The sequence below is a fragment of the Lytechinus variegatus genome, chromosome 18, assembly GCF_018143015.1.
Source record: "Lytechinus variegatus isolate NC3 chromosome 18, Lvar_3.0, whole genome shotgun sequence".
Lineage (NCBI taxonomy): Eukaryota > Metazoa > Echinodermata > Echinoidea > Temnopleuroida > Toxopneustidae > Lytechinus > Lytechinus variegatus.
The window spans coordinates 1126669-1198757 of NC_054757.1; the positions used below are offsets into that span (position 1 = coordinate 1126669).

The 72089-nt window shown below is 36.1% G+C and overlaps 2 protein-coding genes and 1 long non-coding RNA gene across 7 annotated transcripts; 1 reads left to right on the forward strand and 2 right to left on the reverse strand.

Moving 5' to 3' along the window:
• Window positions 1-1105: 1105 nt before the first annotated feature.
• On the reverse strand, window positions 1106-24636 carry LOC121431671 (bifunctional methylenetetrahydrofolate dehydrogenase/cyclohydrolase, mitochondrial-like). The gene is made up of 6 exons (XM_041629317.1): window positions 24519-24636; window positions 15705-15892; window positions 9603-9878; window positions 6554-6649; window positions 4959-5192; window positions 1106-4694 (listed from the first exon to the last, which is right to left on the reverse strand). The coding sequence occupies exons 1-6, from the start codon at window positions 24590-24592 to the stop codon at window positions 4552-4554; spliced, it is 1011 nt and encodes a 336-aa protein (XP_041485251.1). The 5' UTR covers window positions 24593-24636; the 3' UTR covers window positions 1106-4551.
• A 3200-nt stretch (window positions 24637-27836) lies between these two features.
• LOC121431672 (sporozoite surface protein 2-like) lies at window positions 27837-46260 on the reverse strand. 3 transcript variants are annotated; one of them, XM_041629319.1, is made up of 8 exons: window positions 45570-46260; window positions 42273-42350; window positions 39371-40124; window positions 38785-39103; window positions 37819-37866; window positions 32112-32303; window positions 30528-30647; window positions 27837-29708 (listed from the first exon to the last, which is right to left on the reverse strand). In XM_041629319.1, the coding sequence occupies exons 1-8, from the start codon at window positions 46237-46239 to the stop codon at window positions 29583-29585; spliced, it is 2307 nt and encodes a 768-aa protein (XP_041485253.1). In that variant the 5' UTR covers window positions 46240-46260; the 3' UTR covers window positions 27837-29582. The 3 variants fall into 3 exon arrangements, with proteins under 3 accessions (XP_041485253.1, XP_041485255.1, XP_041485254.1); XM_041629321.1 differs by having other exon boundaries at window positions 39665-40124; window positions 45570-46259; XM_041629320.1 differs by having other exon boundaries at window positions 38785-39104; window positions 39618-40124; window positions 45570-46259.
• Window positions 33096-37777, forward strand: LOC121431673. Of its 3 annotated transcripts, none has more exons than XR_005972149.1 (4): window positions 33096-33479; window positions 33922-34000; window positions 34364-37059; window positions 37423-37777. It is a non-coding gene; the product is annotated as an uncharacterized LOC121431673 (long non-coding RNA). The 3 variants fall into 3 exon arrangements; XR_005972148.1 differs by having other exon boundaries at window positions 33096-34000; window positions 34364-36538; window positions 36981-37059; window positions 37423-37776; XR_005972147.1 differs by having other exon boundaries at window positions 33096-34000.
• Window positions 46261-72089: the final 25829 nt, after the last annotated feature.

A 72089-nucleotide genomic window follows, 5' to 3' on the forward strand; every position in this document is an offset into this window, starting at 1 on the left:
GCTGATTTTTACGACTGATCATACACAATAATCAGTGCAATCAATGATAGACATCATCCAAAGGATCAATTGCAAAGCTTTCTGTTACATGGCCCTGTTTCGTTATATCATCCCTAAATAATTACAAAAGAAAAACATTTTTAGGTTACAGCTGCAATATCAAACTTTAAGCACTTCATAAATATCTCATTGTATTAAGAACCTTTGAGACCAGTGCTTTGTATGCACAAAACATTGATATACATGTAGAAGTGATCAAACTTAATGGCTACACTCATTCTTGTGGCATAGTCACACGAATGAAACGTCCAAACAGAGCGACTGAACAGTAATTAATAATAAAAATATTTGTAGGGCACTTTATACTGGTGTTTCAAAGTGCACAGGTTGGCAGATTATAATAAAATACAGTCAATCCATTAAAAAAGAAAGAAAGAAAAAAGAAAACAAGTTATGAGAAAAGGTGAGTTTTAAGTGACGATTTGAAAATCTCCACGGAGGGAGCATTTTGGATACGAGTTGGGAGTTTATTCCAGAGGGTGGGAGCAATTACAGAAAATGCACGATCACCATATCGGGTCTTAGTGCGAGGGCCATGAATTAAATTATTGGAATATGATGAACATAGGGATCTGATATTTGGGTGACATATGGGTAATTTTGTATACAATGAGTAGAATTTTGAATGTTATGTGAGAGTGAACCGGAAGCCAATGAAGTAATCGGAGAATAGGGGTGATGTGTTCGTGTTTCTTGTGTCACTGGTCATAACGTAATAGCTTTTGTTGGTTAGGAGGTGTCATATTCACCACTGTGACTATAGTATTATACTACCCAATGAAGAACGGATGGGGCCATGGACAAAATCTATCAATTTCGCTTGCTGAGCATTTAGTCAATTAATGGGAACTTGCACTCCATCATTTATGCATTGTACATGTATATCAAAGTTCCATTTTGAACTTTAATCACAAAAGATTGAATTTATCACATCACACCAAAACTTTGGACAGTGGAATTCTTATTTCAACATTCCATTATCACTAAGACTTTTGAAGGCTTTGAATGAAGGAAACCACTGCAATAAAACATCAAAGAGTATATATATATATTTGAGATCACTTTCATTCAACTAAATTTCTGACAAAAACTCTTTCTGATATTAGACTTTGGTAGATATTCATAAATGATCAAATGATGACAAGTCATTTAACGATCATTGGCAACATTTTTGACATACATCTATGATGGACGAACATGTAGAACGTTTAATCCACATAAATGGGGTGTTTAAACAGTTTTAAAATATATGTTTCCTTTTTAAAGGTTAAAAAAGTGGGATGAAATAAAGTATATAACAAACAAGGTGGATTAATTAAGTATCAAGCATTAAATTAACAGGATTAAATTCATAATAATGAAAAAAAAATCATCATCACCTTCCATGCAGTGACATTATCTTTGGCTGAGAAGAATTTGTTTCGCAGATTAAGAAAGAGTTCCCTCAATAAATGATAGTGATAATTATTATTTTCCTGAACACACAAACAATTTCTCAAATACACTTATGTATTATACTACAGTCCTGACAACAAGAATCGGCTAACGATACGCCATTCAGAATATTTTCACAATCTTGTATCAGTTGGTTTCATTGTTGTGACTAGAGTATTTCTCTATGTTCTGCTAAAATCAAGAACCATATTAAAAAAATAGAGGCCACTTGTTTATATCAATCAACATTCATATAGAATTGAATTCATGATTAAAATATCTTCTATGCTTTGACAAAAGACATAAGAGAAGCTCAAAGTTTTAAAAAGTAAGTACTTGAAATCTAAGTATTGCTCTGTGCAATAGAAAAATAGATCAAGTTATTGATATATTTATATGAAAGTACAATTCTAGTTCCATCCAATAAAATAGGCTTGAGCACAAAATGATCTTCTTCTGGTATAAATAAGTTCATAAGAGAACATCCTCCCAAACTTCAAGTCAATTTTGATACAAGCACAAAACTTGAACTTATTAATGAAGCTTTAATCAAAATTCATCGGAGAGTAATTGAAATAGATCTTTAAAGTGAATTGCAGAGTGGGAGCTGGCTTTAGGAGTGTAGTAGGCTATCTAGTTCTCAAAGATATTAAGCTTTTAACAAAACATGTTCTCCTTTAACTTCTCAAAAAACACATTGCTTTTACCAAATTTTGCTGATTTTTCTGGCCGCATTTTATAAAAAGTTGATAATGATAGCAACTCTTGCTGGAATGTCAGCTGCCATGAAAACAGTGAAAGTTCTGCTTCCTGATTGGCTCTTCCAATGAAAGTCGACATTCCAGCAAGAGTTGCTATTATAGCAACTTTTTATGAAATGCGGCCCAGAAGAGGCGGAGAACATACTTTTTGAAACATTGAGTTTGGATGGTCCTTTTCAGGACCAAGCACAAACCCACAAGAGAATACATGGTGTTCCGTAAAGCCTCTACAATGATTCAGATTCTATACTGTTCTCCCAAATAGGAAGAAGCAAATGACATTTCAAACCAGTTGAAAACGACTGGAGCCTTTTTACAATAAAGACCCTTTTTACAATAAAGGAAATATCCTTGGTACAATATCAGACTTTAAAAAAAGATATACATATATCCTGAAAAAATATCTGACATTATATAAATACTGTATAGATAAATACATGTACATGTGTTTTATACAGACTCCCTTAAACAGAGTAATCTATTACAATATAGAATCTAAATTTAGATCCTGATGAGAGTTCTCCTAAGGTCTTTTGAAATGAATTCTTGAACTAATTTGAATTTTCCATAAATACATTGATTGCTATGAATGTGTGTTACTATATAATGTATGATAAATATTTGTACAATACCCATACAAACTAATGAATGACTCTAGAATACATGCCATGTTCTCATTAACATGGACCCTATGACATTAAAGATACATTCAGACGTAATTGATTGCAATTGAAGTCTTTGAAAAACCATGTACAAAAAATAAAATTGATTGGGAATATCAATAGTTTATCTTCTTTATGCCACAGAGCCCAGACAAAACTAATGGCTGACGAAATCAGGAATGGAAATCAAAGATGAAATATCTGGGTTTGGGGGGGGGGGGGTTATTTTCAATGGTTGGCAACTCTGTTTCATTCAAAAACCTATTATTATTTTTGGTGAAGTGCCCTCCCCCCCACAAAAAAAACCCTGCTAAGTGTTCATCCCCTTATTTATTACATAGCAGACTAACCTTATGAACCAAGTTAGGAGAAATAAAAAGAATTTTTGTCACTTTGTCCACTGTTCAATTTAATTGCAATTTCCTTAGATTTTTTTTAATTTAAAAAAGGAAATAAAGAATAAATACAAATACATTCTGAGATTATATAAAACTAGTGTAGTAGGTTTGATGGAACACCATCTTTCTCGGGCAAGTGTTGGTCCTAGAAAGGACCACCAATTGTCCTGAAGCTGACAAGAACACACTTGTCGAAACATTGAATTTGGGTGGTCCTTTTCAGGACCAACACTTGCCCAAGAAAGATACATGGTGTACCATGAAACCTACTACACTATTCTTCTTCACCATGGAAACCTTCAGAAGTTACATATACCTACTATTATTTGGAGACTATACAAACAAGTGAAGGTGGGTGTAGGTGTAGTAGCAAAAGACTTTAGTGAAATGTACATGGGTATTCCTGCATTCCATGATGACAAGGCTCATGACAAGTAAGACTTACCCTGCAGCTTTCTAGTGCTTACATACTTTATCAAACACATTTCACAAGGTGACCTGGGGGGTGTTTCACAAAGAATTAAGTATGACTTAGAGTCACACTTAAATGCCTAGTTGCGTGCTGCATAAAAGGCATGAAAGCATAGGTCAGATCATGCCAGGAGGACGCGCACTACTGCGTATTGATCAATAAGATTGCGCGTTGTATATCATTTACGTGTCGCCATTTAAGTGCAACTAGAAGTCATACTTAAATCTTTGGGAAACACCCCCCTGAATAATCTGGGGAACATTTTCATAACAAGTCAGTGATTTTCACTGATTAATTTGCTTTCAGCCAATAAGATGCAAAGATCTGCAGTAGCTTATAACGATAGTCAGTGGGAATCACTGATTATTTGTTTCATGAAATCGTCCCCTGATGTCAAAGATGGCACTTGTAAATTGATGCAAAAGCCTGAAAAACATTGAACACAGACCACATTCGTAGACAATAATATGGAAGCTTAGATCTGAAAAAAGAAGATTAAGGCAGCTACCTGAATAGAGGAGACTATGTGATGCTTGAGATCTTCTAGATGTACTTAGTTTCTAGCCTTTACCGTGTCCATAATGGGTTAATATTGGGTTCATACCGAGTCTGAAGTGTGTCGGGTGTGTGTTAGGCAGTTGTGCCGGAACACTCTAGCCAAACAGAGCTTTTGGAGAGCAGACTATTACATATTAACAACGGTTCAACCCCCATACCCTTTGTCTGCATAGAATGTTTCGGTGCCACTGGTGCTAGGTCGGTAATCAGCTGCTTGCTGAAGCTGCCTGAGCTTGACGTTCGATGTTCCTCTTGGCTGCTTCCATGGTGTTCTTCATGAGCATGGCTACCGTCATTGGTCCTACACCACCAGGGACTGGGGTGATGTAACTGGCCTTCTGCGAGACCTCTGAAGATTGGACAAAGACACAAAGATCAGGATCAATTAGCATGCTTAGAATCACTATATAATAATGAACTTCAGTGTCACATCAACATGTCTGGTGATATGCACAAATTCAGTTCTTATAAATATCCTGACAATAATGTGCTTCCTTTTAAAAATCTTTCATATTCCTGATTTTCAATTCATCCACCAGGATCAGATTTCAATATTATTCAACCAACTTTCCAAAACATTAAATACCAAATCTCTGTTCAACTTCTTTCTCACCTTCATAATTGACATCGCCGACCAGCTTGAACTTCCCCGTCTCCTCATCCTTGACCCTGTTGATACCGACATCGATGACAGCCACACCATCCTTAACCATGTCCCCCCTGATCAGGTTGGGTATACCCACAGCGATGACGATGATATCGGCAGTCTTTACAAAGCGATTCAATTGCTCTGGAGGTGTGTAGCGATGGCACAGGGTGACGGTAGCATCCAGGCCCATACCAGAGGCTGTTATCAGTAACAAGGCAAAGAAACATCATGGTTACAAACAAAGGCTACATGAGGGTATTCGAATGGAGGGGAAGGGGAGACAGTCTAGAAGGACAATTTTTTCTCCTTTTTTTCAAACTTCCCTGTCTCTTGAAGTAAGAAGTTGAATATCACTATATTCTATTTCATATCTTTTATTCATATATATCTAATTGATTTTTCAATACACATAGCAAATAAAGAACAAATTCCTTCTTTCATGGATGTCAGTGGTAAATACTACAGAGCCTAAGATTTTGGAAGGTAAATTATGTGTGTGAATCATACATCACTAATGAGAAATAAGATCATAAGTGCAAGTCCCTTCAACCAGGGTATTTATGGCCACATTTTACTTTGAGCACACGGTATGCACACTTGCTTCTGTCAAAAGTTTTCATGTTTAAAGGGGAATCCAACCCAAATAAAAACTTGTTTTTATAAGGAAAAGAAAAATCAGACAAGTTGATAGGTGAAAGTTTGAACAATATTGGACAAACAAAAAGAGAGATATGAATTTTTAAAAGTTGTAAATATTGGTAATCACTATACCCATGGAGATTTCAAATTGGCCGCATATGGGATGTCATAGTGATGTAAGGCAAGGACTACTCTTCCATGTACTCCAATACATATTATGGCTAAAATGTCATTTTCCCAAAAAGTTTTTTTTCAAATTATATTTTTCTTTCATGAGGACATAAAACAATATACTACATGGGTTATATTTAGATTACTGCCCCAGGGGAATGGGTACTTAGGAGAAAACCACAAATCCCTGATAATAAAGTACATGGCCTATGGGAAAGTTGTCCTTGCCCCTTGTCATGATTTACTTACCCAGTTGCCAATTTGAAATCTACATAGTATTAGTGATCTCAATTTTAAAGCAGCTATAACTTTCTTATTGCTTGTCCAATTTCTTTCAAACTTTCACCATTCTGTTTAATTTATTTTTCTCCTTCCCAACACAACATTTTATGGCGAAGGCTGGATTCCCCTTTAAATGTTCAGATGTAGAAAACCTTCGTTTACAGATGCAGTCAACTTTTCTTTGGAAAGGAGGTGGGGGAGGTGTATGTGGCACATGCCGCCCCTCCCCTTTCCAGGGAAGGAATCTATTTTTTATTTTCAGGGGGGGGGAATCATATCCTTTCAGGAGAACCTTTGTGGGGGTTTATTTTTGCTTACTTGCTTTTATGTCAAAAAACTGACAGAAATCATCCATCTTCCTGAACCTCTTTTCCCTCCTGAAAATCTGCAATTGCTTCCAACTGAAGGCAATCCATAAATAATAACATCAACATAAAATCGTGGATTACTTCCTAAACCCTACTTACCATGAGCTCCATCGGCATTCATCAGTGTTGCGATCGGCATTCCAACATTCTTTGACCTCCCACAGACGACAGCATTCTTGCCAAACAAATCAATACCTGAATATAGAAAGAAGTATAGAAATGTTGAGCTGGATGAATAGGTTTACACTCACTTGGTTGACTTCTCAGATAGTCTAATACCACATGTACATGTATATAAAAAACCCATTTGGTCTACTGTCACTTGGTCTAATGCCTAGTCTTATTCAAGGGTTACAAGTGATCACTAATAAAAACTGAAGGGCATTAAAAAACAGAAATTGAAAGAGCTCCTATACTGTTTATAATTTAGGGGAAAGCTAGATTATTGAAAAAATAAGCCAAAAGCAAAATTAAATTTGCAGAAATCGGCTAAAAAGTTGAACTCTCACACCACTGATTTCCCAATAGGCCTTCTTTGTCATTTTGTCTACGTATTACTTTTTGCTTCATCAAATAAAACTTTGTTCATAGACAGTTCATCTACCTAAAGTGGATAATGTGAATATTTGACAAAATGGGTTTGGCAGAGTTAGAATTTTGACAATGCGGTCAATGGCCTAAATAGCAATTAGACCAAATGATAAGTAGATGAACTGGTTGTAGAGAAATTAAGATTAGACCACATGGAATGAGACTAAGCAGAAGGTAGACCAATTGGCAATCAACCAATGAATAGTATCATAGCAGGGTTACTGGCAATGTGCCACATACTTCTGAAGCCTTGAACATACCCTTTCTTTAGTCTGCTACAGTATCATACATACATGAATAATCCTCAAACCTTTTTAAGGAATTAATGATTGAAATTACAGTGAAAATTAAAAATCTAAACCAAATTGGTCAGAAAAATAATTCTTGTAGTTGCTACGGGATATGATCATGTTATGTTCCTCTCTGAAATAGCGCTTCTCTCTCAGTGCTCTCACAAAAAAATCCTTGTTTGGTCAATTTGCAGAGCAAGGAATGCTCCCCAGGGAGTGGAAATTGTGCACTTTTCGTGCGGGATTGAAATGAATCCAATGACCGGGGTAGTAATATGCTGTAACGCGCTTTGAGCCATTCTGGGAAAAGCGCTTTATAAAAATTGGCTATTATTATTATTATTATTATCTACGGCCCTGCTAGATATAAATATGCATTATTACAGAGTTCAAAGCTACTGATTTGATTTCTTCAATTTGATTGGTCTATGGTAAACTTGCCATAGTATTTGTGCAAAAGACCCTGTTATCACTAACAATGTGGCTAAACATCTGAGACTAAGTGTATGTAAACATTGACTGCAATGGAATTCATGCAGTAGACATACATAGTATGTATCAACAAGTAGATGATATCAACACAGCTTTATCCAATTAATAAACCAACACTCTGGACCATAAATTGAAGATAAGGTAACAAAACCTTAATCTTACAAAAGTTGAAGTTTACTGCTTGTTGAACAATAAAATTTCAAAAGTTATTTTAAAATCTATGAACATTATTTGGAAAATGTACATCGAATGGGAAAAATTAAGAGCAGAAATTCTCCAAGACCAATGAGAGGGGCATCAAGGCCAGTCAATAGGGTATCCATGACAATGGTCTTCAATAGCCTTGGACCCCGCTCTCATTACAATACTAAAACCAGTTTAGTGGAAACCAATTCAGGAAAGCAGTGTGGAAGATCGCTTTCTTAGCATTCTCATCAGATTGCTCGAAAGTGGTTTTTAAACCACTTCAAGTATAAAAGCGGTATTGTTGTTACAGGAACGCTCTCAGTGGGGTCACATGTTTAGTGCAAAATTTGAAACAGCAGCGTAGACATTCTACGCACTCTGTGGAGTAGCGCCCAACATATGTGGAGATTGCTTCCCGAAGAACGGCCGTGACTTACCTACGCTTAAATTAGTTTAGCAAGGCAAGTTGTTTGGAAGAATGCTTCCAACACCACTTTTGAGTGTTCCCATTACACATTGAACTACATTGTAGTTTCTCCTAAACTGGTTTCCACTAAGCTATTTTTAGGACTGCAAATGAGAACAGGGTCTTGGATTACTTTGAACTCTGTTAAGCATTGTTTGTACATCTGGGTTTCTTCAAGAAAAATCAAAAATTTTTAAATCTGAAATCCAATACACATTATCAACAACTGCATGTATAAATAGAAGCTAAACTGGATGTTACATTAATTACAAAGAAACTGGTCAATGTCCATCCTTTAAATCGATATGTGTAGATATTGATTATGCAACCACTCTTAACAGTTGTTTGGATATGGAAATGGTGGAAGTCCGGTCTTGTTCACAGAATTACCAAATAGGATATGGATCTAGGTTAGGATGGTTTGTTTAGTTCACAATTTTTTTACAGCTGCAATTCAATCAATATTACTAAACTTACAATAATTCTGATAATGTCACTTATAGTTCTCATAACCCATGAAGTGTTAACATGAAAGACAAAACCCAAGTTTTAGGGGAATGGTCAGACTAATGTAGATCTCACTACATTCTGGTGGAGTTTTACTTTACATTACATTAAACATGCAACAAGTATGGCAGACAGCAGAAGTATGAACACACTCTAAAGGTACCAAGTTTTACCATGTACTAAATTAACCTGCTCGCTTGATGAGTTTATACCATTCGGTGTGGCCGGGATGACCGATGGCAAAGCTAAACACACCCTATCTAGTTTAATGTTGTGGTCTAGTGGTTCTGACTCTCGCCTTTCAAACCGAGGGTCGTGGGTTCGAATTCTAACCATGGCGTGTTTTCCTTCAGCAAGAAATTTATCCGCATCGTGCTGCACTTGACCCAGGTGAGGTGAATGGGTACCCGGCAGGATTAATTCCTTGCATGCACTGAACGCCGGTGGTGGTAGCTCAAGCTAAAGCCGGGGTAATAATAGCAGCGCTTTGTATCCTCAGGCAAAAAAGCGCTTTATGTTACGAATTCACTCATTGTTTGATCAGTTCTCATGTACAATATAATGTGAACGGATGACAGAAGGCAAGTCTAAACACACCACATCAAGTTTAACCCACCTGATCGCTTGATGAGTTCCCATATACCATACGGTGTGGCCGGGATGACAGACGGTAAATCTAAACACAGCCTGCCGATGTTGACCATGTTGAAACCATCAACATCCTTCTCTGGTATCACAGAATCACATATCGTCCTCTCATCCATGTGAGGTGGGACCGGTAACTGCACCAGGATGCCATCCACATTGGGATCTTGGTTGAGGTCGTCAACGATGGCCAGGAGCTCTTTCTGAGAAATGGTGTCTGGTTTTCTGATCGTTGTTGAAGTGATACCTTTAAAAGAGGAAAATCAAAATGATCAGCTCAAATCCACACGCAATTACATGTATCCTGGAGCCCATTTCATATTAAGATTTACAACTTTTGTAACTTTGTAACTTTGTCATTATTGTAACTACATGTAACTACCATGGAAAACTTGACTGCGATTGACTGCTGAGCCCTGGTAGTTGCCATAATGGTCAGTTTACTTGTGAAATTGGGCCCCAAAACTCAGGCCTTACAGGTTTTAAATTGATAAACTGAAACAAATTTAGATACCAGTACTTGTTTAAATGTATTATCAGGGAGAGATGCAAAGAGCAATAATAAAAAGGGTTGTAGTACATATGATATTTAATACAACTTAATTGTATATTTAATGGTCCCAGGACATGAAAAATATGACCAATCGTACAACTGAGTACAGAGGTTGTACACATTTATTTATTCATTTATTTGTCGATTAATTTGAACGGGGTAGCTCTTTCAGAATGTTCGACCAAGGGGCCCTATATCAACAGATATACATTATGTTTAGGAAAACCCGAACATAAACAATATGTAATCAATGTGAATAATTTTATTTCACATGAATGTCACAGTACCCAGACATGCATGCTATCAAAGTTTCTAAAGTCACTATCAAGTGAACCCATTGTAGACCAGACTAATGTAGAATTTATGATCTTTAAGAGACCAAGTTCTATTTCAGGTTCATTTAGGATCATAAAATAACTTGAATACACCTTGTTCATGGAGTTCACAAGAGTTCAACTTTTAAGTGCAATTTTTACAATCTATAAATAATGGGAATAAGTTGCTCTGTTCCTTTTAAGTAGCTTCTTCAGATCAAATGGAATAATGATTGAGAAGAAAGAGTTAATTCTACTACATGTAGTTGCAACAATTACAAAATGAAAGTTCAAAGAAATTCAACAAAATGATCTAATGTTAGATGCACAAACAAATACCATGCATCAAATTATAACATGTCCTCCCTGAACACGTGGAATTCCATTATTTTTAATATTTTGTGCTTCAGGCAAGGAGGTCCTAATGGTCAAATTCGTAAAAATTTAAATATTGTATAATTCAAACAATAAAAAACAAAAGAAATAGTGAGAGAGTGACATCATCGACTCTCTCATTTGGATGTAACTGGCTCGTTCATATAACTATTTTGTTGAAAATAAGCAAAACTTTGAAATGTCATAACTTTCTTATTTTACATCCGATTTTGATAAAATTTTCAGCATTGTGCTTGTCTGATTTTTCTCTATTGATTCAAATCAACATTTTTCTGAGGTGGACTTGACCTTTAACAGAGCCGCCTGCACGAACCAGCGCGGATGGGCAGTGGGGAGTGTTCACGTCTGCTAAGTATCAAATTGTATGGTAATTAGGTCATGTCATGACTTCAGTTCGATTTAGTTAGATCTATTTGCAAATGTGAGAATTCAGGTTTGGAGTTAAATTGGAGAGCTTGAGAATGAGAGGGCACCGACGGCAGTTTGATAAAACGGCACAGCAATGGACCGCCGTCGGTGAAGGGGACAATTTAAGGGCAGCGCGGAAACTGCTAAGGGCACCGATGGCAACCAACAACCTGTATTAGATCTGTCTAAAAAGAACACAATTTTGGTTTCCCTCAGTAGTCTTTCCCACTGAAATAATGTATTAATGAAACATGTTCATAAAAAAACACCTGTTTATAAAGACCACTTTCTCTATCCCTTGTGTGGTCTTCATCTACAGGTTTCACTCTGTATAATACATTACTTACATTAGGGCCACCAACTGATATGTTGTGTTTGTACAGTCTTATCTGCATTATTAAAGTACAAATTGAGTAATAGCGATTGAGATAACGTTACCAACCCTTTGACTAGGATTTGATGAGCAATCAGAATATGGAATTTTCCATGACTAAAACAGGACTTTAGACCCAAGGCCAACTTAATAATACCTTCGATCTGAACTCCTAATTGTCTAGCGGATATGTCTCATGTAGTAATTTTATGCTGATTAAGCAAAATGGAGCCCCCCCCCCCACCCATACCAAATCATATCTTTTTTAATAGTGAAAGGGGAATGATCTATTTACTAGGGCCATAGTGTTATAGTTTGTATTCATTTAGATTTATACAGATCAAGGCTCTTTTGAATGTCACATTACTTTAACAGCCTTTATTTGACATGTATGTATATTCCATATCATCAATGTAAAAATAATGCACAGCATTGAATAAAATTAAACAAGTATACAACTCAAAAGCTATTCCATGTAGGCAAATAATTGGACCCAAGAGAAATGTTTTTTAAGGATATATGACTATAAATTTTTAGACTTGCTTGCATACATGCATTTATTATACTACTTCCATTCAATGAATTCTTATCAATTTAAGACCAATTTCAAAATTCCAAATTGAATTTTCACAAAAATAAACTTACAAAAATAAATCTGCTATCTTTTGATATGTTTTTCTGTGAAACAGTTTCATTTTCTGCTCAAATGTCTATGATGACTTTCCCTTTAAAATTCCTGTCTGTCATGGTGGACATTAGATAAATAGCATTGAAATCAAACAAGCACTTTTTAAACTTATCATGAACTGTCTTCCTCCCATAAAACACACTGAACCTTGCATTTCAAGCAGGAGATCGGTTGGGACAGAGTCTATGGAAAATGTGTGTAATACTGAAAATAAATGATAGACTTTTTTTTTTATAACAGTCTATAGTTTAAAATATATATACTTCTTGAAATCTGAAAGGAGACTTTTTGGTGCAAAAAGACAAGTGGGCAGTGGAGCCCCCCCCCCCCCCCCCCATTCCCCCCCTCATTCTTTCCAATTGTCTAGAGGTACTAAAATTGAATTGAATAAAATCTGACAATAAAGTTTCCATGGCATATCTATTAATGTTCAGTCATGGATCTCTGACCCCTCTCTATATTGTCCAAGCCTCATAAAACATGTCCAGTCAAGCCAGTCTAATCTATATGCTTTTCACACTGCATTTCCTTAACCCCATACTATCTTTTTTTTTTATTCACACTGTCTTTTTCTTAATCCCATACTATCTGCTTTATAGCCAGGGTTAACGCCTTAACCCCGGACTATCGCACAGCTCATGAATATTGATGATTTTACCATACAGAGCGAGATTAACGTGAAATCTCGACTTCTGTGATTGGCTAATGCTTAGCCCCACTTTCCTTAGCCCGGTTTTGTTTCACACTGCATCTCTCAGCACCACAATAAGCCAGCTAACCCTGCCTAATTCAGGGCCAGATAGTACCGTACTATTACCGTGATAGCCCGCTTTGCTAAAACGTAGTGTGAAAACGAAGTGGGCTAAGCTTAACCCCCGGAAATTGGTGGGGCTACGACCCCCCCCCCTAGCCCCATCAATTTCCCAGGGTTAAGGAAAAAAAGGTGCAGTGTGAAAAGCATACAAGTTTAATAAGTCCTGTATACACACATGTACTTGGCATGGGATAATTCATGAATTTACTGATAACTACTTGTATAGAAATCTTCGGATATCAATGTCGGATGGAAATTTCAGACTTCACTTTTTTTCTAAAATTCCAGGAAACCTTCATTTCCTACTATGGTTTTATTTCTTGACCGAATGATTCATTTTGCTGTTTTATCGATATGTCTATGCAAATGATTATACAATTATTAAAAGTAATTAAGCGTTTCATATTTGACCTTTTCCTTTTCTAAAAACATGCCATCCAACACTGGTTAAAAAAAAGTACAAAAGTAGAAAGGATGAAGAAATTATAAAACACTTGATGATGAAACATTACAGTTTGTTAATCAGAAATCCTCCCTAAAATTTAATGAGCATTATTTACACCAAAATTAAAAATAATATGCTAGTTACCAATTTTTAAAAGAAGCTGTACCAAAATACTTACATGTATTGTACATGTACTTTGTACCAACTCTCGAACAAAAGTCAAGAAATGTATAAACCTTTCTAATTTTTTTTATTTTTGTTTAAATAGTACACTTGAACTCTTATCACAATACATTTCACTTTCCAGTATAACTTCTTTACTGTATATTTTGGAAGTAATTCATAAATGCATTAAATGAAATACGAGAAGAAGAAAGCAGACAAAAATCTTCTACAATGTAAATGTGTTACTCGCTCAAAATGACAATGTGGAAATAGAAAACCCCAAATAGTTTGAGAAAACAAGTGAATAAGATTTAAAATTTAAAAATAACATATTAAATTGCACATACTGTAGATAACAAATGTACATACTGTAGATAAAAAAAAGAGACAAAAAGAGGCAAAAAGTTTGCACTTGGTAGACTATGGAATGCCAGCTTCCTGAACAAATAAAAAAAATGTGAATGGAATTTTCCAGTCAAGCAGCCTGGAGGGAAATGGACTGGATCAAGGTCCATGCTGGCTATGAATGTAAACATGACTTGTTGCACGTGTGCAACTAAACTAGAAGAGATTTATTGATACTTCACTGATAGCTGCAGTGCTGCATTCCTTTTATCCTAGCCGGCTTATATTCTGTTACCATAGCTCTACTAAATGTACAGGTAGATATTTGCACAAACATTCACGACACATGTGGAGTGTAATAGGCTTTTTTTCAAGGATAAAAATGTTTTGTATTTTGTAAAATTATGCAAATGATATTGATGAATTTCTTTGTGATACATGTGCCTTAAAATATGTGTTTTAATAGCATAATTTTCCCCAAAAAAATTGGGGTAAACAGAGCTACCAAGTCTCACGCATTGTGCGTGAGACTCACGCATTCAGGATCCGTCTCACGATCTCACGCATGGCACCCATTTTTCTCACGCATTAGGGACCCGACAGAAAAAAAGAAAAAAAGTAGCATTATTCGCCAGATTATACGACTGGCCGACCGCCTTCTCGTCTAGCCTGGCACGCGAGACGAATCGAGAGTGCGGTCAGCACACAGCTAGTACGTGATACGATGAATCGCGTGCGTGCATCGCATGGTTTTGAACGGTTTTGAAGCCCATTTCTCATGCGCACGCGCATTGCGCACGCGCCTTTTCACAACGTACGAGTGTATTTACTGGCCGCGCGTGCACAGAGACGTCGAGTCATGAAAATCTCACGCATAACATTTTTTTGAACTTGGCATCTCTGGGTAAAGCATATCCAAAATTATATTAATAGAATTTCCAACTTTAATTGATTATTTTCTTTTTTTGTTTTTTCTTTCACCTTTGTAATCCTTTAATAACAATCCTGATTAAGAAAATATGATTCACAAGGTTTAGGATATGAAAATAGCAGTGCTTTGTCATTATTTCAATTTTTCACGTTTGTACAAAAATTAAAAGAAAATATGTCATTTTTTTGCCAATAGAAATTACAAATTGAGATGTGATGACCTCACGACCCCATATGTGTTACTCTATTTGAGCAAAGTGGAAGGTCATGGAATTCCTTGCCAGACCGAACAAGCCAATGTCATCGCTGTTAGCCTTTCCAAGCAAGACACAGCATCCTCCTTCGCTAAGAGAGGAGCATAGTTTTTTTTAGCTGCACTTAGAAAGTTTGCAGAATTTTTTTAAGTGCCCCTGTACATACTCCACACAAGACCTGTCAAATAAACATCAGATGAAAGCAGAAAAATAGTTAAAAGAAATTCAATAGTGAGCACTATTGTTATCAAAGTGATGCTAAAGTCACACTGGAAAAACAGACTCCAGATAAACCTAAGGAAATAAGAGAACAGCTTTGGTAAGTCTGAAGTCAGTTTGATTTGGTGTTACTTTAGTATCACAGGAGACAGTGGATCTCCTACAGTACCTGCTCTTGAGGCCGCCCTGGCTTTGTTCTTGACATAGACCGAACTAGCAGGATCCTCTCCGACAAGAACTACACTCAGCTGTGGAGGTCTGTTGCCTTGTGCAATCCACTCATCTGTCTCAGCTTTGATTTCCTTCAAGACATCATCGGCTATCTTCTTCCCATCGATGATCTGAGCTGGCAAACACCTACGGTGAAATTTTAAAAATGCAACTCCAATGAATATTAAGATATACTTTGGGCAGTGTCAGTCAGGGATAGGCCTACAGAGTAAGCTACCCAGAATTCTATATGTTAAGCATATTTTTTGTTCTAAAATGTCTATTCACAAAATGAAATCCTTGTATCGCCATTCAAATCTTGGATATATAGCGCCCTCTATCGGCGATGCTTGTTTTAAATTTTAAAAATGGGCATTCAAGCACTTATCTTATAAATTTAGTGATATCCAAAAGTTACAAAGAACATATCTTGAAAGTTTCAGCCCATTCCATGATTTGGAATAGGATTTAATTGAAAGACAAAAACACACAGATATTTTAATTTGATCGGGTGACCCGATCAAATTAAATTTCCATGTAAAATCGCAAAATTCATCCTGTAAAACACATTTTCATTTCATATCCTCCACATCATAACTGTTATAGGGCATATCCATTCATATTAGCTAGCAATGAATTAAAATAGTGATAGGTGCATTTTGGTGGATTTACCAAAACTATGCCCAAGCTTTAAAACAGACATTCAGAATTTCTATGAAAGAGATGACATATCAGCCCAAGCAGCTGGCAAAAGAGAAGTTGTGATAGGGTGCACCCCCATGATACATTTTTAACCAACATTTTTTGTAATGCCTGAAGTCTATAGTTAATGAATCTTGATGTTCCCTTTGTCAAATCATGTCCCATGGGATTCCAAATTGGCAATTTTTGGTGGCCATCTTTGATTTTTCATGAAAATCAATTATTTTCATATTTTTTGCACAGACCATGGTAAAATCTTCCATGTAAATGAATACACTTTTTACTATACAAGTATACATGTACATGCAGTTTAGATAGTAGAAATCGATTGCAACTGTTTTCTAGAAAGCCCAGTTAATAAATTTTTTTTTAAGAATTTATGCAACAATTTTAATATTTTTTTGTCAAAAATTTGCCTGTGCACTGATATCCATCTGTTTTATCATAAACATCAACAACTAATGAAAAATATCAGCATTTGACACAAAAGAGAATATATTAACAGGAATATTGATATACTTCATGACAGCATTAATGTCTTAATTTTCTTACATGTATACACTGTAAAGGTCATTTTCTTAATACCATACTGTACAAGACAGATAGAGAAAAGCAACATTTATTTGCCCCATCTGTAACAAATATGTCCTATCATGATGTCCCATCAGTCACAATGGAAAATGTGTACATTCTTTCTAATTGTTCATTTTTCATCTGTTTGCTAAATATTTATGATTGTAATTGTTTATTGATGGATTTGATTACAGTATTTAAAACTTAAAACTTGATGACAAGTTAGGAAGCCTTTTTTTGGTTAATGTTCCCTTTATATAAATGAAGTGCATGAAAAGATGTTTCTGCCCTTTGTTGAATTTATTTCTGACACAATGGCATGAATTATTAATGGTGTCATCTTATTAGGGAATATTTATTCATGCTGAAATTAAGTTTGACTTAAAAAGTCATCGAGAGGAAATATAAATTCCATGAAATTAGATAGGGTCCCATCAGTCACGTTCACTTGTCCCATCAGTCACGTTCACTTGTCCCATAAGTCACACACGATTGCACATAATTACTGAAACAAAAGAAATGAATCAAGTCTAATTCAAGTACTGTTAGTCAGCACTATCACTGGTTAATCTCCAAGTCCAAATTTAAAAACATTGTCATAAAACTGAGATAGATATGGCACTTTGAACAAAAGAGCTCAATATGTGTGGTCCATCGACGTCCCATAAGTCACAATGACATTTCTGACGATATAGCACCCTATGCAACCAAGCTGAAAGCATACATTTTTGTATATACATGTAGTAAGTTTCAATATTCTTCTTACAGTTTAATAAAGTAAATCCATGTTTGTGCAGCTACTATTTCAGATATGCACCTCAGTTATGTGGAAAAAAGTATCAAATGTCCCATAAGTCACAATGGAATTGACCATTAATTAGCTGGACTTAGTCATTTTTTGCCAATTTCCTCTGGTGCCGATGGCGAAAATTTGTGTTTTCCCCATTTTTTAAACTCCGTTAATATGAAAACAAAAAGTAGTTTGGACCCAATTTTTCAGGTACTTATTGGTGGTTAACATGTTAGGTGCCCCAAGAAAAAGCAACCTCTATACTTCATCAGGTTTTAAAATGGGTAGCTGTAAAAATGGCAAAAAACACAATTTTGCCATTTTGGCCACTTTTTGGCAGGAAATCTGCCTTTTTTAAAATTTTGAATTGGCCATATCTCGGCAATCCCTGGTCCAAGTTTGATGATCTTGGTGTCATTTTACTCGTGCTTCAAAGATTATTCCAGTTAAGGCCAAGTAAAAAAAGAAAGTAGTTGATCATCCTTGCGCGCATCTATATTGGCTGCCGCATGAAATTTTTTACTATTTACTATTTTCACAAATTGGCTAAAAAAAAAGGTGATGTTTCTCGTCCTCGCCCGATTCCCATTTTGATTGCAGCATCAATTTTCTTGATATTTAGTATTTTTATGGCTGCTGAATAGCGAAAAAAAATCACAAGATTGGCGAGCGATTTGCTCATATGTGCTCCGGGATCTCTCTCGCAACTTAAAAAAAAGACAATTGCAAAGTCCGATATTGCCGTAACTGCAGGAAAGAAAAAAATTCTGATTTGTTTTTTATTGGAATTTTGAAGATACCATCATAAATTAGCGAGAAAATAAAGTTTGCAACCTCGGAAAAAATCACGGATATCTTCATTTTTAGTGCATTTTCGGGGACCCCGCTTCCTGAATCTGAACTAATCCGTTGCATGCTTTGGAAATATGGCGCAGATAAATCAATTTTAATGACGTAAATTGTATTTCAGCGGGGTATTTTGGTGAATGATAGCACCTGTATTTCGATGTGTGTTACGGTGATTGACTGCTAGTGTTGGGTGAATGCATGTGTGCTGGGATGATGTGATTGACTGATTGGCACGACATGTGAATTGAATTGAATTTTCTTACGAGTTTTTCAACGTCAGCAGGCAATGCATTGAATATTCCCAAAATAATTTCATTATCAAGATTTAAAATCATTAATGGGATTCCAGTAAGTGCCAATTATGTTCAAATTTGAACTTGATGGACAATTGTAAAAATCAGTTATAGATCTAACACTAACAGTTACAAATATTGAAATAATAAACATTATGTGAACAATTAAAAATTAGTTCAATAATCATTTAATATTTGATATCAATTAAAAACATGAATAAGAATTGAACAGTATTAAACATTATGTAAACGGATATACAAGCAGCTGGAAACTGCGATGTGAAACCATGCCGAGCTAAAAAAGAGATTGGCTCTGGAAAACTAAGCATGGCTCCGTGGTAATAAAAATGACCCCCCCCCCCATGCATTTTAACCCTTACATATATATTAATATAGAATCTTTATATCATTCACTTGACATAAACATTTTGTTTTACAACAATACAGTACCGGTATAGGCCTACATCAATAATACATCAATAGATTTTTATCGCATAATACATTTTCCATTGATTTCCAATCAGTTGTATATTATGCATATTTGTATATATCTATATACATATATATTTCTACTCATTTATTAATATTTAGCATAACTCTATGATATCACATAATTCAAGCTTGACAAACATCTGAATAAAAAATAACATAAAAATAGTAAATAGTAAATTAGTAAGGACGACCTCCCTCATATAGCTCATCACTGATGTCAAAAAACGGGCCGAGAAAATAACCCTTGTTTTAAAAAAAAAATAGTAAGATAGCAAATAGTAAGGACCTCCCTCATCATCATGACTGCTCTCAAAAAAACCCGGACGATCAACTACATACATGTACATGTACCGGTAGGCCTAGGCCTACTATCTTTTTTACTTGTCTTGGCCTAAATTATTTAAAACGAGAAAAAATAATTAAACCATTTCAATTTTTGGGGTGGCATCCCTAGTCAGAGGGCTGTTGTATACCATGAATAAAACAACTGATAATATATGCTAAAATAGTGAGTTTCAACACATATAAAGAGATAAAACAAGTTAAACAATAGCGAACATCCATTCTGATGCCAGTGATGTAGAAAATCCGGGGTGGTATTCTGAGATCCATTTTATCTCAGATAAAATAAAATATTTTATCTCCGTTAAAATCAGTGAGATAAAATGCCCTTAAAATCTCTCCAAATTGGTATTCTGAGAACCATTTTATCTTCATTTTATCTCTGTAAGACACACCTACTTTTTAATCAATATCCAATTAGAAACGCGCTTTTATAGCTCTTTCGTGTCAGTCAACCAATGGAAATCCATTCCACAAGGAGGTGTGGCAAAGGGTAGACAGCAATAACCGTCGTTTCTGGGGATTTATTCAACAATTTCTGACATTTTACTACAATCCCCATTTACCGACGGCAATGTGTCAGTACGAGCCTTCATGTGTAATCTGGTCCGACAATTCGGCGGACGGGTTTTGTCCAGATTTGTTACTTCTTTTAGATTCTAAATGACATTATATTATCTTGGACGAAGGTCCACTATATTCGTTAGACTCTAATCTTTCTATTGATATCATATACATTTTATAATATTTTGAAAATATACGTTACCGATGAGTTATTCCCCGGGTTATTCCTTATTTTTTGACCGATCTGCCGGAGAGGAAAATATGGCAGCCGTCAACGAGTTGTGCTTTTATCAAGGCTTTCCGATTAAATTTTCGATATCTTGGCCAATCAATGCGAGCGACAAGTTCCGAACGCACGCACATCAATATGTCCAAGCGCAGCGCAAAGCAGCGGCACAAATCGCGATAGGTAGCGACTGGTAAATACGTCTGTAATGATGATGACGTCATCCAAGATGGCAACTTACCTTGACCAACGAAAGGATCGAAGATGACGATGTTTCGATCATCATTTCAAAAGAATTAGCGGTAACTGAGGTCTAAGGTACGATATTTCTGAATTTTAAACATTTTTCGTAAATATGGATGTGATTTTTTTTTTCATAATATGACATTTTATGTACAAAAAAACGATCGGAAAATCGGGTTCCCGCTGTTCGATCTAACGTTACTGCTAAAATACGTTGTCTGTACGTCCGGGCCTCCAAGCTTTTCAGTCTATGTATAGCTATGTGCGAATACGGGGCATCGCGAGCACTGGTTTTGGTGGCACGGTTTTCGCACGGGTTTTGCTGCGAGTGGCATCGCCTCTGTCTGGGCGGCTCATTGAAAATGGGGTTTAATGCGCATGCGCACATAGTAGGTGCAATCTCGTGCCTTTTAACAGACAGCTGAAGATGTGCTCTTTCTCTACATATAAGTTTCAATGTGGATACTCGCCTGTAAATTGTGGATATCGGAGCTTGAAAGTTCATCAAATTTTTGGACGCGTAAATGTTCGAAAATTTTTTATGGTAAGTAAAACAAGAATCCGATTAGGTATACAATTTGACTGGAAATATATTTGAATTATCAAAAAATCCAAACTTACGCGATTCTGACATTGCGCAGTCCAGATATAAGAGATGCCAGCTACCCTTGTCACAGCCGGTCTCTCGGCAGTCGAGCTGCCCGATGCGCCTGCGGTTGGCAGGGCGATGCTACCCTTGTCACAGCCGGTCTCTCGGCAGTCAAGCTGCCCGATGCGCCTGCGGTTGGCAGGGTGATGGGAGCGGTCGATAGTGAGTCGTTCATGCTGGATTGAACTAGATCGTAAATTGCTTACTTGATGATTATGTTGTGCCTTTTTTGGGAAATCTCTGTCATTATACCGTAGATAATTATTCTGATATTGATTTTAATACATACATTTGTCACAGAAAGATTTTATCATCCCAAGGTTATGTGACTCAAGTCAAGAGTCTAGGTGGTTGATTATCATTTCATTTGGAAACTGGATTTGCTTTTGACAGTGGAATATCAATGTTGACTTTTCTAAAATTAAATTCATGGGTGGAAATACAGGGGAGACACGTCCCCCTACCAAAAATAATAGGGGGACATGTAACAATAATACATTTTTTTTCTTTCTTTTTTTCTTTTTTGGTCAAACTTTTTGGGGTTAAAATGACCTTACAACAGTTTGGGGATAGGCCTAAACTTTTTTTTTTTAACTTGTCAGAGTTGCCAGCATCCATAGGCGGCGAAAGCTGGGGGAAGTGTACCCCCCGCCCTGAATTTGAGGTGGGGGACGATTCCCCCCCCCACCTCAATTTTTTTTTTTTTGATAACCTTTTTTTTTTCTTTTCTTTTTTTTTTTTTTGCTTGTCAAATTTAGTTTTCTGCGTCCCCCTATAATTTTTGGTTGATAACCTTTGGTGTATTTTTTTCATTATCAAAATAATTTGGTGGTCCCCCCTAAAATTGTTGGCTTTCGCCGCCGATGCCAGCGTCCCCCTACCTTTGGGGCCAATTTCCGCCCATGATTAAAATGCAAAAAATTTATTGTTTAATTTTTCACTCTCAGAGGAAATATTTCACTTCCACATGGCTCTATTGTCTATTTTTTTTTCTATGTTATTCATTTTTTTTCTATTTTATTATAATTATTTTTTTTTTCAAGAAGGGTGCAGGGGGGGGGGAGGTTGTGTTCATAAGTTGAAATGGGGATGGGATTTGTATAAGTTTTTGTGTCACTTTTGTTCTCTTGTTTTGAGTGTTGGAGCTTTGATGCCTGTTTTTGTTGCTGTTCAGAGCTTATGTGCAGTGATTTCACGCTAGAATATGAACTTATTTTTCATTAAAAAAGGAGTGCTCGAACATGGCCTTTGTTGTAATCATACATATCTAAGAAATACATATCTAAGAAATGCATATATTAAAGCTTAATTTTTATGTTTCCTTCTTGATACTTGAATTACATGCAATGCTACGTCTTTACACCCTCAGACTCTGCTGCTCATCCTTCCTAAAAAAAATTGTAATCAAATGCCCACGGTCTCCAAAATGAAAGCTACATTATCCATCTATAAACAAATTGTTGAAACAATAAAATACATAAAGAATTGGTGAAACAATCAAATACATCAGAAAAGCACACTTGTATTTTTATACCATACAAAGTACATGTACAAAAGGAATGATATTTTTCATTTTAAAAAAAAACGACCCCATACATACATGCACACAATACTAAAGTTGAAAAAGAGCTAATTGTAATTTATATCAGAAAAACAAAGAAATACATTAGAAATTACAAAAACAATACTTTAAACAAATTCATTTAGGAAATTATCTACATGATGCTGTTTTGATGCCAACTAAATTATATACAAATTATCTCTCATTATCACCTTTATTTGGCAAAAAAAAGAGGCGCGTAATTGTAATTTGCATAATTAATTAGAATTAATTAAAAGAAATTATTTTACACATAATTAGAAGAAAAATTACCAAGTGAAATGATTACACATCAATTGAGTTTTCTTTCACCTTTCTATTGATACCTAAATTACTTCAAAGGGCTCAAAAACAAAGTTAGAGCCCGTTGAAGACTTGGGTTCAAAATGGTCACAAAATGGTCACAAAAATCGGTTATGCACTCCATTGACTTTACATTAAGACAATGACCACAAATTTGGATAAATATGCGCGACTTAAACTGGAATAACTTTATAATTTCTTGATGAAAATTTGAGTTCTTGGTATCAATTGAAAGGTCTTTTTAAGGGCTTTCAAATGATACCAAATTCATTGAGATTTGAGGATTTTCATTTTTTTTGTCACATACCTACTATGTATTGGTGAGTGAGCCAACGCAGTTCAGCAGAACAACCAAAATACAGAGACTGAAGCTTTTGGTCTAGGCAAAAGGGTGAGATTGCGTCAATTTTTTACTTCAAATACGCTTGCACTATACGCTCGCGCGTCTTTACAGAGATTTCTTTTTAACAAAAAGGATAATGCTCTCATCTTTTTTCGAGGTCTGTATCGCATCTTTTCAAGCATCATTTCAAAGACAATATTAGTCAAGACAAGTCTTATGAAATACTTTCTTATTGTACAGGAATAACGTGAAGGTGTTATTCTTAATAAATATATAATTTTTCTTCATTTTCATGTCAACATTTGGGGTTAATTCACCGAGAAACATTGGTGAAATCAACGTCGCAGAGATAAAATAGCCCCTACCCTCTTTTAAGTTTATTTTATTTTTTTCTTCAAACTATCTTGGGCGCAAGCACATCATCTGCGTTGCAATACCCAGATACGCGATGCCTTTGTCTACGCAGGCACTGTTTTGTTGCGTATCATTAAAAGTTACGCAAGATAAAATTTATACGCAAGATAAAATTGTAAATTTTATCTGAGAGATAAAATGTCATCTCAGAATACCAATTTCATTTTAAGAGATAAAATAAAATATTTTAAAGATAAAATGACCTCAGAATACCACCCCTGGTTTTCAGGAGAGAGTCGGAGCGCCCCAGCCAGGCCGCGGTGAATGCGAATCCTTGACCTGGACTGGTGCTGGATCGAGATTGCTGCAGCACAGTCAGATCTTATTCAGGTGGCAAGGATTCTTTTTGATATCAGAAAATATACCATTGTGAAATGTATGTCCACTCACCTCTCAGATGATGCTGAGAATTGTCTGAGACATGAAGAAGTAGGTGCACGAAGCCTGCAAATACGAGAAAACATGGTGACTTTCTTCCAGCTGTTGCTGTGACGGGTCGAACTGACTAGAGGATAGAGTTGATAGATGGTGCGCATGCGAACATGTGCGACGTGTAGTCTCGCTAGACAGACCTTTTTTTAGTTTGGCCATGTACATGTAACTACTCAATGTACATTATAAATAATGATACAGAGCATGAAATATTTATCTGTCTATTTATTTATTTATCAGAAAATATTCATAGGGGATAAAAAGATCAGCTGAATTGCTGTTTTACATGAATGTCCTGATTTAACAAGGTTAAAGAATATTATAAAGTTCCAATATCATGATGCAAAATACAACAGCAGCATATCCACGCCCGATCCACACTCTGATATGACATTCAACACTCTAGGAACCTTAACAGCTATGGCACCATGATTCAAGTTAAAATTTCACTAAGAAAAAATAAATAGCTCTCCAAATAGTGGGAATATAATCAAATTATGTACTGCGACTGCATCTACTACAAAGTGTCTTCACTCAGGATATATGGTAAAATTTGTTTCAAAATGTAATTTTGATGCAAACATTGTGTAGCAGCGGACGGGAGCACCGTCATTCGTTCAGGAAAAGAAAAACAGAAGAGGGCTTGTTATATTCACTGAAGCAATTTGCAAGTCTATCTTGTTCCTAACAAGTACCTTTGATTGATGCAAGTTATTCTTGCTTTATCAGACATTAGACTCCCGAATTAGGGAACCTTGACACCTCACATCTTTTATCATGCATCTCTCGATATATAAAGAGCCTCTGATCTCACGCTGAGTCGCAGAAAATCTCACACATAACTGATTGAGTCTTTGACTGTTATAGTTATTAGTAGAGTCTGTGATTGAAGTTAATGCAAAGCATAATTAAAGTATGCATGGTAAATTCTATTTTTGATTCATATTCTATACATAATGTCTGAAATGATTGGCAATAATACTTGGAGGAGCTTTAGAAACAGGTTCTTTCGTCAAAGAGCAGTGTTTTGGGTGATTAAGGTTTTTACTCAAGAACCCCCCTCTCTCTTTCACTCTTGCAATCCGACTTCTCCTGTTCTCTTTTGCCTCCAACTCATGGCTCTAGATGAATAGAGAGTAAAGACATAAATGATGGAACGCGTTTAAATTAGTGTAATCTCCATTTTCAAATGTAAGTTTTAAGCTATTAATGATCAATTCATGAATCTCAATACATTCTCCTCACTATTACATTTCTTGTTTAAAGGTGGAGTAATAAATAACTTAATTTGATATCCCACTACTCTTGAAATGAAAATTCAAATGAAACAAAAGTAATGTGATTTGTTAAAGAAATATCAAACTAGACACGTTGGTTAACCATGATATACACTTGCTTTTACTTTAATTAACTTATGTTTATTCATACAGTATTGCATCTTAACTACAATAATGAAATTTACACCATGGTTACACATATCAATGTATTTATATGGAATATATACAAAAGGTACATATCTTATATTTACTTTAAAAAAAATCACATTAAAAAAATCATGAATTCCCAAAAATCATTTGGGATATCTCGGCATTTGAGATATCTCGGCCAATTGCGAAAAATGAAATGAATAGATATATTGCAGTCCGTTGCCACAGCTGTAGTGGGCAACATAGGACACAGCTAACTGTAACATCCTTTCAAATTCTAGGACTATTATTTTTTTCAATGCTACTACATGGTACCTAATTCTAATAAATTAATACAATTCAATGAGACCACACAAAGCATGTAACAAGATCTGTGATGAACACATGAAGGACATCATTTAGATACCTTGGTCTCAACTTGATTTCTGGTGGCCGAGATATTAAGTTATTTTCTTCAAAAGATAAGTAACAAGCAGCAATACATAATATATCAGTTTAACATATATATCAATACAGCAGTAAAACCAATTGAGTTGTAAAGTATCTCTAAATAGAAAAGACTTCCACCAATAAAAATGGTCAAATTAACATTGAAGAAAAGAACAAATTATATAAACCAAAACAAAAATTCTTGTGGTGGTGTTATACTAGAAGGCACATTGAATGTGGTAAATTGACAAGTATGTACAAGCAATTGAATTGACTGATGAGAAAATAATATGTTAAGTAACAAAAGCATACACTAGATTAACCCTAAAATCACTGGGGGCGGGGTAGTATTATGCCCCACCCCATCAAGGTTTCACGCAATACTTTCACCATACAAAAACAATTGACAAGTTGATTGATTATTTTTTTCTTTCAATTACCTTTTGAGACCAAATTTGTGGCATTGTGTTATGCATCACTTTGAAAGTGTATGCCAAACTCTAAACTGCTGAAAAATATTATTATAAATACTAATCCAACATGATTTGAGTTTCTCACCAACAAAACACATTATTATTGCTTCTTTTAGTAATAAACATACATGTACATCATTTTAATGATTTATGATTGGAATAGTGTCACCAACCATTCCCACCAAATCACCAACTTTCTTTTTCCTTTTTTTTTAAAATAAAAAACAATAAGAATAAAAAAGAAAAATGTGTAAGAGAATACAATTGGTATCTTATTCATGTTGTCACACACTGGATCAGAATGTATTTCATTTAGGGACTCTTAGAGATTTTCATCCAATCCCTAAAAGAGTCAATAAATAGAATAGCAGTTTGGGGCTCTGATTTAAAGATTTGACAAAATTTTGACTTCATTCATACTCGAGTATGATTAATCAACATAATATATACATCAAAAGAATTTGTTTAATCAAAGTACAATGCTGTGACGTGTACATCCTCTTCCGTCATGGCATATTAAGGAGGTAACCAGCAGCCTGTTGCTTAAAACTTTTTACCTGAGAAAACTCCAGTAAAAACTGAAAACTAAAGGTTAGTCTGATTTCTGCCATTGACTTTAACACAGGGCAAAAACTCAGGTAAAAATACCTGAGATTTCTCAGGTAAAAAGTTTTATGCAACAGGCCCCAGGTGATCCATGGCAAAGTATTTAGGGGGGCTATAATGCCCTCCTCCCTAAATATATACTGACCAGAAAGAACCTAATGGTATAAGGATTGATTATTCATATTACAAGTCAGAGAAGAGTCAAAAGTGTATTCAAAGCTCAGCTGGCAAATAAATGTGAGGAAAAGAACTAAAAAGTATCATGTAAAGTCCTTAATTCTCCTATTAAGGATGTTCTACAGTTATGTTTGTGGGCATCATGGTCCGCACATATTTTACACTCTGCACGCTGACGTCACAATGTATGAACTGGTGATTAATCAGCTGTAGGTTATGTGAGCTGATTTTTCTTATTATCTGCACTGCAGATTCGATGTGATATTTTATGAAGCAAATAAACTTGAATTACTTTATGGACCATTTAAAAAAAATATCTCTACAATTTCAATATACTTTACTCTGTAGTGCTTCAAAGTATGACGAATATGACCCCAAGTTTGAAGAAATGGTAGAGTGGTTCTCCTCACATAGATACAAAGCATTTGGTGCAATTTTGGTATTTCAAAAAGCACATTTTCTCAAATAAAAGTGCTGATAGTTTGAAAACAAGCACATGTACCCATATTTTCTAATGTTTGCACCTCTTACTTCCTCTACAACTTTTAAAAGTTTAGTGAAAATGACATGGATTCTAAATAAATTGCAGCATTTATTGTACCTCTCAAGTTTGTTATTGAAATTTAACATTTTTAGACTGGGTTTTTGTTATGATTCAAACCATTTTTAAGAAATGACAGTGCTGTTAGACTTAAAAGAGCAATCAAATAGCAATATAGATAGATTCTCCATCTTAAGGATACCATTATTAACTATATTGCAAAATTTGATTTTTTTTTCATGGACTTTGACTGAGTAATAGAGGTTTAATCTCATTGTAGCGATCTCATGAGGTCTAATAATGCGAAATTCTTTTGAATGTGCAATTATTAAGAACATCCATTTGGGTGAACTTTGAAGCTCTATAGCAAAAAATCAAGCACATGGACCCATGTCATTTTTTGAACATTTGGCATATTCAGGTGCTAAAGTATTTTTGAGCAAAGTTTGATGAAAATGACATGAATTTATAACTGTGGAACGTCCTTCAGGCGAGACCAAACTTACTAATATTGCATGTGGTGTCTCATTAACTGTGCATTATAAAAGCTAGTCTTATAAATATACCTTTCGAGATTTCTATCCTTTTATCACATAGAGACATGCAATCTGTGATGTGTTATAAAAGAACCAAGTATCACTTTTTCCTATCAATACTACAGTGTATATTTCAGTATATAAATAAGTCTATGATTTAATCTTTAAGAAACCAACATGTTTTGAGGAAAAATAGTTACCTGTACTTGTTTTTCTACTTGGTAACATTGCAGTATGAATGTATTGAACAAACTTCCCTCTCAATATTTTCCTATTGGTTCTGTCATGCAAATTTTTTTACCACATTGCTCACCGACTTTTTACTTGCAAGTTGAATTTTGAATTAAAAAGCTTGGGAATGCAGTTCCAAAATTATGCAACATATTGTAAGTGCAGACCGTAAAATTACTTTTCATCCTCAAAGTTTGGTTAATCAAGCACTGTTTCACAGACCAGGGAAGTATTTCATGAAGAAAACAGACGGTTCTTTTCACTGAATTTTGTAATAAGGTATCAGAATCCTAGCATCAGGGCCCTGTAACACAAAAAGTTATCATTATGCTAACTTGCATGGAATCCTTGAATATGATTGGCTGTTGATCATTGTTACCATGGCACATATTTACCTTTACATGGCAGAGTTACCACAATAGTAATCTTAATAATACACAGAAGCATGCACCATCTTAGCATGGTTTGATCAATTCAGTTTTCATTTTCCATCCCAACTAGGAATTTAAATGGGACTGTAAATTACACTTAAAATATTTGTGAAACTAACCCTCCCCCAAGGTGTGTCAGCCCCTTTAGATAATGCTGTGTAGTATTGGAATTTATGCATTTTGGCTATGCATGGATGGCATTGCTTCACTGATGTTCTGGTCTAGCTTCTGGTATCCTGAGCCTCCTCGCTTTCTTCTCCCCCTGCTGTTCCGGCCCTCTATGACTACAGCAATGATCTGGTGATGAAAGAATGATACGAAATCATGCCAATGTATACAGGTTAATGATATTCATCACTTACATAACACATGACACAATGATTTAACGATAAATACCAGTTGTGGTAACTATCTCAAAATGAGTCCAAGTATTTGTATATATATATAAAAATAAAAAAAATATGTGCCAAATAACTCTGGAAGAAAATGTGTAATTGCTAAGAAATAAGCAAAGCAAGCAGGGAATTCCATAAAATGCTGGCTATTTTTCCAAACAATATCAATACACTGTCCCACATATGCCTTTTTGTGTTAGTGATCATAATTACAAGTCATTAGCCAATAATTCATGATTTCAAAAAGATAACATTATTTCAATGTACCAGAATTAGATGTATGATAATATGGCGGCACTTAACCTAGATTTAAAAGACTTTCGCACGAAATGATTGCTTGCTGCAACTACTGTCTTATCTTTTCAACAATGCATATTGTTATGTAGTGTTAGATGCGTGGGTGTGTCATGGTCTAGTGGTTCTGACTCTCGCCTTTCAATCAGAGGGTCGTGAGTTCAAATCCTAGCCGCGGCATGTTTTCTATAAGAAATTTATCCACACTGTGCAGCACTCGACCTTGGTGAGGTGAATGGGTACCCGGCAGGATTAATTTCTTGAATGCACGAGCGCTGAAAGTCAGCTCAAGCTAAAGCCGGGGTAATAATAATAATCAATGTGACTCAGAATAGATTGTTTCTAGATAGATGGTGCTATACAAATGCCTATTATTATCATTAATGAAGGTGTAAATGGTAAAGTGGGTATGACCCTGTTCACTTACCTTTTGTTTGTTATGATACATGATGTAGGTGGCTAAGATGAGAATGATTGCTGTCAAAGAGTATGCCAGGAAGTGGGTGTTACCATCATCATCATCATACGTATGCTCATACTTGATATTCTGAAAAAAGTAAACAAATTCAACACTTCTTAGATTTAGAAGGAATCTCCTGACATTGTAATGAGTGTTTGATATAATCTCATTGCTGTGTGTGCTCAGCTCACATCAGATCAGAGGTGCTGCAAGCATCTTCTGCAATATGGTCATAAATTCAACATGTTTGAGATTTGACAGGAACGATCTGAAAATTTGTTGAGCCTGTGCGTCAGTGTATGATCTCTTTATTGGGTGCGCTGTGACCAGGACCCCATTTGTGTAGCATTTTGGCCCTGTGGATTGGTATCTGGACTTTGAAACAAAGGGTCGTGGGTAAAATCCCAGCCGAGGTGTAGTTTCCTTCAGCGAGAAATTTATCCACATTGTGCTGCACTAAACCCAGGTGAGGTGAATGGGTACCTGGCAGGAATTTATTCCTTGAAATGCTGAGCGCTGGAAATTAACCCTAAATAGACTGGGCTATTTCGACGCCTAAGAAGACTGGGGGGGCTGATTCAGCCCCCCCTTATGATCTCGGCTGTCGATCGCGCGATCGCGACGAAAATTGGCACACGCGTTACCCATGGCATTATCTACAAAACTATAACATCAAATTCTGCAAAAAATCTCATGTCTCATTAATTATGCTAATTTATGCGTAAAATCATAAGTTTGCTCTAATTAATAAAATAATGCCCCTGAAATGCTAATTTTTGTTTCACATACTCTAGATAGGCATTTGATCAAATTGATTTTAAAAAAAATTCAAAATCACATTTATTTTCTTATGTATTCTATTGTTTTCTAAATTTCTTATGTATTTCTTTGTTTTTCGACTTTTTGTTTTTTATTGTTTTTTCAATGGAAATTGTCAGGGACTTTATTTTGACCATAAAAAATATGAAAATAATTGATTTTAAGCAGTAAAAGGAAAAATAATGATACATTTATGAATTTTGGCTAAGAACACTATTTGCATTGGATTTGTACACAAATTCACGTTTTTGAGTAATTTTGGGTCTGCATGCACTTACGAAATATTGCGTAATTTTGGAACCGTGTACCCGGGGGTCACAATTTTGGTCTCAAAAGTTGCGCGAGACTTGAAAGTAAAAAGTCAGCGAGCCACGCGGTCAAAAAATTTCGCGCGGCGGATTTATCGCGAAAAATGTCGAGGGGGGGGCTGAATCAGCCCCCCCCCAGTCTTTTTAGGGTTAAGCTACAGTCAGGGTAATAATATCCAAGTCCTTTGGAAGCGCAAAGAGACGTTATTTATAATGTGTTATGGGCTATACAAGAACTGACTATCATTATTATTTTTTTAATTTTCAGGGCCTCCTTTCACAATCGATGGCTGAAATCTGCAACATTGGATAAGCTTTAACATTGCAATGAATTGTGAATTTTAGGGGCACTTATGAGCATTTCTGGGGCGAAATCGCCTGGAGCCCCCCCCCCCCGTGTATTTTTTTCCTTTGACAAGCATACCTGAGCAGGCTCTTGGATGCCTTGATTCGTCTCCTGATTTCCTTGGTCTCCAAGAAATTCCTCTGGTTTATGGTTCTCCTCCTGATTCTCAAATTGGTTCGAGCCCCATTTATCATCAGCGCCTTCAGAATCATTGTCAAGGTCGCTATCCGAATATTCATCCTCATCCTCATCATCACCATCACCATAGTCCTATGCATTTCATAAAAGTCACATAATAATAAATCACACATTGTAATTTGTAGCAACCATTACTAGTTCAACCTCAAAGAAGTAATCATCTCAATCTATGAAACGCAAACAAATACAATGAATTTAAATGCAATACAGATTTTGAGATAGTGCCCTCTCAAATCCTGTGTATGTGCTTAATACTTATCATTAATGTCAGATGTCGTAATTTGAACAGTAACAAATAAAATGACAACTAATATGCCAAATGGCATGTACAAAATGTGTAATTGCTGAGAAATCGACAAAACAAGCATAGTATACCAGTGAGATGTTGGGTGTTTTTCCAAGCAATAATAATATACTGCCCCATATGTCCTTATTTGTGTTGGCCCAGTGTGATCAGTTATCAGCTGGATTTCATAATTCACACTTATGTGAATAAATCAGATTTAAATCAACCTTATTTTAAGGACAATTGACCTTTATTTCCAAATGACTTTCCCCATGATATTTGTGTGGTTTGCTGCAAAACGTCACTTTGCCTTAAACACAAGAATTATAAATCATTTCTAAGTGTTTGTCCGTATTAGTGAAAAATGATTGAAGATCCTTTAAATAACGAGAGAAACAAAAAAGTGGCAGCTAAGAAATACAAGCATGGGGCTTTTATGGGAATTCCGTCTAAAATGGGGGCACAGATTTGCAGTATAGTGCTATACTGTCTGTATATACCCGCTAAAGTAATCAAAACGTCAATATCTACTGCAGAGGGGCTTTGGATTGAAGCCATATTTTTCATAGCATTATGTAACAGGTCAAAATGAACTGTTTATTGAAAATTCATATATTTTTATTACTCTTAATCATTTGTCTGTAAGTAATAGATGCCTTCACAGGAAGTGCACAGGAAGTAATATAAAGTAGAAATGTTTATCAATCTTCATGCTTTTTAAAGACGTATGATTCACTCTTTCTGGGTAAGAGTGATGCTGAATGGTCTTTGGGTCAAAACATCACATTCCAGAGCTATGAGCTTGTATGACGTAGATCATTATGGTCAAGGCTTAGCATCTGTGAATGGAGAGTGATGACTGCATAAAAGGGAGAGAGGAGCTTGCTCCAATTCACTCCTGCACTGCACCCCATTCATGAGGCAGGCAGAGAGGCTTCTTCATTTTCGGGTCAGAATTATAGGTAAGATATTATTTTGTCAATTCTGTTAGTTTTGATCAATTTGTTTATAAAGTTGGTTAACAATGTATTTTCTATTGTTCGGAATAAGAGGTTAGGTTATATTAAAGTGCTATCTATGCTAGCATAGCATACATGTCTTATTCTAAGGGGTTTTGTGAATTGAATAATTAATTAGATATGCATCTGTCTTTGTTACTTCAGATGATTTTTGTGATATTTTATATTAATTAATTGTACTTGTATACTTGATTGTAGTATGTAGTTATAAACACGAAATGTGTTCGGTTCTAATCGTAAAGTAAAACGATTTAGTAAAATGATCTTTAGAGTTGAAGATTTTGGTTATTGAATTGTTAATTCAATGTTTCAGTTTTGTGTTTTCAGAGTAAAGGGTCACAACGATTGCTTACTATGTGTAATAATTGTTACTTTCATTTTAAAGGTATTTGACATGACATTCGTGTAGCGGGTGAGGCTATCACGAGAGGAAATAATATGGTCCTCTAGGCCAGATTGCCAAGGTGAGTGGTTATCATTTATAAACCACTGTATTTCAATGCTAATTTGTTGGCATATTTTAATTGTTGTTTGGTAAATTTCACTTAATGGATGTATTTCATTTATTTGTTAGAAGAGTTATCCATAACGATGGAGGAACTGAATTTGTGATTAGATGAGTTGAATTCAGGCAATATTGAATAAGTTTTAATGAATGGATATAGACAACATGTTTATCATTTATTATTACGAGTCTACTTGACGTCATATTGATGAATGTTTTATCTTAGAGTCACAAGCAAATATGTGTATATTTCTATTTTGTGCGTTTTTCAAACATATATCATCATTCTAGTTAATTGTTTTATTCTCATTGGTTTTTGCAGGTTTTTTTTTTAATTTCTTTATCTTGGAAATTGTGGAATTTTGTATATAACGACTCATCGATATTAAACGAACCGAAACACAAGGAATGGTGTCATGTGTCATCTTTCTGCATCAGTTTCCTCGTGTTACAAGTGGCGTTGTCAGCAGGATCGATGTTCGTCGTTGGATACAACCAAGTTCAAACCCTGACAATCTCAGGAGCTCATCCGTCTGTTTGGACATCTTGTATGTGTAAATATGAACGTAGCGTTAAGTTTAGGATGTATTTGTGTGTGTGCGAAGTGTGAATGTTGTAGCCAAAATGTAGTTTGGTTTAAAATAATGTGGGGCTACAAGTGTATTTGATAGGGATTAGTAGTGGAAAGGTATTTTATGAGATACCCTTAAGAGTTTTCAGATGAAATGGCTTTGGTCAAGGGAATACGGAGTACTGTTCAAGGTTCATTTTGTGTTGTCATGGTAATGCTGTGGTTTGGAACAGTCCATGCCCCCTTATGTAATTTTGGCTGGTTGGATGGGAACCACACATTGGGGTGTAGGAAGCCAGAGACACCAGTATTTTATATGTTGATAGGAGGGAGTACAGTATGTGCAGAGAAGCTCTGGGTTTGGCAAACATGATTAACTATGAATAGTTGAGGCGTTTCTTTGTCTGATACTTGAAATTTGTTAACTTTTTAATTTTTGTTTTGGGTCTTGATTAATATTCGGTTTAATTAAGCTATGGCGTGAATTAATGGTAATTGCTTGATCCAGAATGTGTATTTGATAGTTTTATAGGGCTACTTTGGAAAAAGTAGGGGAGCCCACATGTTGATGAAAGTGTTTTACTTTCATGTGTCTGTGTGTTATAATGGTTATCATATTGTAATATGCTGATCTTTCTGATTTGTAACTGGGATTTGGCTAGGAGTACTGCTAGGTTTAGTCAGGATAAAGTATCAATGTTAATTTCGAGAACCTCAATCTGAGACCGGGATTGCATTAGAAATTTAGAGGGATACTGGAGTGACTATTGGGGCAGTAAGGTTTTTCTCTTTACCTTTGTTTTTCTGTTAACCTTCGAGGCCGGAAAGGACGCAGTGGTAGTTGAGAGAATTAGTCATAAGTTATGAGATTTTTCAGTGTGTTATATTGGTATACCATTGTTCCATTTGAAATTGCTAAGATTTGGGGAAACATCTAGTAATTGTTATTTGTTTTATTGTCTTGTAATTCTTTAACAGTTTGAATCGGCTCAAAGTATAAGTAGGTATATTTTTGGAGGTTTAAGGATGACATTGTAGTGATTGATTTTACTGGCTATAATTATATAATGGTCTGTTATTCGTTGAGATACATGGATTGTGAAGGTTTATGTCGATAACTAAACAATTGGTTGGTATAAACTCTGGAGCTGTTAGGATCAGTTAGGAAGCACTTGGAATGTTCAATGCTAGGAACCTCAACATGAGACTAGTATTACATAATATGGAGTGTACTTGAAAACTGAAACAGTTGAGTTTTTGCACTAGATATGTTTTCTGTGTTTATTCTCGTCACGAGACCAGGAAGTTCGTATTAGTGGTGCGGGTTCGCCAATACCGTGTTATTGCCGAGATTTTTATATTCTGTATCGGGTGATAACTGGCTTTATATATTTAGTGCCATGATTAATTGTAAATTGATTTGTTCTGTAACTGGGAACAAGCATCTCCAGGTAGTGTTATTTTAAGTAGGACTTTAATTTTTGTAATAATTTTGGTATAGTGAGTGCCGGGACGTCACTCAATTAAGTAGGGGAGTATGTAACAGGTCAAAATGAACTGTTTATTGAAAATTCATATATTTTTATTACTCTTAATCATTTGTCTGTAAGTAATAGATGCCTTCACAGGAAGTGCACAGGAAGTAATATAAAGTAGAAATGTTTATCAATCTTCATGCTTTTTAAAGACGTATGATTCACTCTTTCTGGGTAAGAGTGATGCTGAATGGTCTTTGGGTCAAAACATCACATTCCAGAGCTATGAGCTTGTATGACGTAGATCATTATGGTCAAGGCTTAGCATCTGTGAATGGAGAGTGATGACTGCATAAAAGGGAGAGAGGAGCTTGCTCCAATTCACTCCTGCACTGCACCCCATTCATGAGGCAGGCAGAGAGGCTTCTTCATTTTCGGGTCAGAATTATAGGTAAGATATTATTTTGTCAATTCTGTTAGTTTTGATCAATTTGTTTATAAAGTTGGTTAACAATGTATTTTCTATTGTTCGGAATAAGAGGTTAGGTTATATTAAAGTGCTATCTATGCTAGCATAGCATACATGTCTTATTCTAAGGGGTTTTGTGAATTGAATAATTAATTAGATATGCATCTGTCTTTGTTACTTCAGATGATTTTTGTGATATTTTATATTAATTAATTGTACTTGTATACTTGATTGTAGTATGTAGTTATAAACACGAAATGTGTTCGGTTCTAATCGTAAAGTAAAACGATTTAGTAAAATGATCTTTAGAGTTGAAGATTTTGGTTATTGAATTGTTAATTCAATGTTTCAGTTTTGTGTTTTCAGAGTAAAGGGTCACAACGATTGCTTACTATGTGTAATAATTGTTACTTTCATTTTAAAGGTATTTGACATGACATTCGTGTAGCGGGTGAGGCTATCACGAGAGGAAATAATATGGTCCTCTAGGCCAGATTGCCAAGGTGAGTGGTTATCATTTATAAACCACTGTATTTCAATGCTAATTTGTTGGCATATTTTAACTGTTGTTTGGTAAATTTCACTTAATGGATGTATTTCATTTATTTGTTAGAAGAGTTATCCATAACGATGGAGGAACTGAATTTGTGATTAGATGAGTTGAATTCAGGCAATATTGAATAAGTTTTAATGAATGGATATAGACAACATGTTTATCATTTATTATTACGAGTCTACTTGACGTCATATTGATGAATGTTTTATCTTAGAGTCACAAGCAAATATGTGTATATTTCTATTTTGTGTGTTTTTCAAACATATATCATCATTCTAGTTAATTGTTTTATTCTCATTGGTTTTTGCAGGTTTTTTTTTAAATTTCTTTATCTTGGAAATTGTGGAATTTTGTATATAACGACTCATCGATATTAAACGAACCGAAACACAAGGAATGGTGTCATGTGTCATCTTTCTGCATCAGTTTCCTCGTGTTACAATTATATAATCATACTTTTTTACAATTTGGGGTACAGTGAATACTTTAATTTTACCCGGAAAATCGCAATTTACTCCACATCTTTTAAATTCTGTGACATAAAAAAGTCTTGTGTTGCAGAATCTTACAGTACAGAACATAGTTGAGAGCTTTTCTCATATGACCAACAATGGTAATCAAATTCAGTTAGCAAACTTACAGTACTCTATGGCATGTATGAAGATTTCCATGAAAGAAAGAAAGGAAATAAATGAACTATTCTCACCCCTGGAGGTCGCAGTCCGGGTTTTTCATTCTCATCATAGTCACTATCCTATGAATAATAATAACAACAAAATTACTAATAAAAATAATAACAAAAATAAAATAACACAACGATAATAACAAAAGATGGATAAATATACATGTAATTTACAAGAGGCCATATCCATCTTGTTACAAATGCTCAATGTGCATAAGAGAGGGGGAGGACCGGGAGCAAACAAAATAAAGGAGCACATGTCATTAATATTATATCAAATTTATTGATAAAAAGAACTATATAGGTAAGGTTTTAGGTTAATCTTAAATGTTACGACAGACTGGCTATCACAGATCTCTCATGGGAGGGATTTCAAGAGTGAGGGCCCCATGTACTTGAGAGCCTTTTCCTCATTTTGTTTTGCATTTTCGAAAAACTATTAACACTTTGCCATCCATTAGTATTAACTTTCATGAAATCCTTGATTTTGATTGGCTGATGAGCATCGTTACCATGGTATTCACCATTGGATGGTAAAGTTACCATGTACATGTACTATTAACTTTATGCAACGGGCCCCCGAGTTAGAGGAGCCCAAGCCTAAATGGTGTGTAGGTGTCAGTGGGAGCAGTGTGGGGGCAGAGCCATTAACTGGATGATATACCATCGAATGGATTTGAAATTCAAAACAGATCTAGTTATTAATATTCATCATTGCTTCAACCTGCATGCCAATACACAACAAACATTATTTAGATTTTCAGAAAAAAATAAATGGTCACTTAAAGGATGAAAAGATGTCAAATGTGAAATTTCAGCAACTTTTGGGGAAGATGTTTTCTTTACTCCCCCCCCCCCACGGTTAACCCTAATACCATCAATCACATTCAAAATTGAACATTTTTCAAACATAAACGTAATGGCTCATATCAGGCCTTGTCATTAGTGAAAAATAAAACAAAAGGAGTCGTGAATTGGTACTGTACTTACAAAGGAATCATCTTCACCTTGGCGATTCCCTTCGTTCAAACCAGGATTTTCTACTTGAGGAATTTCATCATTAGGGCCTCCTATTGGAGTATCTTGGTTGCTACTAGGAACTTCATTATTGGGGCCCCCTCCTGGAATATCTTGGTCATTATTGGGCACTTCATTATTAGGGCCCTCTAATGGAGTATTTTGGTTGTTAATCGGCACTTCATTATTAGGACCCACTACATGTAAGGGAGTATTTTGGTTGTTAATCGGCACTTCATTATTAGGGCCCTCTAATGGAGTGTTTTGGTTAATGGGCACTTCGTTATTAGGGCCCTCTAATGGAGCATTTTGGTTGTTAATCGGCATTTCATTATTAGCGCCCACTAATGGAGTGTTTTGGTTAATGGACACTTCATTATTAGGGCCCACTAATGGAGCGTTTTGGTTGTTAATCGGCATTTCATTATTAGGGCCCTCTAATGGAGTATTTTGGTTGTTAATTGGCATTTCATTATTAGGGCCCTCTAATGGAGCATTTTGGTTGTTAATCGGCATTTCATTATTAGGGCCCTCTAATGGAGCATTTTGGTTGTTAATCGGCACTTCATTATTAGGGCCCACTAATGGAGTGTTTTGGTTGTTAATTGGCATTTCATTATTAGGGCCCTCTAATGGAGCATTTTGGTTGTTAATCGGCACTTCATTATTAGGGCCCACTAATGGAGTATTTTGGTTGTTAATTGGCATTTCATTATTAGGGCCCTCTAATGGAGTATTTTGGTTGTTAATCGGCACTTCATTATTAGGGCCCACTACATGTAAGGGAGTATTTTGGTTGCTAATCTGCACTTCATTATTAGGGCCCACTAATGGAGTGTTTTGGTTGTTAATCGGCACTTCATTATTAGGGCCCTCTAATGGAGTATTTTGGTTAATGGGCACTTCGTTATTAGAGCCCTCTAATGGAGTATGTTGGTTAATGGGCACTTCGTTATTAGAGCCCTCTAATGGAGTATGTTGGTTAATGGGCACTTCGTTATTAGAGCCCTCTAATGGAGTATGTTGGTTAACGGGCACTTCGTTATTAGAGCCCTCTAATGGAGTATTTTGGTCAATGGGCACTTCATCATTAGGGCCCCCTTGTGAAGTAGCTTTGTTGTCAACTGGCATTGGGTTCCCAACTGGAATCTCTTGGTTGTCATTGGGAGTTAAAATTGGGCCCCCTAGCGGAGTCTCATGGTTGGTACTAGGCATTCCATTTGGGTTCCCAAGTGGATTCCCTTGATTTGGGTTGGGTATTTCATTGTCAGTGCCCTTATCTGGAGTTTCTGATTGATGTGATTCACTATTCCCTGTTGAAGAAGTAAAAGAGGAAAGAATATTACAAGTGATTGTTAATGACATCTGGTACAAAAATCTTTGAACAGGAGGTGTTTCATAAAGCTGTTCATAAGATACGAATGACTTTATGTATGACTGGTGATCCTTTTTTACGCTTAGTGATATCCCTATGTAATTAATGTAGGACCTAAGAACATATTCCAGTCGTGTGCACAGTTGTGCGTAACCCAGAAATCTGGCATCCTTGTATAACACTGTTCTTGGAATGTGGATTTAATCCTCAAGGGCAATTTAGCAAGAGCTTTATTGATCTAGAAGGCAAGTGTCTTCTGTATTCTCTGGATTAATTAATTTTCTGAAATCCGGATTGTTCAAAAGGGGGTGGTTGATAGTCACATTTCGGCTGGAGGAACATCGATTCCTACAATGTACATGTAGGTGAATACAGAAGACAGTTTTTTTTTTCTTAATGAATGCTAAATGTTCTTAAAGGTAGTTCTGAATGATTGCATACAGCATGCCAACAACACTTGAAACATGTGACAAATAAACAAGATTATACAAGGAGAGCAAGCATCTTCATAAAGCTGTAGGCTGCTGCTTGAAAAGTCATCATCAAAAAGACACTCAGTCAATCTCAAAAGATTGATCTCCAGAATGTCTCCCAAATTTGAAAGTATGTCAATCTGCACTATTTCTAGTTCTGCTTAATTACTACTCATTAAAATCAGGGAATCACATTTCATGTACCGAATCTCAAATAAATCAAACAGTGCATCATGGGTAAAGAACTGGGACATATTTGGCATTAAAATCAATTCTTTATGCTAGTACTTATTGCTAGAGTACACACTACACACTTCATTTCCCTAGATGCGTTTTGAGATTGATAATTTGATAAGAATTTATGGAAGTCTTTTGGGCAATTAGGGAGAGCCAGCAGTTCTGGTCCAATCTGTTTACCTTTTTGTTTACAACAATCATAAAGAATAATTAACTTTATTTGTTAATCAGCTCTCTCATGTGATTTATAATATCCATGAAATGTAAAATTTCTTTTTTAATCAGACACATTTCAAAACTCTGATACTACATGTATATTAAAGGTAAATTCCAGTTCTGGTAACGATCTAAAAAAGACTTTTTACAGAATCTAATATAATGACCACCCAATTGTCTGTTTGTATGAATGAAAAATATGTGCCAAAGGATTCTAAAAGACATTGTGTAATTGCTGAGAAATAAGTAGGGACAGTGATTTTCCGCGATCACGGAAAACGGACGGAATTCACGGAAAGGGCCTTTTGAAACGGAAAGTGGCATTTCAAACGGAAAATCATGGAAAACGTATTTTCCCTCAAAAATACACAGGATAGCAACATAAATTACTCCAAAATCACAACAAAATGAGAATATTAAATGGCCACAAAAACAAATAGAAACAATTAGTCTATTTCATCCTGGATGGATTTTCATCAAAACTTTCACCTATCGATTTTTGTCCACTATTAAAGGAAACCAAAACCCAAGAAGAGAAGCAATCTTTGTAATTGGAAAGAGTAAAATAAGAGGAACACTTCAAAATAAGTTTCATCAAAATCGGTTGTAAAATAAGCAAGTTATGGAGGTTCAAAAAGTCTTGTACTTTCTATGAGGATCCTCAAATTGGCAAATATGCTTCAAAATGGCTGATTTTGTGGACAACTCTTCATTTGTTTTGCACACAATTTTTCAGATTTTCCCTATTATCTTTAAAATTGCATATTGCCTCATTCTGAGCATAACATGTCATAGGAAAATATAATTCACACCATATATGTCAAGGTCAGGAGGATATGATGTGAAATATTGAAAATAAAGGGGAAATTTGAAATATGTGTACAAAACAAATGGAGGGTTGTCCACAAAATCAGTAATTTTCAAGCATGTTTACCAATTTGAAGATCCCCATAGAAAGTACAACAAAACTTTTTAAACAACCATAACTTGCCTATTTCATAACTGATTTTGATGAAACTTTTTTTAATTGTTCCTCCCGTTTTATTATTTAAAATAAGATTGATTTTCTTCTTGGGCTTTGGCTTCCTTTAATTATTGCAACATCTTTGTTATCTGGCTGAAGTTCCCGTTCAGGGAGGAATCAATTATTAAAGACTTACCTTGTTCTTGTGGCTCTTTGTTCTCTAAAGATTGTCCATACGTGGACAGCGATCCTTTATGTCCTTCCAAGATAGGACCTACATGGACAAAAAGTGGAAGAAACAAAATTAACAAGGAGCAACACATACAAACCACCTCGAATGGGGGCACTGTTAAAATGTAAGATCAATGTTTTAGAATTAAAATGTACAGTTTTCAATGAAAAACACATCCTCACTTGTAAAGGTGTGTGGAGTGGACATATTTCCATGATGTGTTCTGAATGAACTTAAAGAGGTTTGCAGTGGTTGAGACTCAAATCAATTTTTCTTGCCTGGTCCAGACCCCCCCCCCCCCCACCCTTGGATGATAGAAAAATATTTTTATCTGATTTCATGCTGTGCTCCAACTCCAACTTCATGTTTTTCCTTTCCTTTCTTTCTTTTTTATTGCCTGTAGGATTGAAGAGATTCTTTTTCAGTACTGTAGCCTTTTAAGTTATAATGGATGAGCTAACGATGTTGATCATTTCTAGTACCGGACAACAGAAGTCAGAAGACTCATTTCAAGGTCATTTTTATTTGGCCTTTCAACTATGCTTTATCACAGTACATGTAGATCTGAAGACTTTGTCATGTATATAATCATTCTTAAAGAGTAAAAAAAAATAGTATCTAAAGAACAAACAAAAATATATTTCAAAAACCCAAAAGAATTTTACACTATGAAATACCAATGTTTTGTGGAGGTTTTTTTTATTATTAATCTTATTAGTGTGGAGATAACTCGTAGTGGGTAGTTACATAAGTCTAGTTCTAAAGAAAAAATTCTCTAACATCATAGACAATGGTCTCCAAATTGGAATAGTCTCCAATGCTGACTGCACATCTTCTTTGATTGAAAACATATCATTTTATATTAATTAGACTTGCATGATGTGCATACATACATGATGTAGATCTATATGTAGGTGTGGAAATTACCCATTGCCATAGGGCCTAAGGCATCAGTATTAAACAGTGTAGAGTTCAGTGCTACAATCAATATCAGGGAAACTGAGTCCCATTTTAAGCCTTTAAAGAAGATGAATGTAGCTCATCATGGTTCATTGAAGATTTTTGTATCTTATCTCAGAGGCAGTCTCCGGCTCCTATCTGGGAAACCAATTTTCTTTATTACCTGTAGCTAAAAAAGGATTACACGTGTACCTTGGCAACAAATAGGAATAGATTATGATCAAGATGATAGTCTTCGTCTATGACTATGAGTATGAGAATCCTTCAGAAATACCACCATGGATCTAGACCCTACTTTTTAAAAATTACTGCCTAGTGTGGTAAAATGTACCATAGTCTGGGGCACGAGCGACTGCTCCCCACATGTAGTACTGTGGGATGGGTTGGAGCATAGATGATTCATGTACTAAAGAGGCTGTGTGCACACAACAATAGACCCCAAGCCCTGTGCATTCATCCATGCTTGGGTGCACAACTCAGCAGAGCTGCATTGTCAGGCCAGCCAAGGGATCTAATCATCACTTGAAGAGTCGACCGGTGCGAGACGAGGACATCTGTAACTACTACAAACCTACTTTGCTTCGCCGTTCGTCCTTCGAGGTTTACCTACATTACAAGCTGCAACGTGCCCTCCATATACATCAAGAATACTTCACATCACAGCATTATCATCACAGCAATAGTCTACAAGTTTATTTGGCCTGCTTTTTGGTTTCCTATTATTTTCATCGTGCCCTGCACCAACTTTCGTCCGGTGAGTATCACTGTACTTTCCTCCTGTTAACCACGCTTCCAACCTTCCAAACAGGCAAATCCATACCATCATCCTTTAACAATTACCACGGTGGCGCTTGCGATTCTTACTTTGCGCAAATTGGTATCCCATAGGATTTCAATTCATTCGTTTCATTTATTTTGAGTGTGTTTTGGGAGTGTTCTGCTTCCTTCATAAATTTTTGGAAGGGGGTAGATATTGGAGTGTGTTTAAAAGATCAAAAAATACATTGTGCTTTTTGCCTTTTGATTTTTTATTACTTGTGATATTAAAGTGATATTCTAATTATTTTTCTGAATGCTTGTTGTGTTGCATGGGAGCAAGACTCCACAAATAAAGTTGTATCTTTGACATTTTGCGAAGCATTATTTTGATTCAAAACTGTTTTATTTTACTGTCCAACTTTAGGGGACAATTATATCAAATTTATTTCCTGATTATCCCAGTTATCAATTTTGTAATTCCCAAATTGCGCCAAATTGCGAGATTTTGGAATTTTGATTTTCTAATCTCTTTCCCATGTTTTGTTTGTGTAATTTTTGAGTGATTCAGGGTGCTGAATTTTCATGCTCTTTGCTGTGTTCTGTTTGTGAATTTTTGCCTTTGGCGTGGCTCAGTTAGTGAATGAACCAAGCTGCATTGTGCTTGTTTTCTTTCACTTGTTTAGCTGAGCATTAGTTCAATAGTTTGTTGAATTTTATATCATATTTGTAGTCACCACATTTTCCAATTTAAAATAATTATGTTTTCTGGATTAATATAAAATAGGTGGATACCCGGTACTTGTTTTCAACCATTTTCCAAGGAAGTTCCTTGTTTAAAAAAAAGATAGCTTGCCTTGATTTTAGGAATTGAAATCAGGATAGAATATATTTGATTTTCTTGGGTATATTGTCTTGCTACCAAATCTCAAGGTGGGATTAGGAGTTTTATTTTCCACTTTGAATTCCATATTATTATTAAATTCCCACATAGAATTTCAAATTGTTCTGCACTGAGTGCAATCTAGTAGGAATATATTTTCAGCCTGGTACTTCCTTTACTGTGATTGATTTAAGTTTTAGGCAAATTTACAAAGAATTTTCCGTTAGGTCAAATTGGGTTTCATGTTTTTGAAATATGGTCGTTTGAAATACTTTTGATCAAACTGTGGAGGATACCATATGTTTTCTAGAAGTCATTGGCAATCCTCATCAACTTGGTTTACTGGGCAGAGGAGTTCAAAACCATTAACTTCACTTATTTATGATGGCGTCAATGGGAGCTGGAAGGTTTTCTTTGAACAATTTTCTCAGTATGCCGATAAGGCAGGTTGGACCGCCAGGCAGAGAATCAATAATTTATATTTGTGTTTGCGGGGGCAAGCAGCTTAACATTTTGGCAAAAGTCTTGACATTTTTACATGTCATTTACACAGAAAACAAATGGGCTTCTGAGCTGACCTCAACCTCTACTGCGATCTACTGGGCATTGATCTATATTTTATTCACTATTTTTGCTCAAAGATTCATGATTACAAAAATCACCTTCTCTCGTAGCCAGAAACGCATAGGCCTGGCAAATGACGTTCAGATCAGGTTTGTCACATTCCATTGCTTGCCAGAGTCGTGAACAAGTGGGTGAATCCAACGGTAAGGGTCTAGCGACAGGTATCCCTGCCTGGTTCATGTAGTAGACCTCCCACTGACTCAGACTGATTGCCTTATCCTCCGGCCCTTTATCTAGTTGTCGTTTACCCGTCATTGATGGGTCAGTCATATCGGCACAAAATGTGCCTTCATTCATGGCAATCTGTGTAGGTGAATACTGGATGAAAAACTTTGTCATTGTCGTAGAAAATTCTTCATTAGCATTGGACATTGCTTTGGAGAGGTCACACATATCACGAATTCTGTGCGCAAACATGAAACACAACATGGAAACTGGGTGCTGCGGGGACTTCGGGGGACACGCTCGGCCAAAGCTGCTCGTCAGTTGGCCGGCAGAGTCCAGTAAAGTCTTCTCAAAAATGACCTTCAAAGGTGGACTACATGATTCAAGGTAGGCTTCCGTGGCTTCATAATTGTCAAAAAAATTATTCTGATTGGTATTAGCGAGTGGAGCTGATTCTGTCGTCTGAAATGCACCCAACATAAGAAAGAACACCAAAACGTAAAATGTAGAAGCGGCCATGTTTCCGGTGTTATGAATCCTCATGTATTGATGCAACGCAATATTATATATTACGTGTATCATTCTACGTGTACCGTACAAATCACATGAGTACAGTGTCAACAAAAGGGCAAACAAAAACCTTAAAACTCCCAATACACCTCCACAACTCAGTGAAAAATTTGGGGAAAAATAAAAATGACATGGAGTATCGTAACTTTCATCTGAGAATTGAACTTGATCCAACCCCTGACTTGATCATTAGTATTTGCAAGGTTTAAAAACTATCATGATATAGAGATTTTCACTTTGAAATGTTTGTCGTATGATACGATTTTTTAAATAATAAAGGTCATTTTTTGTATAGCGCAACAAATAAGTCTCCATATGAGCTTGCTATTTAGCAATTCCATTGATACACTTCCCATGGACATTGTTTTAGATGACACTAATTTAGAAAGTGTCACATTCATTAAATTTCTCGGTGTTACCGTTGATAATAAGCTTTCATGGAAATACCACATAGATTGTATATGTAAGATTATTTCGCGAAATATTGGCATTATCAATAAACTGAAATATCATTTTTCGTCGTCATCACTGTTAATGCTATATTCTTCCCTGATCTTGCCTTACTTGAATTATGGGATACTTGCCTGGGGCAGCACCCACCAAACCATTTTAGATAGACTGTTATTACTGCAAAAGAAGTCCCTTCGTGTTATTCATAATTCAGCTTTTCGTTCACACACTGACCCACTATTTTTTGATAGCAAATTGCTGAAGATAAGCGACCTATATTTATTTCATTTAGGACAATTATGTTTAAATTTGACAAAAACACACTTCCACGTGTATTTGATTCTATGTTTCCTCTTAATCGGTCTTTTCATAATTACCTTACTAGGCAATCTAACGAATTTCATTTACCCCGTTTTAGAACTTTACTGGCAAGAGTACATTTATGTTCGATGGCCCTAGATTTTGGAACTCCCTCGACAATACCATAAAAAACAGCCCTTCCATACATTCTTTCAAAAGAAAACTGAAAAAATTCGTACTTAAATCCTACCGAGGTCTTTATTACTAATTCCCGCTCGTTATCATCTCCTTTCACCAGACTTCAAGTTATTTTTGTTAGTCTTTATCATTTTGTTTTATCCTCTCTTTTCGGTCGTAATTTGTCCTGATTCTATTCTACGTTTATTTCTCCTTTTGTCGTCCTGTTTTGTTTGTGTTTTTTTTTTCATTTTATTCTATTATTTTTTTCGTTTTGTCTTGTTCTGTGAGTTATTCTGTTCTTTTTAATCTATTTAGTAAAACTCCGTAGGCAAATAGCAACCATTGCGTCTCTCTCTCTTTCTCCCTCTTTCCTCTTTTAGGGGGGTTCATATTATACAAGCTATGCTTTTGAGTGAATCCCCCATTTCCACAGATACTTTTCTTCTATCCAAACTATATATCATAATTTGTCTACAAAATATTTTGTATTATTTTTTATATGTTAGTTATCATGATTATCATTAATGTATTGTAAATATTTGTTATAATGTATGAAAATGTTTTGTATCAATATTTATGTTATTTCTGTTGGAAATAGATATAAATCTGAATCTGAGAAAACAACGGAGAGGAAGGAAGAGAAGTGTTGAAAAGTTCATTTTGTTGAGGCTGGGTAAAATTTGAATGAGTATATTTAAGAGTTGTTCAGTGAATTTGGATATGTTTTTTTATTTGAGGTATACCAGGTTGTTGTGTCCGGACGATCAATTTTAGAAAGTCATTTAGAAAAATTTACAAGCAAAGTTTCATCAAATTTTAGTACAAAATGTTAAGAAATATTATTGAGAACAAAACAGAAGACGATTACAACTATATTATTGATTCATGTTTTTAGTGCGGTAATCCAAAGACAAAAAGAGAAGGCTTCAAAATATAAAGTGTCCGGACACCCGACTCCCATCCTACGACTAATAAATTCATGCTTTGTGGCAAAAAAAAGTCAATCATGACTTATTGCCAATTAAAAACAAGGAATGGAATGGAACGGAATGTGAACCTAAATTTCGCGTTGGCTTGACAGTGACTACCGGTAAATCATTTAGTATGAAGAAGCAAGCCCAAACACAATAACAAAGGCTTAAGTTGGATTCGAAACTGTACTGGTAACCAATGTAAACTTTAAAGCTTGTGTATAGTTTTGGTAAATCCACCAAAATGCACCTATCACTATTCCAATTCATTGCTAGCTAATATGAATGGATATGCCCTATAACAGTTATGATGTGGAGGATATGAAATGAAAATGTGTTTTACAGGATAAATTTTGCGATTTTACATGGAAATTTAACTTGATCGGGTCACCCGATCAAATTAAAATATCTTTGTGTTTTTGTCTTTCAATTAAATCCTATTCCAAATCATGGAATGGGCTGAAACTTTCAAGATATGTTCTTTGTCTGTAACTTTTGGATATCTAATCACTAAATTTATAAGATAAGTGCTTGAATGCCCATTTTTTAATTTAAAACAAGCATCGCCGAGAGAGGGCGCTATATATCCAAGATTTGAATATTTGAAATTTTCTCAGAGAAGTGCAGTTGGAAAAATATCTAACGGTCTCTACGCTTCAGTAAGACTGTCATATTAGATGATATTCGATTATCAATCACATTATTGACCCTTTACCAAAGCTATACACAGGCTTTAAAGGACAAGTCCATCCCCACAACAAGTTGACTTGAATAAAAGAAGAAAAATCCAAAAAGCATATTACTGAAAATCTAATCAAAATCGGATGTAAAATAAGAAAGTTATTACATTTGAAAGTTTCACTTACTTCACAAATCAGTTAAATTTAATTCCTGGTCGGAATGAAAATTGGCAGACTGATGACTTGTTGTCCTATGAACCAAAGATTTATTCCTCTCTAAACATGTGAAATTACTATTGTTTTAACATTTGATGGTTCTTATATTGCCAAATCTGCAAAAATTGAAATATCGCATAATTCAAACAATGAAAAAAAAAGAAATAGTGAGTGAGTGACATCATCGACTTTCTCATTTGCATAGGCGGATCCAGGGGGGGAGGGGCCCACCCCCCCCCCCCTATTTGCGGAGAAAAAAGGGGGGAAAGAAAAAGAAAAAAAAGGGAGGGAAAAGAGAGGAGAAAAGGTGGAAGACGAGTGAATAAAATAAGATGAGGGGAGGACTTGGAAAATAAAAATCTTTCATGTCACTACATAAAATTTCGCTCGCGCTTCACGCTCGCTTTGCCTTTTAGGTGATTTTCATTTCTTGTTCAATATGGAGTTTAACTATCAAGTTTGGAAGTCAATATACAATTCATATTTCACCGCGGATCGTAATCCAACTTTCGTTATTTTGTGTGATATACAAATTGATTTTTAAAAAGTGCTCTGTGAAAATGTCGGTTTTATGGTTTGAATATTAACATTTTCTGCTCGCGCTGCGCAGTTCGCAAATTTATCAGGTACCTATTATTTTCGTGTATTCCATAAAGTTTCAAAAATATCCCTTTTCAGGTCTAATTGTCAAAAGATATCAGCTAGCGCTGCACGCTCGCATTTTGATTGGCGAGTTATTCAAGTCCCAGTTGAAAACTTACTTAATCTCCCATTAACAGTTTAATATTGTGTTTATTCAGGAATATTCAAATTCTATTCTTGTTTGTTTTCTATTGTTGTGTTTTGTGTTTATTTTCCTTGAAGCGCCATGAGCACCGAAAGGTGGACCTGTGCGCTATATAAGTAGCCACCATTATTATTATTATGTATGTCTCAATATTGATTATACAACAAACTACTTAAAATCCCCTTTTCATGACAACGTATAAAAAATTTTGGATCGCAATTTGCGCGCGCATTAATGGTTTAAAATATATTAACTGATGCATCCTATTCATAATTACAAAAGTACTAGAAATGTCCAGCTATCAGACCATAATATAATCAGATTAGACATTATCTTATTAGACATTAGACATAAGATATCAAGTTAATAATCAAATTGTCCTTTTTGTTTCATCTCGCGCTTAGCAAGAGGGATAGGAAGATAGTCATTATTTTCATATGATGACATGTGATAATAATGAAAAATGTCAGCTCTTTTACGTGCGATCCATATCCACCTCACAATTTTCATACGAACAGCTTGAAAAATTATAGAGCTGAAATTGACTCTTTTTCCGGTTCGGAATATCAAATAGTTTTTCATAATAAAAGATTATTTAGCATGCCTAGATATTCAGATACTCAACTTGTTCTCTATTTAAATCATTATCCAGTTTCGGATCACAATACCAAAAACTTTCTATTTGCGCTTTGTGCTCGCCGCTTGTAGGAAGATCTACTAATACTCATTCTTTTCATAATTCACAAAACATGAATAGAGTGCACCGTTTTTTAGATCTAAATCTAATAGCTCGCGCTTCGCGCTCGCATCAATTGTTTAATACATAGCTTTCGTGTTCACGCTTGATTTAATTTTTTCTTTATTAATGTAGAAATGTCTTTTTTTTCAGCTCGCGCTTCGCGCTCGCATAAATTGATTATTGAAATATGTAACGTCTTCATGATAAGTGCAAGCAGTCCTTGACAGGTACCTTGTCGATCAGTTCAAAATGTATATATATAAAAAATTCTGCCCCCACTTTGCGCTCGCATTATTAATGCAAGGAAGATCCCCAATTACTTATCCTTCATGATTTACAAAACATGAATAGATCGAGTGTCCCGTTAAGCAGGTCTAAATCTCAAAATTTTCCGCATCAATTGTTTAGATACATACCTATTCTGTCTAAATTACAACAAGTGCTTAGAATTTCCATTTCTTTAGGTAACAAAGAAAACAAACATTCAGCTCGCGCTTCGCGCTCGCATTTTGATTAGAGAAATTATATCCTATTCCTGAAATCCAGCTAACGATCTTTGAAATAGGCTTTTTATGTCAGAAGGCCACGAGGCATATTTATAGATCAAACTCTTTGCATTCACATTGATTGTTCAGTTAGATACTCGTCCTGTTCATCGTTACAAAAGGAGTCTAGAAAGTCAAGTTGCTAGAGCTAAATCCCCCACCAAAATTCTGCTCGCTTCATTCAGTGGTAGCGGAACAGGGGGACAGTTACCCCTCCCCCCCAAAAAAAATCCCCCTTTGAAAATGTGATTGCCTTTTTTCAAAATGGAAAATTTCCCTTTTTTAGAATAAAAAGTGCCGTTTTTTCATAATGGAGTACCCTTTTTTAAGTAAAACATAATAAATTTTAGGTTAGAAAATCACAAAATTTTTGGCTCGCACTTATTCGAGCTCGCATCCGATTTTTTTTTTACAAGAATGCTTAGATTGTCCAGTTTTCAGGTTGGAAAATCGCAAATTTTTGGCTCACGTTTCTGGCTCTCGTCAATCATTGTTTAAAGACTGTTCACACCGCCCGAGCGTTGTTGGAGCGATAGGGAAAGGGGGTCGAATTTCGCTCACAAAGTTGGGGAAAAAATCGAAAAAAAAAATCGGAAAAAAACAAACAATCGAAATCGAAAATGGTGAACGGTAGCGAGCGGTGATGATTTTTTTTTCTCTCCGCTCCACGACCGCTCCAACAACGCTCGAGCGGTGTGACCAGGCCTTCAGTAAGGTACTCATTATGTTTCTGGTTACAAAAAAATGCACAAAATGTCCAGTCTTCAGGTTGAAAATCACAACTTTTTGGCTCGCGTTTCGCGCCCGCAGCAATTATTGTTTAGTAAGGTACTAATTCTGTTCCTGGTTACAAAAATGCTTAGAATGTCCAGTTTTCAGGTTGGAATATCACACATTTGAAGCTTGCGCTTCGCACTCGCATCATTCGATTGGTGAGATAATTTTGAATCCTTATCATGAATCATTAAATGCCGTCCTTAACATGTTATTTGTTTTTGGACAGTATATAAACAAATTCCAGCTCGTGCTTCGCGCTCGCGTTAATTATTTAGTTATATAGATACACATCACTTTTCACGATTACAAAAAACTGCTCAGAATGTTTAAGTTCATGAAATGTCTTTTAGTTAAAGCTCGCTATTCGCGCTTGCAAAATCTCGCAACGGGATGCCCGTTTATCAAAAATTAGCGCAAAAAATTGACCTAAAGTAAGTTTTACAACTTCAGATTGATTTTTTCCTAAATATATATGTTATCAATCAAAAATCACTTCAAAATGGCTTTGCTCAACTTAATTAATTACTACAAAACTTCACACAGATGACAATCTCAGGGGGAAAATATCCGTTTGCACCAAAATGACCATTTTGACATAACTGCTTTCTTTTTACTTTGCTCCCCTCCCTAAACGAAAATATGTTCCGCCGCCCCTTGCTTCATTTTATAGTAACAAAAAATGTCCTCTTTATAATGGTCCTACATGTTGTGCTTAATGATCAATTCGATCTTCATGCATGCTCGCATCGATTTATTTATTGAGATACACAACCCGTTCTTTATTTAAAATTGTGCTCAAAATGCCCCGTTTTCACATTGGAATCTAAACAAATCTCAGCTCGCGCTTCGTGCTTGCATCATTTCTTTAGCAAGAAACTCATATTTTTTATGATTAAAAAAGTGAAAAGAATCAGGGGATCAGCCCCGGGAAGTAACGGAACTGATCATGAACTACAAAGGGTTCACTCTTTTTTAATTCGGAACCTATCCTCACAGAGAATCCTGGCTATGGCCCAGAAATAAAAGCTCGAAGTGCGAGGAAATATATTTGGTCATGTCAGCAGGATGTTTTATTACCATGGTGGTATACCATTTAATCCCCTCACTGTAAAAAATATTGGGCAAAATTTTAACCAGCACGCGGGTAATTATGTATCCAACCAATTTGGGGTAGTATTTTACCCAATGCGGGAAGCATATTGTCCAGTAAGGTTAAAAAATAAGCAGAAATTACTTAAGAATGAGCAACATTTTCATCACACTGGATAAATAATAATGCCCAAAAGAAATGCCCAATGTTGGTTGGATACATAATTACCTCCATGGAGCATTTTTACCCAATATTTTTAAGAGTGCTTGCATGGGATTATTAATTTCATAAAGCAGACAATGCGAGCACCATCAGGAGTGATGAACACATATAGGCCATACAACAAATTGTTTCATAAATTTATGAAAACAAAAAATCTTTAAGTAATATAACAGTAGGCCTAATATAATATAACATAATACAATATAATGCAATATAATACAATAAACACCATTCATATTCTTCCACCTCTACGTATCTCTTTCCTTCTCCCTCTTATCCTCTTTTTTGGCCATCAGCCGAGGTTACACTTCGTAATTCCGAAGCTTCGTAATTCCGAAGGTTCTTTATTCCGAAGGTTCGTAATTCCGAAACACGTAAATTGCCTATACCTCGATGTTCGTTAATCCGAAAACGAAAAAGGGTTCGTTAATCCGAACATTTGTGGCGTAATTCCGACGGTTCGTTATTCCGAAGGTTCGATAATCCGAAAACAAAATAAGGTTCGTTGTTCCGAAGGTTCGATAATCCGAAAACCAAATAAGGTTCGTTGTTCCGAAGGTTCGTTAATCAGAAAAGGAACCTGTTAAAAAAAACATTTAGTGACCTCTTTAGGATGCATATTTCACCAATCGAATGAGAATGCGAAGCGCAAGCTGAAAATTTGCAATACTTCAGCCTGAAAACTTAACATGTATATTTTAAAAAGAGTATTTCATTTCGAAAAAACATGAAAAACGGTATATTTATTTTTGAAAAAGGAACTTTCCCATTTTGGAAAATATTAATTCCCTGTTTTTATTTCATTTTTTGGGTGCAAGTGCCCCCTGCCTCCCTCCCGGCGGATCCAACTTTCGTCAAATAGGGGGGGGGGGCAATTTTTTTTAGCCATATTTTCCTCGATCGGCAGCTTAAAGTTGATTTTTGTTTGTTTCTTTGAAAGGGTAGTCCTAACAGTCAATAATTAGCTTTAAAATAAAGTAAATATGTAATTACATGTTAAACTCTTTTTAAATAATGCGATCGCGAGCTATATATTTTTCAATATGATGGGCAATATGTTTGTGATCTTCAAAACGAGAATAATGTCTATGTAACTAAATTTAGATAAAATCTGCGAGCAAGAAGCGCGAACAGAAATTTTAAATAAATAAGCTCTGACCTAATCTAAAGGGGACATTTTAAGAACTTTTTGCAGTTAGCCATGAAGACGATGCGTGTTTCAACCACTGGCGGCGGAACGTATTTTCCTTTTTTTTGGGGGGGTAAGCAAAAAAAAGGGGCAAATAGGGGCAATTTGGTGCAAACGGATATTTTCACCATGAGATTATCATCTGTGTAAAGAGGTTGTGTGTTTTGTAGTAATTAAATTGAGCAAAATTTTTTAAGTGATCACTAAAGTTATATATTTACGTTTCATTTCTGCGAGCGTAGCGATCATTGCATAATATCGTGTAATCTTGTAATGACAATGTCGTTTTTGTAACCAAAATGAATCATTTTCATTTTCGGAAATACGAACCTTATTTCGTTTTCGGATTAACGAACCTTCGGAATTACGAACCTTAGTTTCGTTTTCGGATTAACGAGCCTTCGGAATTACGAACCTTATTTCGTTTTCGGATTAACGAACCTTCGGAATTACGAACCTTATTTCGTTTTTGGATTGACGAACCTTCGGAATTACGAATCTTATTTCGTTTTAGGATTGACGAACCTTCGGAATTACGAACCTTATTTCGTTTTCGGATTGACGAACCTTCGGAATTACGAACCTTATTTCGTTTTCGGATTGACGAACCTTCGGAATTACGAACCTTATTTCGTTTTCGGATTGACGAACCTTCGGAATAACGGAACCTTCGGAATTACGAAGCTTCGGAATAACGAATGTATGCGATCAGCCGATGGGGAATCAAATAACGAATCAACGCACATAAACGGCATATCAGCTGCAGAAATTATACGTATTTGAATTAAAGGAACATGATTTTTCAAGATGGCTTTTGTATGTGTTTGTCGAAACAACATAACAAACTACATGATGAATAATCTGCAATTTTGACTTTACAGAATATAAGACCATATGCTACATTTACATCATTAATTTCGAATATTAAACCAAGATTGCTGTCAATCCGTCTGGAGTTGTGAGGAAGAAATATTAGACCATATGCCATATTAACATGATTTATTTTCATGTCAAATATTAGACTGATTAATTCATGATTGTTTTCAATCCATCTGTGCTTGTGGAAACGATTTTTACTGCGGGGTGCTGATGTGAATTAAAATAAGTTTTCAATAAACAAAACGGAGATCAACTTGATTACGAGAAATTTGACAGAAAGGGGGGGGGGGGTCACTACAAAACACTCTTAAAAATTATGTTTACATTTGAAAGGTTGGAGCCCGGGGTTGGAGCTAGAGTGACAAAAGTTTCTAAATGTTGCATTTACTACTTTAAATGGTTCTTCCCACCACTTAGAATGTTGGTTTCAGCTTTATACAAGGGTGGATGTAATATCTGGAAAAGGTTGTCACTCCTCCAACCTTTCGAATGTTGATTTAACATTCGATTTTTTAGAGTGAATGATGGTCATTTTGGCTACATTTTTCCATTTTTACATCTTCCAAATTACCTGGGGGATGTTGCCTATGGAGAATTATACACGTAGCACCCCCGATTATTTCATATGGAAGTAATTTGATTTGTAGTGATCCATGATCCAGTAATTCGACATTATACCACCTGTTAATCAGTATATCCAAGTTCAACATGTTATAATTCAGACTATTATGACTTCAATATTGTATTGAAAATTCAAAATCTTAACTTTTTGTTATTTTTTAAGGTTCAGGTTACTGACCCTCAAATTACATTTAACCTTCACATTGTGACCCTAAATATTATGAACATATTTTTGATAACTGTTAACCATTGTACGTAAGTTTCATGGAATGTGTGTTTGTGCTTTCAATATAATCTGGCCCATGGTCAAATCACAATATTGGTCATGGTCCATTGACTCGAAATGACATTTGACCCCAAAACTCATATAAAATGATAAGTGAAATTTGATTACCGTTATGTTCAAGTTTCATGAAATATAGGTCTATATATTTTCAAAGTTATTACATGTCAAAAACTTGGTGAAGATTTCAATTTTTCAAGTTCATTGGCGTTAAATGAGGCTTGATCCCGATCTAACTTGAAACTCTTAATTGCAAGATAAGTTATACCTGTTCACCCATATGTCCAGGTTTCATGGAGTAGTTCCAAATACTTGCAAAATCAGGGCATGTCAAAAACTTAAGCTCGGTTAAGATTTCAATATTGACCCACAAAATGTTCAAAGAGCAGCGACCCTGGCTAAATGACCTTTGACCTAAACCATGTAATTTTGACAGTAGCTCGTGCAGGATGATAATGAATACTTGATTACCCTAATGTTTCAGGAACTTTTTATTAGGGGTAATGAAATATTTAAAAATGATACATTTATGAAATATTTTCATAATAGGGCCTACATTCGAAGTTAGAATTATGATGACATTTCAAAACTTAACCTTGACGCCATGGCCCTGGGAAGCGGATGTCCTGAAGTTGCTTCATCTCAGAGAAATGCACTGTAGTGAGAAAATCTCTCGCACAAAACGAAACAAAGCAATTCCTTCCTACATATTAAAAATTTGTGCATGAAAATTAGAAAAAACGGGCTTTGAAACTAATCAGTGCTAAAGCTGGGGTAGTAGTATGCAGCGCGTAGAAACATTTGTATTACGTGCTATATAAGTGTTGCATGTTATTATTATCATTTATTACAAAAACACAATGAGTATTTGGCGGCCATTTTGAAAATACACTGATCAATATATGCTAATGAGCAACTGATATAACCTAACTGTAGACGTTATCAAATGTCATGATATCCCATAGATAAATATCCGATCTTGGAACTGTTTATGAGTCGAAAAATCTATTGATAAGCGGAGAAAGAGTAAAAATATTGTATCTTTGGCGGCATTTTTGGATTTATGCAAATTAGACCGCTTTTCCTGAATTGCATTTTGGGGGACTTAGTATGGTCTACTGTGGACCTAAAAGAAATCAAAGGCATTTTAATAAATTCTGTTGCAATGCAAGTGAAAAGTTAAATGACTCTGGTACTAAAGATATTCCGATGTCTTTAGCTCCACTCAATAATTCTACTTGAAACTACGATTAAAAAAAATATTTGTCTTTGACAGTTATTTTTGATTAACATAAACCAATTAATAATGTATAGGCGTACAGTACCTCGTTCCAAATCAATGATCATCGATTTATATATTCGTCGGTAAAAAAGACTTTGATTAATATATTAAGATTGAAAACTAATATTAATACTACTTTTGCGAGCTGAGCTCGTCAGTTTGTGCTGAATAGCTTCTCTCGTCAACACTGATCTGGTGAGTATAGATGATTTCAATATTTTTTTTGATTAGTTTGTTATTTGAATTATATCATTAAGACAACTAAGACAACTTCTCGCTTTATCTTAATGCAATAGAATTAGTAGGCCATGTTTAAAGCGAACCACTGGCGTAACAGGCGTGGGCAGGTTGCCCCCTGCATGACGAATTTCACCGGGATACTACCATTTATCTCTTTTGGTGATAACAGTTACAGGCCTATTTTATTTTTTTTTCGATGGCTATTTTGACGGTTTTGTTGTTATATAAACCTACTAAAATAGGCCTACAGTGAATGTTCTAATGCGAGCGAGCAAAGCGAGCTAGCAAGTTTTTTTCAATAGGTATAGTTGGAAGACATATAATGATGTCCGAAAATGCCCTTCATAGGAATAAGGGGTGAAATGCGGCGAGCAAACGTGAGAGAGCCTTGGAAATGTGTCTTCAATCGTTAACAACAATTTGCAAAATAAATGATAGTAAGGGTAAATTGTTATATTTATGGTGGGTGAAGTATATAGGGAGGTTAATTTGAGTTGCAAGGCAGTCTATTGCAGGAGATCATAAACTTCCTATACTTTAACATTTATGTATTCTCCATTTACATGATTTAGATGTTATTTTGCGAGGGAGCGTGTTAGCGAATTTGAATAGTAAAAACTTTGATTTTAAAGCACTTCACGACAAGAATGAAATACTACAATACATATGCATTTTTTCCGCTTTTTGATCGATTTTGGGGGGCTTGAGAGATTTTTTTATTTACCTATTCATCATTATTATTCTTTTTTTGAGAATGGGGGGGCTTCGATCCCCAAAGGCACCCCCCCAAAAAAAAAAAAACAGCGCCTGCTATGAAGGAAATTTTTAAAAAATATGGGAAGTTTGTTTAATCCCATCCAATTTTATTGGTCTTTATTTTGTCATTTTGTGACTTTAGATTATGGAACCAATATTGATGGGAGGGTTAATTATAGACTCTCTGTCATTGAACCATATGCAACGTGTGCTATGTAACAGTGTTGTAGTCAAGGCTCAAACCTCCAAGGCCAAGGCTTTAATACCCAAGGCCAAGGCTTCAATAACCAAGGCTGAGGCCAAGGCATGGAAACCCAAGGCCAAGGCCAAGGCCTGAAAACCTCAAGGCCAAGGCCAAGGCATTTCAATTGTACAATATATGGAAAAAAATTAGACAATGCTTAGGCGGTATACATGACACACAGGACCAATGTATAAAAGGTGTGAGCGAGCAAAATTTTTGAACCTTGTACATTCAAAACGAAAATAATTTCATGATAGATCATGTAGATTTAGACATAAAATTAAAATAAATATATAGTTACCTTTGTACATTTAATTATTGTTCTAGGCGATTCACATTGCAATAATTATTATTACCAAGGTGATCTGATCCTGGCATGCCCATTCTCAACATATGTCATTCTCCTCACCTGGGACAGGGGAGGCAGAATGTATTTTTTTTTTTGGGGGGGGGAGGTCAAAGCCAAAAATGCACTTACAATATAAGTCAAAATGAGACTTTTGGTGCAGTTCAGCAAAGTTTTTTCAAGTGATTTCTAATTGATAAGACAGATATTTTGATTTAGGCTTTAATTTCTCGCTATAGAAAGCATAGCGAGCAAGTGGTTTTGAAAAAAAAAATCAATTTTGAAGTTGTAAAACTCGATTTTGGGTCAATTATGGTGCTAATCACTGTTAAAAGGGCATCCTTGCGAGATGTTGTAATAAGATGTAATAAGAAATGAAATTTGAATATTTCGAGCTGTTTTTGTAATCATGAAAAAGGTGTGCATCTTACTAAACAAATTAACACGAGCACAAAACACAAACTGAAATTTTTACTGACCAGAAAAGGAAGCTGTTCTGGACAGCATTTAGTGACTCATAAATAGGATACATAACTCACCAATCAAATAATGCGAGCTCAAAAATTTGTAATATTCCGACCTAAAAACTAGACATTCTAAGCATTTTTTTGGTGTAAATTGAATGCGAACCTTACTTAACAATAATTTATGCAAGCACAATCCAAATTGAAACCTAAAATTTTGCTCTGTATGCCATGCTTGGCCCCTCAAAATATTTGGCTCATCATGCCATTGATGCCATAGCCCATTTGGAAATGAAGAAATTCAAGTTTGTGTTCAAGTTTACCGAATCTTTTCAGAATATCATTAAGACTTAAAACATTCTTGTTGGTCAAAGAAAATAATACAAGGAAAACCTAATGGAATAGAAATCAACCTTGTTATCATTCTTTAGAGTAAGCTATTTTTAAAGTATGAAAATTGTTGTCAAAATTGCAGTCAGATCTGTCAGAATTATTCCTGTCATAAAATCACTATAATCAGTGGCGTACCGTGGGTCACGGCATTGGGGGGCACCAGCAAAAACTTGGAATTGCCTAGTGAGCGCGCGGAGCGCACCCAGTTGCCAGGTATACTGACCTAATAGAGATATTTTTATAAGGACAGTGCCAATAAACGGACATGTATCTCATTAGCCAAATAATGCGAGCGCGAAGCGCGAGCTTAAAATTTTTGATATTCAAACCTAAAAAGGGACATTACAATCAATTTTTTTTAATCATGATACGTACCTGTCTCGCTAAATAATGCGAGCGCGAAGCGCAAACTGAAATTTTTGTAAATATTGACCCCAAACAGGAAGATTTTAAGAACTATATTTTAGGAATCTTTTATCTATTACGATTATACACATCTCACTATAGTCATCTAATGGGAGTGCCAATAAGCGCTTGCTGATTTTGTTAGAATTACATCTAAACATGCACATAAAGCACTTGTAATCATGTTTAACATACCCATCTCACTAATCAAATCTTGCGAGCGCGAAGCGCGAGCTGAAAATTTAGGAAATTCAGACCTGAAGAGGGGCATTTTAAGGCTTGTTTGTAGGAATCCAAGAAGACCTTACGTAGTTCACTAACCAAATGATGCGAGCGTGAAGCGCGAGCTGAAAATTTTTGATATTCAGATCAGAAATCAGAAAAAGGGACATTTTAAGGACTCATTCTAGGAATTGATGGAGAGCAGACATCTTTCACCAATCCACTACTGCGAACGTAAGCACGGACAGGAAATGTTTTAAGACCTTAAAGAAGCATACTATTGTACATATAAAAGAATAACTCGAAGTGCGAGGAAATATATTTGGTAGTTTGGTGTATATTGACTTGAAAATGTTTTAGTATAACAGGATTATATATCTCGGTAAACAGACAATGTGAGCAGCAGGAACAATGAAGACATATGCCCTGAGCAAATTATGTTTCATTTATATGAAAAAAATGTTTCTTATGTAATGTAACATAACATAATTATAACATTATAATTAACATTAATGTCTTCTTTCCCGCTACTCCTTTCTCCCTCTTTTCCTCCTTTTTTAGTCAGCCGATTGGGGGGGGGGGGGCACGTGCCCCCATGCCCCCTGTAGTTTCGCCACTGACTATAATCCTAATCATAATTATTATCATTATTATTGATATTGTCATTATCCTTAAAAGTCATGATTACATCATATTACCAATAAATAATATTAATTTTCATCACTTCTCTTTGTTACATAATTATGTGATGATAATTGCAATTGATGGCACTGCTAAGTACACTTGCTGCTGCTGCTGCTGCTGACTGGTAGTATTTAGTGTCATTAGATGTACAGAACAATTGAAACATTTATAATTACTTGTATAAAACAAATGAAAGTACAAAATACAAAATGCCTTGAAAATGCCTTGAAATTTCAAGGCTCAAAATCCTCAAGGCCAAGGCCCCTTAAGGCCAAGGCTTTGAAAAAATAGGCCTTAAGGCGCCTTAAGGCCAAGGCCGAGCATCAAGGCACTACAACACTGCTATGTAAACATTAATTATTGAAGCTAGCCTATGTTATAATATTGTTCATTTTGATTGAGGGGAATTCGTGCAGTGCCATTTTAAAGTTTGATCAGTTTCGACGTATAGATATAGGACTATCGGACTGTAACCGGCACTTTTGCTCTTGGCAGCCGTCCACATATATCATCTGGCATCTGCAGATGTTGTGATCATACATCATTGCGTTTTGTGGACTTTTAGATAAATTGGGGTTCTAATTTAAAAAAAAAATCGTTCGATACTATATCGAATCTGTTGTTTTTCCCCGGTGACAGCCCGATAGTCCGCGGGTCCGTTAGTCCGCGTGTCCGATAGTCCGCGGGTCCGTTAGTCCGCAGGTCCGATAGTCCGCGGTGTGTATAAAATCATGATCAGGATATAGCGAGATGAAATGCCATCGAGAGGTCAAATGGTACGAAACCATGGGTTTCTATAATAATAACCCAAAAGACATATACCCCCTGACAAGTACATGCGTGACCCTCCCCCCCCCAACATCCGCGTTTGAAAGGGTGTATTTTTTTCAGTTTTGGGCGCGGGCTGCGCGTGCACTCGTTAATGGTATCAAAAACACAAATTTGCCCCTAAAATGGGTAGTTTTTAAAGATTGGTCAATCGAGGGGTCAAACGTATTTTGGGTATTATTTTTTCCAATAAGCTTTTTGTTTTATTAAGACTAGCCAAACATGTTTAGGATATATTTTTCCCAAAGCTTTTTTTTCCCCTGGGTCGTATATTCTGGCGACAACTTGGCCAAAATGTATAAATAAAGCCCACTAAAAACTTGTTTAGGGGGTCATCAAATCGATCTCCCGGTCAATATCTCCATCTTCCTTTTCCCCGTCTCCTTTTCTTTCTTTCTTTTTTCTTTCTCTTTCCTCATTCCCCTTCTTCTCGCTTTCTTTCACACTTTTCCTCTCTTTTTTCTTCTCTTCTTTCCCCATCGATCTTCCTCCTTTTTTTTTGGGGGGGGGGGGGGGGGGGTGGTGGCATAGGTCCGCGCCTGATAGAACCCCATGGTCTCGTATCATATGACCTTTTGACCTCTCGAGAACACTGCGGACTCTCGGACCCCTCGGACAATCGGGATGTCCCCAAAGTGCCGAGGTCGGCAGAGGTACGGCTACCAGCGCGGCGACACCATTTTCAGATCTTCTACACTGCAAAAACTGTGGTGTTAACCGGTGTACATTGAGGACCACACACCGGTGTTAAATTGGTGGTGTTAGTTTTACACCTATAGGTGTTATTACAACACCTATGGTTGTTACATTTACACTCTTTGGTGTTATGTTCAATCTCTAGGGTGTTTTTCACAGGGTGTGGTTCTCTATTAACACCAATTGGTGTCAGTTTTAACACCACAGTTTTTACAGTGTACCTCTTAAGTCTTTGAGGTTTTACAAGTTTATGCAGTGGGGAAAGCTTATCGAGCTGGATGAGGCTATATCCAAAAATACAGTTATTATGCTTTTCACACTGCATTTTTCTTAACCGCGGGAAATTGGTGTGGCTAAGGTCTGGGGGGTTTCTTTAGCCCTACCATCTTCCCGGGGTTAAGCTTAGCTTACTTTTTTTTCACACTATACGTTTTAGCAAAGTGGGATAGCTCGGTGAATATTATCTGGCCCTGCAAAAAAAGCACGAAACAGGGCTAAGGAAAAGTGGGGCTAAGCATTAGCCAATCACAGAAGTCGATATCAGAGGCGTCGATTCTGGGGGGCAGGGGGGGGGGCGATCGCCCCACCAATGAAATTATTGGGGGCAAACATATCATTTTGCCCCCCCCCCAATAATTCCAGATATGGCCAAAAAAAAAGATTGTAATGGTCAGCAAGCGAGAATGAGATACACAACTCGTTCTTTATGTGAAATCGTGCTCAAAATGCCCGCTTTTCTGATTGGAATATAAAAAATTTCAGCTCGCGCTTCGCGCTCGCATCATTTCTGTAGCAAAAACCCATACTTTCATGATTAAATAGGTAAATGCAAATGTCGCGTTTTCACTTTAAAGCCTTAAAAGGACTCCTGCTTCGATTTGCAATCCTCTTTTCTTGGATATATATATTTTTCTTTATCAAAAACGTCCATTAAACTGTCATTTTTTTCAGATCGAAAATCAAAATTTTCAGCTCGCGCTTCGCGCTCGCATCTATTCTTCTTTTAGATACCAATCTTAATAATTGGTATAAAGAAATTTTAGCTCACTCTCGGTACTCGTACTATCTGTGTAGTGAGATATGTATCCTCCTCAGGAGTTACTACTAGCAGTTCTAAACAGGCACGCTTTTCCTGTCAGTATATTATAAAAAAAATCAGCTCGCGCTTCGCGCTCGCATTAATTTGTCGGTGAGACACGTGACTGTGTCTCATGAGTCATATATATATATAAATGAGTTGCCAAAACGCTGTTGTGTGTGTGTGTGTGTATGTGGGTGTCTTGTACGATCCAGCGCCTTTGGAACGTTAATGATTTTGCCCCCCCCCCCCAGGCGCGTAGCCAGGGGGGCGGTGGGGGCGGTCGCCCCCCAAAAAAAACGTCCCCAAAAAGAAAAAAAAAGAAGGGAAAAAAGAGAGGAGAAAAGGAAAAGGGAATGGAGGAAAGGGAAGAAAGGTAGCTATGTGTTTTTTTTCTTTTTATTCTTTATTTTTTTCTCAAAAGAGAAACTCTTTCACTCTTCTTGCTCTAAATTCATATATGAATTTTGCTTCCGCGCTGCGCGCGGTTAAATGACAATATTGAAGTTCTCCATTGTTTCCCCCACCTTTTCTCTAACCCTGTTTTTCCACCTCAGCTATGTGCTTCTTGCCAGTTAAAGTTAAAATTTATACATTAGGGCATGAATTTGAGTAAGGTTAGGCCGAAGTAAATATACATGTATGAAGTTACCTTTTTTTCAATTGATCGCGCAACTTCTGGTCTGGTCGGCTCCGAGCGGGTAAAATCTTTATATCAGTTTCTGCCGTCACCTCCATAAAGTCAACTTCTCCCGCTTTTCAGCTCATTACTAAACAATCATAATTTGGGGGCAAACAGGTTCCTAATCTAAAAAGAGGAAGGTTATGGAATTCGTGTCTTATTAGATAAAAAAGTACAATATTTTTTATCAAATTGTATTAAACTTCATGTCATTTCCCTGTATACATTCATCTCCTGTCCTGTTTTGCGCCCTCAGTTTGAAATTTTTAATGACACTTAAGTTTCTTTATATTCAAAATGAAGCGCTTCAGGATAAGTCAAAAAAATTAGGCATCCTTTTTTATATAGATAGATAATTTCAATAAATCACAGAAGTTTCAACTTTTTGCGCACTATTTCCCTTGAAATGAAGTTCAATAGTCTTAGAAAATCAATTGAATTAGAGCCGATTGGGTATTAGAGATATCTACATTTGATGAAACGTCCGCCCTTTGAAATTTCAGAGTTTCATTGCTCTGCGCGGGGGAGGAATATCTTTCTCTACCAATCTTCTCCTCTTGTTTGCGAGTTAAAAATATGCACTGATGCTAAATTGTTTGTAATCAAATCTGATCTTTCCAAAGAAAGTTTCAATATATCTTTGAGAATACCCTTTTCTCGGGACCCTTTTTATGGCAAGAAAAATTGATAAAACACTTTAGCTTCCGCGCTTCGCGCGGAGTTATTATCATTTTAATTTCCTCCATTATATACCTCTTTTGTGCGTTCACAATCACTTTTGAAAACAAGGTTCAAAATCGCAATATAGTCAACCGAATTGGAGGTACTAGAGACAAGAGAAACGGCTCCTTTTCATTTGAATTTATGAAACACTGAAAGCTGTTTCATAAATTCAAACTCCCCCTCCCTGCACCCACCCCCTAGGGAGCGCGCTTCGCGCGCTCTGTAAGTGTTGGCACCAAAGGTTGGCACGCTTCTGTTCGCGTGCATTTACCGCCCCCTCCAAAATGAAATCCTGGCTACGCGGTTGCCCCCCCCAATCTGGAAAATGGATCGACGCCCCTGGTCGATATTGCTCGTTAATCACGCTCTGTGTGGCAAAATCATCAATATTCATTAGCTGTGTGATAGTCCGGGCTTAAAGCGTTAACCCCGGCTAAGCATATTGTATATGGGGTTAAGAAAGACAGTGTGAATCGAAAAAAAGGAGATAGTATGGGGTTAGGGAAATGCAGTGTGAAAAACATATTAGAGGCCGTCAGCTGCCCAAATCTTTCAACAACAATGAAACTTTCAAAAAAACACAACTTAGACTATATTGGAACTTTTATTACTCCATAATAAGTAAAGGATGAAGGGAAAATTTCACTTCCTTTTTCACAAGCAGATATATTTGTGTGGTTCAGGAGTTATTTACTACCTATACACAATCAAAATGGCCAAGGCTCTGTTCTTCGTTCTTGCTTGCGCCCTCATCGTCGCCGCCCTCGCCAAGTTCTACGACGAGGCCGCCGCTGACAAGCTGTACAAGTGTAAGTTGACCAAAGGATGTTTCACAAAAATTAGTGTGACTTACAGTCAATAACGCCGTTAAATCTGCATGACTGTACATGTGTCTGTTCCATCTTAATTCTGTGTAACTATTCCATGACACATTTGCTCTGGTCTTAATATCTCAGAAGGCATAGGGCTAGAGTTAGGATTGTAATAGAGTTTTTGGTTCAGAAAAAAATTAAGATAAGAATCAAGGTTTATTTAGTTTAGGTTTTATCTTTGGCTGAATACGGGCAGATTTTCAATCAGAGCAATTGTCGCAAATATCATGGTACCAACAATTCAATAGTTCTGACTCTCGATTTTCAACCAGATTGTCTTGGATTCCAAGTTTATATACTTCATGCATTTTTTTTAATTTCATTTTATTCATTTATTTTTTATTGGGGGGGGAACCAAAGTTGACTGATACGACGGTTCGAATGAACGCCGACGAATTTTATCTGCACTATTATATATATCAAAAGAACTGGCATTATAAATTTAATCCATTGTTTGTGATTCTCTATCAGTGTGTAGTATTTACGGCATGACGTGCATGTGCTCAAGGAAGACCAAGAATGTTGTTTTCTGCGACGGTAAGTGCACTCCTTAATTGTTCAGCCGGTCGAATGTAGTGGTTTTGATTCTTGCCTTGCGGCAATCAAATCGCTAGACCTAGGCACAAAGGAAAATTAGATAGCTTGTGTGAAAAAAGAAAAATCTAAGAAACTATCAACGCCGAAAGTTTGAGAAAAATTGAATGAATATTAAGAAAGTTATAAGCATTTGAAGTTTAGTCTTTAGATCAGTATTGTAATGTAGTTCCTCCCATTGGCAATGCGAGAAAGATGTGCGATATCACGTGTGAACAACTTTCCCATTGCTTTTGTATATATTTCGCTTAAAATGCCTCTTTTATCTTCATCACCTGATTGATGATTTTTTTTACCTGATTGCTAAGAAAGCATGAATGCTTGTAAGCAAGCAACCAGAGGACCGCGGCTTAAAGTCCCCTCCGAAGGACCTGGTACTGAGGATTAATGCCTTACCAAAGGGCACTAGCGCACCAAGTGGGAATCGAACCCGGGTCACCGGAATACGAATCCCCCGCTCTACCGACTGAGCTATCGCGCCTCCTCTATCTCATCTATCAATCAATAATTTCTATAGGAGGGCTTGTAATACATATTTTCAGAGAATACATTATGGATAAAGAGTTTGTATCACCATTAGAAAGAACAAAAAAAGAGACATTTTAGGGGTATTTTATCGTCAATCAAAGGGAAAGTTGTCCATATGTGACATCACACATATCTGTCGCATTGCCAATAGGAGGATATCCATAGCATTAGTGATTGTAATATTCAAATGCTCATAACTTTCTCATTGTCCGATTCTTCTCAAACATTCTTTGATCTTATTTTTTTATTTTTCTCTTTCCGCACAAGCCCACTTATTCCAAGGGTTTAATTTTCTTTTAATTTCCTTAGCATTCATCGTGCTAGATAGGGTTAAGCTGATATGTCGTTCGGGGGCATGGGCGGAAATCCCAGGGGGACGTGTCCTCCCTACTCAAAATACGGGGGACACCATATCAAATGTCTCCCTGCTATTTCTGGTCTTTTATGATGGTAAGAAATTCATCATTCAAAATCCAAATAAAACGTGTATTTTAGGACTAGATGACCTTACTTTTTGGATAACCTTTAACCTTTTTTTTCTTGTCAAATTTATTTTTATTTTTTTTAAATGGCCTGAAATTTTGGGTGATAACCTTTTTTTTTTTTTGCTTTTCAAAATTTCCAGCCCCTTGTCCCCCTACCTTTTTGGAGAGATTTTCGCCCCTGCTGGGGGGGGGGGGAGGGTGTACTCGGATTACAATATGATACCTATGTGCCGCACAAAAACAAAAATTGTGGACTCTGAAAAAAAACTTTGGTCTCAAAATGGGGGTCTCCGGAACGATTGCTAAAAAATTAAATGCAATACTCTGGAATGGTATAACTTCTATGTTTCGGAGCTTTGCATGAATATGAATGAAATTGGTCATAACGTTTCTGCGCGATGAACCAATCAGCAGCATCCGAATCGCTGTGCAGAGCTTTGGCCGTTACTCCGGCGGGGGGGGGGGGGGACGGGGGGACGTGTCCCCCCTAAATTTTAGGTGGGGGGATGGTCCCCCCTAAAAAAAATTTTGATAACCTGTTTTTTTTTTTTTTGCTTGTCAATTTTTTTTCCTGCGTCCCCCCCTAAATTCACGTGGACCCCCCTGAAACGTGTGTTGTACCCCCCTAAAATTTAGGTTGATGACCTTTTTTGGGGGCGCTTGTCCAATTTTTTACCTGTGTCCATCCCAAAATTTCAGGTGGACACCCCCTAATTTTTTTTGGCTTCCGCCGTCAATGCTCCGGCCTGATTTAATTTATACTGTGCTGCGCTGAGTACATGGGCGGAAATCCCAGGGGGGACGTGTCCCCCCTACTCAAAATAGTAGGGGGACACAATATCAAATGTCCCCCCTACTATTTTGGGTCTTTGGTGATGCTAAGAAATGTATCACCCAAAATGGGAATAAAACGTGTGTTTTCGGACGAGATGACCTTTTTTTTTTTTGCTTGTCAAATATATTTTCGTCGAAATGACCTTAAATTTTAGGTAATAGCCTTTTTTTTTTGCTTGTCAAATTTTCCAGACCCTTGTCCCCCTACCTTTTGGGAGAGATTTCCGCCCCTGGCTGAGTATGAGCGGGCACTGGAACAAGAAAAAAATTCTATGGCTCTCTAAAGGCCTGGGGCGGTATTCTGAAAATTGTCTTAAGAGAAATATTCTTGTATCTTTAGAGTTACAATAAAATCCGTATTCCAAAAATTGTCTTAACCAACGAACGTAGAGGGCAGCAACACACAAGCGTGTTGCTCTAAGGAAGGTCAACTCCGCTCGAATTTTGTGACCACTCTAAAAAATAAGGGGGACTTTTCGGAAATTTGTCGAGTTGATTTTTTTTAATTTGTTAATTTTTAATATTTTTAATGAACAATTATTAGGTCGGTTATTCTAGGTAGAAATATTATAAATATTACTTTTATTTTTAAAGAAATTATTTAGCTTAAATAATCATGATTTTGACATTTTTTCTCATTTTGGAATATTAAGTCTATTACGAGGATACCTCTTATCTCTTATTTTCCTCTGCTGAATTTCGCTGCACCACTAATAAATTTAATGCATAGACAACTACCGTAATAATCGAGGTCAATTTTCTGGCCTGGGTGCGCCGAGTCTGGGCCGGTCGCGTAGCTACTAGTAACGTTGATGATGCGCTGGGGCTTCAGTCGACTCGTCTTAGATCTTCTAGCAACATACACAATGACGTCTAATTTGCCTGGTCTGATTTGAAGTGCAATTGCTTCAGGGCTGATGTTTATCAACGATGATTGTTCAAGGTCAGATTTCAAATTTTAAATTGCATTTTACTTTTAAGTCTATAAATCTTCATACAAGGCGCCGAATCCCCGAAATCCGGGTCTAAATTTCAACTTCGAGTCCGAGACTATGGACGGCGAAAAAAAAACTCATGCATCGGATGCATTGCATTGGATTGGCTGCGCGCTGCAGCTGAGCTGCACAGCCAGGCGCTGGCGTCGCGTCGAAGGTCGATAATCATTGAGCAACCAAACTTCCAAAGCCAAATTAAAGCTTGAATAAACGGCCACCTATTCACATTTTCCCTGGTTTTCTTCAATAATTTCTAAGAAAAATAAGCCAATTCTGGGAAATTGATGGCAATGTTACATTGTTTGCAGAGTGCCATCATCGTTTTGCATTAGACCTTAGTTAGACTTAGATCTAGGCCTAGACTAGAAGAAATGGGAGCTAGATAGATTTTACACCATCTTAATTTATGATTTTGGGCAGAAAGTAGATTTGATTGACAGCATCCATATCTTAATTTGACCATTGATTCTGTGCAATCAAAGACTTTTGCATAATTTGTTTGCCATATTGCAAGAATTGGTAAATTTTCCTGGGCCTGCATGGCCTGGGCTTGGCTGGCAGAAGTTAGAACACGTACTTTTTTGGAGAAATTTCGAAAGTGAAAGAGCAAAGTGACTGAGCTCGTCGTGATTTTATTTTTATGCATTTTCTAACTGAATTTTAAAGATTTCATGCCTAACGGTAAGGCCTAACGGTAACTTTTCAACCATTAAATCTTCTAGTTCTAGATCTAGACTTTACCCTGTAGGCATTTAACGGACTAAAAAAAAATCATAACTAGCGGCTAGCCCATGCAGGCTGGCCTTAATTGAACCAAACTTAGCTTGCATGGACCAACCCTCAAATGGTCTAGATTTAGGCGTCCTATACTATAAAGACAATGTGGAATTCATCTGTTTTGAGTTTATTATTATTTTAGTATTTTTTATTGTTGCATAGACTATCTCATACCAACAAGTCGTGCTAGATCTATATATATTTTAGATCTACTTAGATCCAGTGTGGAACAACATCTTCAACAAACAGATCGAGACTGGTCAGAGCATTTGTCTAGTTAGACAAATAAAGTTAGATCTTTAGACTTGGGACTATCGATCAACTAGACAGGAATAACCGTCGTTTCTGGGGATTTATTCAACAATTTCTGACATTTTACTATAATCTCCATCGGTGAGTGAGCCAGCGCAGTTCAGCAGAGCAACCAAAATACAGAGACTGAAGCTTTTGGTTTATCGATCAACATGATCAAGATCTAGGTTAGATGTAGACTTCACTTATTACTGATTGGTATTTCTAAATTTATAAGTTTTGGGGAAAATGGTGAAAAGAAATGATAACATACTACTGATAGATACGTGAATTATTTTTTTAATACCCATTGGCATTGCTGCCTGCTCTAATAAATAAATAAATGAGTCACGGCCTATATGGACTGCAGATAAATGCTGATCGACGCCTAGCAGAACAAGTACCAGTGCTAGACTAGGGGGTTGAAATCTAAGCAGACGACGGAGCATAATGTAGCTTAAGCATAGAATGATGATGGGTTCAGCGAAGAGCCCAGAGAAAATAAGGGGGACATATTCAATCCCGAAATGCTTTGCGAGTGGTCACAAAATCGTCTCGGCGCAAATCACCTAATTCAGCCGTCTGGTGAAATCGCTGATAACAACAATCACCGATTTGGTAATGATTTTAGTTTCCTGAAACTTGCATTTGTAAAGTTTTAAATATCAAAGTATGTTTTCATATTTATTTATATCCTTCAACATATTTTTTAATGTTATCTTTGATATCGTAGTCATATTCTTTCATATTCGTTTCTTGATCACTGCTAATTTGTTGTTGTATTTGATCGGCATTTGAATTCGTTGTCATGAACAATAAAATATGCGCGCAGCTCAGTTGCATGCGCGTATCGAGTTGACCTTCCTTAGAGCAACACGCTTGTGTGTTGCTGCCCTCTACGTTCGTTGGTCTTAACTTTTCTTGTAACTTTCACTGAGCGCGTATGATGTCAGAGATGTGATAATGCGTAAATGTATAATTGGCGCATATTATGTCTGTGCGCAAGATAAAATATCGAGTTACAAGGTATTCCGAAAATTCTCTTATCTTTACGTTCTCTTAACTTCCTTGGAAAATACAATAAAATTTACAAGAGGTGGGGGGCTATTGTAACGTATTTGTGCATGCGATATTTTCCCGTCTGCAATAATCATTTCTTGCTGCATCCCGCAAGAACATAATGTTTTACAAAAGGAGACATTCAAAAGACATGACAATGACGGATTGGTAGACTTTTCAGCAATTACAAATTGGTGTTCGAGATGATGAATCTTTTCAGAGAAAATATATCTTTGAGAAGAGCCACGTGTATTTTTAGCACAGAAGCGCACAAGCATAAGCGTCGGGGGCGCAAGGAAATTACGCCTCATATCAACAATGCGCTTCATTATTTTTAAGAAGAGATGCTTCTATTGGTTGGCCTAAGCATATAACAAGCTTAATAATTGGTTGATGACATAATATTGGGCGTGTCA

Excerpts from the sequence above, each read along its gene's own strand:
- LOC121431671 (XM_041629317.1), bottom strand. The coding sequence starts at position 24,592 with ATGTTTTCTCGTATTTGCAGGCTTCGTGCACCTACTTCTTCATGTCTC. Across the intron at positions 5,193-6,553 it reads GAATGCCGATGGAGCTCATG|CCTCTGGTATGGGCCTGGAT; the intron begins GTAAGTAGGGTT and ends TACTGATAACAG. Across the intron at positions 4,695-4,958 it reads CGGCGATGTCAATTATGAAG|AGGTCTCGCAGAAGGCCAGT; the intron begins GTGAGAAAGAAG and ends TCCAATCTTCAG.
- LOC121431672 (XM_041629319.1), bottom strand. The coding sequence starts at position 46,239 with ATGAGGATTCATAACACCGGAAACATGGCCGCTTCTACATTTTACGTT. Across the intron at positions 40,125-42,272 it reads CAAAGAGCCACAAGAACAAG|GGAATAGTGAATCACATCAA; the intron begins GTAAGTCTTTAA and ends CTTCTTCAACAG. Across the intron at positions 37,867-38,784 it reads AAGGTGAAGATGATTCCTTT|GATAGTGACTATGATGAGAA; the intron begins GTAAGTACAGTA and ends TATTATTCATAG.